The sequence below is a fragment of the Mirounga angustirostris genome, unplaced genomic scaffold, assembly GCF_029215605.1.
Source record: "Mirounga angustirostris isolate CCGP_5_RB_7025 unplaced genomic scaffold, mMirAng1.0.hap1 SCAF_3, whole genome shotgun sequence".
Lineage (NCBI taxonomy): Eukaryota > Metazoa > Chordata > Mammalia > Carnivora > Phocidae > Mirounga > Mirounga angustirostris.
Window position 1 is genome coordinate 81,244,330 of NW_026991711.1, and position 71,809 is coordinate 81,316,138.

The window sequence follows — 71,809 nt, forward strand, 5'->3', positions numbered from 1 at the left end:
AGGGCTGGTTTAGTGATCACAGATTCTTTTAGTTTCTGTTTCTCCTGAAGCTTTATCTCTCCTTCTATTCTGAATGATAGCCTTGCTGGATAAAGTATTCTGGGCTGCATATTTTTCTCATTTAGCACCCTGAACATATCATACCAGCCCTTTCTAGCCTGCCACATCTCTGTGGATAGGTCTGCTGCCAGTCTTATGTTTCTACCCTTGTAGGGTAAGGACCTCTTGTCCCAAGCTGCTTTCAGGATTTTCTCTTTGTCTCTGAAATTTGCAAGCTTCACTATTCTATGTTAAGGTGTTGACCTATTTTTATTTATTTTGAGGGGGGTTGTCTGTGCCTCCTGGACTTGGATGCCTGTTTCCTTCCCCAGATTAGGGAAGTTCTTAGCTATAATTTGCTCAAATAAACTTTCTGCCCCTGTCTCTCTCTTTCCTCTTCCTCTGGGACCCCAACTATTCTAATATTGTTTTGCTTTATGGTATCACTGATCTCTTGAATCCTCTCCTCATAATCCAGTAATTGTTTATGTCTCTTTTTCTCAGTTTCTTTATTCTCCATCATTTTGTCTTCTATTCTTCTATATCACTGCCTCTCTCTTCTGTGTTGTTTATCCTAGCAGTTAGAACCTCCATTTTTTATTGTATCTCAGTAATAGCCTTTTTGATTTTCACCTGATTAGATTTCAGTTCTTTCATTTCTCCAATAAAGGATTCTCTAGTGTCTTCTATGCTTTTTTCAAGCCCAGCTACTATGTTTATTTCACTTAGCATAGTACCTTCTAGGTCCATCTGTGTTGTCACAAATGGCAAAATATCATCCTTTTTTTATGCCACATAACATTCCATTGTGTATATATACTACCTCTTTCTTATCCATTTACCAGTCAAAGGACATTTGGGTTGCTTCCATATCTTGGCTCTTGTAAATAATGCATATATCTTTTTAAAATTAGTGTTATCATTTTCTTTGGGCAAATACCCAGCAGTGGAATTATTGGATCATAGGGTAGTTTTATTTTTACTTTTTTGAGTAACCTCCATACTGTTTCCACAGTGGCTGCACCAGTTTGCATTCCCAGCAGCAGTGCACAAGTGTTCCTTTTTCTCCACATCCTCGCCAGCACTTGTTATTTCTTGTCTTTTTTATTTTAGCCATTCTGACAGGTGTGAGGTGATATCTCATTGTGGTTTTGATTTGCATTTCCCTTTAAGATGAGTGAAGTTGAGCATCTTTCCATGTGTCTGTTGGCCATCTGTATGTCTTCTTTGGAAAAATGTCTATTCAGTTCCTCTGCCCATTTTTTTTTTAATTTAATTTAATTTAATTATGTTATATTAGTCACCATACAATACATCATTAGTTTTTGATGTAGTGACCCACGATTCATTGTTTTTGCATAACACCCAGTGCTCCATGCTGTACGTGCCCACCTTAATACCCATCACCGGGCTAATCCAAACCGCCATGCCCGTCCCCTCTAAACCCTCAGTTTGTTTCTCAGAGTCCATAGTCTCTCATGGTTTGTCTCTCCCTCTGATTCCCCCCCTTCATTTTTTCCTTCCTTCTCCTAATGTCCTCCATGCTATTCCTTATGTTCCACAAATAAGTGAAACCATATGATAATTGACTTTCTCTCCTTGACTTATTTCACTTAGCATAATCTCCTCCAGTCCCATCCATGTTGATGTAAAAGTTGGGTATTCATCCTTTCTGATGGCTGAATAATATTCCATTGTATATATGGACCACATCTTCTTTATCCATTCATCTGTTGAAGGGCATCTTGGCTCCTTCCACAGTTTGGCTATTGCGGACATTGCTGCTATGAACAATGGGGTGCATATGGCCCTTCTTTTCACTACATCTGTGTCTTTGGGGCAAATACCCGGTAGTGCAATTGCTGGTCATAGGGTAGCTCTATTTTTAAATTTTTGAGGAACCTGCACACTGTTTTCCAAAGTGGCTGTACCAACTTGCATTCCCACCAACAGTGTCAGAGGGTTCCCCTTTCTCCACAACCTCTCCAACATTTGTTGTTTCTTTCCCTGCCCATTTTTGCAATTTTAACTGGTGTAAGGTGGTATCTCAATGTGGTTTTGATTTGGATTTCCCTGATGGCTAATGATGATGAACATTTTTTCATGTGTCTGTTAGCTATATGTATGTCTTCTTCAGAGAAGTGTCTTTTCATATCTTCTGCCCACTTTTTGACTTGATTATTTGTTTTTGGGGTGTTGAGTTTGAGAAGTTCTTTATAGATCGTGGATACCAGCCCTTTATCTGTAGTGTCATTTGCAAACATCTTCTCCCATTCTGTGGGTTGCCTCTTTGTTTTGTTGACTGTTTCCTTTGCTATGCAGAAGCTTTTTATCTTGATGAAGTCCCAAAAGTTCATTTTTGCTTTGTTTCACTAGCCTTTGGAGATGTATCTTGAAAGAAGTTGCTGTGGGCGATGCCAAAGAGGTTACTGCCTATGTTCTCCTCTAGGATTTTGATGGATTCCTGTCTCACATTGAGGTCTTTCAGCCACTTTGAGTTTATCTTTGTGAATGGTGTTAGAGAATGGTCGAGTTTCATTCTTCTGCATGTGGCTGTTCAATTTTCCCAGCACCATTTATTGAAGAGACTGTCTTTTTTCCATTGCAAGTTTTTTCCTGCTTTGTCAAAGATTATTTGACCATAGAGTTGAGGGTCCATATCGGGGTTCTCTATTCTGTTCCATTGGTCTATATGTCTGTTTTTGTGCCAGTACCATGCTGTCTTGGTGATCACAGCTTTGTAATATAGATTGAAATCGGGCAACGTGATGCCCCCAGCTTTGTTTTTCTTTTTCAACATTTCCTTGGCGATTTGGGGTCTTTTCTGATTCCATACAAATTTTAGGATTGTTTGTTCCAGCACTTTGAAAAATGTCATTGGAATTTTGATCGGGATGGCATTGAAGGTATAGATTGCTCTGGACAGCAGAGACATTTTAACAATGTTTATTCTTCCGATCCATGAGCATGGAATATTTTTCCATCTTTTTATGTCTTCTTCAATTTCTTTCATGAGTATTTTGTAGTTCCTAGAGTATAGATCCTTTACCTCTTTGGTTAGGTTTATTCCGAGGTATCTTACGGTTTTTGGTGCTATTGTAAATGGAATCGTTTCTCTAATTTCTCTTTCTACAGTGTATAAGAAGGCAACCGATTACTGTGCATTGATTTTTGTATCCTGCCACATTACTGAATTGCTGTATGAGTTTTAGTAATTTGGGGGTGGAGTCTTTTGGGTTTTCCACATAAAGTATCATGTCGTCTGTGAAAAGAGAGAGTTTGACTTCTTTGCCAATTTGAATACCTTTTATTTCTTTTTGCTGTCTGATTGCTGTTGCTAGGACTTCTAGTACTATGTTGAACAATAGTGGCGAGAGTGGGCATCTTTGACGTGTTCCTGATCTTAAGGGAAAGGCTCTCAGCTTTTCCCCATTGAGGATGATATTCGCTGTGGGTTTTTCATAGATGGAATTTATCAACTTGAGGAATGTTCCCTCTACTCGCTTATTAATGTGTTCTATCACATTGATCGATTTGCAAATGTTGAACGACCCTTGCATCCCGGGGATAAATCCCACTTGGTCGTGGTGGATGATCCTTTTAATGTATTGTTGGATCCTATTAGCTAGGATTTTGTTGAGGATTTTGGAATCCATATTCATCAGGGATATCGGTCTGAAATTCTCCTTTTTGATGGGGTCTTTGCCTAGTTTGGGGATTAAGATGCTGGCCTCATAGAATGAGTTTGGAAGTTTTCCTTCTGTTTCTATTTTTTGAAACAGCTTCAGTAGAATAGGTATTATTTCCTCTTTGAATGTTTGGTAGAATTCCCCAGGGAATCCATCAGGCCCTGGACTCTTGTTTTTTGGGAGGTTTTTGATCACGACTTCAATCTCGTTACTGGTTATTAGCCTATTCAGGTTGTCAATTTCTTCCTGTTTCAGTCTTGGCAGCTTATAGGTTTCCAGGAAGGCCTCCATTTCATCCAGATTGCTCAGTTTATTGGCATATAGTTGTTGATAATAATTTCTAATAACTGTTACTATTTCCTTGGTGTTAGTCATGATCTCTCCCCTATAATTCATAATTTTATTAATTTGGGTCCTTTCTCTTTTCTTTTGGATAAGTCTGGCCAGTGGTTTATTGATCTTATTAATTTTTTCAAAGAACAAACTTCTAGTTTTGTTGATCTGATGTACTGTGTTTCTGGTTTCTAATTCATTGAGTTCTGCTCTAATTTTAATTATTTCTCTTCTAATGCGTGGCTTAGGTGTCATTTGTTGCTTTTTCTCTAGTTCTTTAAGGTGTAGAGTTAGTTGGTGAATTCGGGATTTTTCTATTTTTTTGAGTGAGGCTTGGATGGTTATGTATTTCCCCCTTAGGACCGCCTTTGCAGTATCCCATAGGTTTTGGACTGATGTGTTTTCGTTCTCATTGATTTCCATGAATTGTTTAAGTTCTTTTTTGATTTCCTGGTTGACCCAAACATTCTTGAGCAGAGTGGTCTTTAGCTTCCAAGTGTTTGAATTTCTGCCAAATTTTTTCTTGTGATTGAGTTCCAGTTTTAGAGCATTGTGGTCTGAGAATATGCAGGGAATAATCTCAATCTTTTGGTATCAGTTGAGACCTGATTTGTGACCCAGTATATGGTCTATTCTGGAGAAAGTTCCATGTGCACTCGAGAAGAATGAATATTCTGTTGTTTTAGGGTGGAATGTTCTGTAAATATCTATGAGGTCCATCTGGTCCAGTGTATCTTTCAAAGCTCTTGTTTCCTTGTTGATTTTCTGCTTAGATGATCTGTCCATTGCTGGGAGTGGGGTATTGAAGTCTCCTACAATTAACATATTGTTATCAATATGACTCTTTATTTTGGTTAAAAGTTGGCTTACGTAGATGGCTGCTCCCATGTTGGGGGCATAGATATTTACAATTGTTAGATCTTCTTGTTGGATAAACCCTTTAAAAATGATATAGCGTCCTTCTATGTCTCTTATTACAGACTTTAGTTTAAAATCTAATTTGTCTGATATAAGAATTGCTACCCCAGCTTTCTTTTGAGGTCCGCTGGCATGGAAGATGGATCTCCATCCCTTCACTTTCAGTCTGGATGTATCTTTAGGTTCAAAATGATTCTCTTGTAGACAGCGTATGGATGGGTCCTGTCTTTTTATCCAATCTGCAACCCTGTGCTGTTTTATGGGAGTGTTTAGGCCATTCACGTTGAGAGTGATTATTGAAAGATATGAATTAATTGTCATCATGTTGCCTGTGAAGACGTTGTTTTTATAGATTGTCCCTGTAAACTGCTGTTGTATATCACTCTTGGGGTCTTTCTCCTTTTATAGAACCCCCCTTAATATTTCTTGCAGGGCCAGCTTAGTGGTCACAGATTCTTTCAGTTTCTGCTGGTCATGGAAGCTCTGCATCTCTCCATCCATTCTAAATGAAAGTCTTGCCGGATAAAGTATTCTTGGCTGCATGTTCTTCTCATTTAGTACCCTGAATATGTCTTGCCAGGCCCTTCTGGCTTGCCAGGTCTCTGTGGATAGGTCTGACGTTATTCTGATGTTCCTCCCTCTGTAAGTAAGGAATTTCTTCCCCCTAACTGCCCTTAAGATGGTTTCCTTGGTTCTAAGATTTGCAAGTTTTACTATTACATGCCTGCGTGTTGGCCTGTTTTCCTTGATCTTAGGAGGGGTCCTCTCTGCCTCTAGACTCGAATGTTTGTTTCATTCCCCAGATTAGGGAAGTTCTCAGGTACGATTTGCTCAAATCCATCTTCTAGTCCTCTCTCTCTCTCCACTCCCTCCAGGATTCCAATTATTCTGACATTGGAATGCCTCATTGTGTCACTTACTTTTCTGATTCTATATTCATGGATTCTGAGTTGTTTTTCCCTGGCCTCCTCTTTTCCCTTTTTATCTATTATATTGTCTTCCAGGTCGCTTATTCTCTCTTCTGCCTCAGTTACCCTAGCTGTTAGATTATCTAGATTGGATTGGATCTCATTGATAGCATTTTTACGTTCTGCCAATTCACCTTTTATTTCTGCCCTTAGAGACTCTATGTTGCCATTAATTGATTTCTCCATTCTAGCCATTGTCTTCACAGTTGCTAGCCTGAATTCCATCTCTGACATCTTGGTTATATCTGCATCCATTTGTAAATCTGCAGCATAAGTCATAATCTCTGAGTCTTTTCTGTTTTGGGGGCTCCTCCTCCTAGTCATTCTGTTGATGGGTGTTTGAGGGAATGTATAGAGTCCAAATTATTGACAGGAACCCAAGCAAGATGCACCTGTTTTCTTGGGACCTTAGGGTTGCTGGCCTCTTGTTTTCCCAGCCTGTCTACTGGGAGAGGGGCCTGCCATGCTGTTACTTGGGCAACACTGTTGGGGCGGAGTTGCCCTGCACCCCTGTGGTGGTGGATGGGCTCAGCAGGAATCAGTTTTGAGGGCTTTTGTTCTCTGGCGGCTTTCCCTGGCGGCTTTCCGTGTCTCTTCCGTGAGTCAGAGCAAAAGAGACCATTTCCAGTCCTCTGCCTTGGAGCAGAGAGACCGCAATCTGTTCTTCAGTGAGCTCTCCAGGCCACACTTTCTCCATTTCTGTCCGTGCTGTTATAAGCTGCTGCGTCCTGGGTTGTGCTCCCAGTCCTGCCTCCAGGTCGGGGCACGTCTCTGCCTTTTGTGCTTCTAAAACCGCCAGCCGCTCCCAGTTTGTTCACGTGCGACCCACCCCCTGTTTCCTTCGGGGGGCTGCAGTTCCCAGGCATGACCCTGCCACTCCGGGTTTCCACCCTGGGGGCTGCCCTAAAGTCCTTTCCCCGCTGCTACCGGTCTGCGAGTCTGTGCCCGTCCTCATTGCGCAAGGCTGTCACTCACCGGTGGTGTAGGATCCCCATGGCCAGGCTCCCTCCCGCTGCCATTTATCCTCCAATATCTGCCCGCAGAATCACAGCTCCCCGCTTCGTACCTCAAAACCAACCGCCTGCGATATTCTGTTTGTAGAGATCCAGATCTTCTTACATCTCAGGCTGGTTTCATGGGTGCTCAGAGTGGTCTGGTAGATATCCAGCTCAATTCTGGGGACCAGTGGGAATAGGGTCCCCTACTCCTCCACCATCTTTCCCCTTCTCTCACTTGTAAACAATTTAATTTGCTGCTTTTGTATTCCATTTTTTCTTTCTACCCACCCTGCTACTTATAGGTTATATGGAAGATGGAACCTCCATTCAATGTCATGTTCCTTTGCCCACTCTTGCATGTCATGACTTTTGAAATGTGACCCCTAATGATCATCTAGTCAAGGAGGATATCCATATGTGGTAATTAGCTTCTCTAATTCTAACGGTGGCAGCCTGGTTTGCATAGAAACAGTGGAAAGCTTTGGGTCAGGCCAGACGTAGTGTCCACACAAACCAAGGCATATTTAGAACCTCGTTCAGAGGGAGGGAGCCAACATAAGCAATTTGCCAATCCCTCATTGGTTGGGAACTTCAGTGAATGGTCCCAGATTCTTTTGACATCTTCCTTGGGCATTGTTTAAAATACATAGGACAAGCTGTTATTGTATTAACCAAGTCATTATACCTCAAAGGCAATCCAGCATCCTTGGCAATATGCCATCCTACTCAGGCATTGTGATGACCACTCTTTCTACACACCCAACCTGCTGTATCTACTGAAGAGTTGGTAATAGGGCTTGTACCTGAGCTAGGACATCAGCTTCCTGATTGCCAAGGGGTATAAGTGTCTTATGAGCTGGAGGATGAAAAACAGTGAAGGCTACCTTAGGCTCTTGCAGGTGTACCCAAATGTCTTGCCACATATTTTGCTCCCACAAAGGGTATTTATGATCATCTACCACTTAGCTTTCCATTGTCCAAGCCGTAAGGTTAATCCTTTTAGAACAAACTGTCAGTGCAAAAGATTAATGGCCAGAGTTCATGAGTAATCACCAGCCAGACCACTCTGCATCCATCCCACTGGCTGCTGCACTGGCTGCTATGTGGGAGGTTGACCTGGAGGAGCACGATGTACACTGCCAGGAGCGGGTGCTCTGTGAGGGTATATGGCTCTCTGCCCCCTAGGGGCACTCTCCCATTTTGTTGTCTCTGTCACAGTGTTTGACACATACCTTCCAGGGTAGTATTTTTGCCTTCTCAAAGGCAGCTTGCTGCTTTGATCACAGGTCCCACACATGCCTTTCTTTACCAGGTGGCATAAGGGATGGAGGCACTGTGCCAGGTAAGGAATTAAAGTCCTCCAAACTCCCAAAACCCCTCGTAGGGCTTGCACCTTATTAATCACAGCTTATCAGGCCAAACAACTCCCAAAACAACCTTACAGCAGTGTCTGGGCATTGAGCTTTCTGTGGGTTCATTGCCCATCCTCTCCCTCATAGGTGTTCCAGCAAAGACTGTAGGGTGTCCTGCAGCAAAGGCAAATCTTTACAGGTTAACATGATATCATCAGTGTAAAGGGCCCGTTATACGGATGTAGGGAAGAACAGGGACAGGTCTCAGGCTACCATCCCATGACATATTGTGGGGCTATGAAGGTAGCCTTGGGGAAGCACTTGAAAGGTTGATTATTATCTCTCCCACAAGAAGGCAAATCGATGTTAGCTATCAGAAACCTGTACTTGTCAAAGATCTTTTTCATGAATTTCCTTGAAGTGAAGCACTTTTGTAGGAACACTTTTTGCCAAAGCATCAGAGCAAAATAACCGTCTGTGAATGACAAAAGGCTTAAAAATGGCCATGGTTAAAGATCTGATGAGACATTATTATTTATGACAGTATTATTTATGATAGTTATTATTTATGACTACAGCAGTCTGTATTTTGAAAAGGCTTCCTCCTATCCTTTTTTTCCTTCAGTGTCCCTGGGCAATGTTTTGGCTATCCTCTAGGGTGCTTACATTTCAAAGACATGATAAGATTTTCAACTTTCACAGGACAGAGAAAGAATGCAAGTTTTCTCCTAGGAGTTTTGGGGTAACTGACATTTAAAATTTTCCTCAACATAGGGGCCAGAAGACATGGGGCATTTTATCTGTCTTTTCATCAATTACCATAACATCCTCCTCTTCATTTTCATCACTTTGTCAGAGATCCTACCTCTTAGCATCCTAACCTTGTCACAGATACCCAGGTCTTCATCTGATGAATCCTAGGCCCTCCTAGGTTTGGAGAACACATGTCAAGGCCTCTCACTCCTTATCCTGCTCTCCCACTGTCTGCCAGCCGTGAAGCCGATACCAGAGTATCGGACATTCACACATCCTTCTCTAATCTCAGCTGTTCTAATTTTCTTTTATTTATTTTTATCTTTATTTATTTATTTAGAGAGAGGGCACGCAAGCGGGGGTGAGGGGAGGGGCAGAGGGAGAGAGAAAATGTTAAGCAGGCTCCACGCTCAGCATGGAGCCCATCCTGGGCTTGATCTCACAACCCTGAGATCATGATCTGAGCCAAAATCAAGAGTTAGATGCTTAACCAACTGAGCCATGCAGGCACCCCTCAGCTGTTCTAATTTTCTACTTCAAGCTTCAGTCTCTAGTTGGGCACAGTGACCACCAAACTGCCTACAGTAGAAACCAGCCCACTGTAGCAACTATGAGCTTCCTTTCTCTTCTGCATTTTCCAGGTGTCCCCATACTTACACAGTGGTCCACAAGCATCTGACATACAGGCCACCCCTCCCCACATAGAGACCTATGTCCAACTTGGGATTTTCCCAAGGATGCCTCACTCTCAAAGCTCATTTCCTCCACCTTCTGGCTGGTTAACTAATTGTTGGGTCACAACCAGCTCAGAGCTTCCTGTGTATAATATGAAATTCTCCCCCCATATGTAGACCAAAGAAAGAGGAGGCCACTCCAGGTTGGTAGGTGGCTGTTTTAATAAGTAAAGGGAACTTACATATAAGGCTTATCTTGGGCAACATCAAGATGAGTGGATCCCTACCTCATTTTAAAAGGTTATTAAGAGGCCCTAACTAAAGAACCTGTATGTCCATCAACAGATGAATGGATAAAGATGATGTGAGACACACACACACACACACACACACACAGGAATATCACTCAGCCATCAAAAAGAATGAAATCTTGCCATTTGCAATGACATGGATGGAACTCTATAGAGGGTATTATGCTAAGCGAAATAAGTCAGTCAGAAAAGGACAAATACCATATGATTTCACTCATATGTAGAATTTAAGAAACAAAACAGATGAACATAGGGGAAGAGAAGGAAAAATAAGATAAAAACAGAGAGGGAGGCAAAATATAGGAGACTCAACTCTAAGAAACAAACTGAAGGTTGCTGGAGGGGTGGGGGGTAGGAGGATGGGGTAACTGAGTGATGGGCATTAAGGAGGGCACTTGATGTAATGAGCACTTGGGTGTTATATGCAACTGATGAATCATGAAATTCTACCCCTGAAACTAATAGTACAGTATATATATATTTTATTTTTTTTATTAACATAATGTATTATTTGTTTCAGAGGTACAGGTCTGTGATTCAACAGTCTTATACAATTCACAGCGCTCACCATAGCACATACCCTCCCCAGTGTCCATCACCCAGCCACCCCATCCCTCCCACCCCCCACCACTCCAGCAACCCCCAGTTTGTTTCCTGAGATTAAGAGTCTCTTATGGTTTGTCTCCCCCTCCAGTTTTGTCTTGTTTCATTTTTCCCTCCCTTCCCCTGTGATCCTCTGTCTTGTTTCTCAAGTTCCTCTTAACAGTGAGATCATATGATAATTGTCTTTCTCTGATTGACTTATTTCGCTTAGCATAATACCCTCGGGTCCATCCACATCATTGCAAAAGTACAGTATATTTTAACTAAATTGAATTTAAATAAATTAAAAAAAAAAAAAGAGGCCCTAACTGGTTTCAGTCATGTATGCAGTGCAGGTATTCTCAGCGCCACATTACATCTCAATCCTATGTTCTTGGAACGGCCTCTGGGATCAGGAAAGGCAAGTGAAACCCACATTCCAGGACAGCCAAGGGGATGAGGAGTCTCTGAGGGCCCAGGTTCAGCTCACAGGTGAAGCAGCAGCCATTTCTTTTGAATGATTTTCCCTACCACCCTCTGAAGGAGGTTAATGGGGTCTTAGTACCTTCTGAATGCTAATAACATGGCAACTCTCCTAAGGATGAGAAGATTCCAAACATTGTTGAATGTATTTGTCCGTATGATCATGTTGCAGAACTAAGAGTCCATGGCACACATTTGGGGAACTACGAATAAGATAAATAGAATCTTCAAGAAATCACCTTTCTGTGTTTCCCCTTCTCATACATTAATAATCAGAGCTGAATAATTGATTCACTAAGACCAAAGAAGCCAAGAACACAAGAGTATTTAGGCAACTGTTTGGATCTTTCCAGTTCCCAAACCTCCAAATCTAGGTGATCCTGTGAGCTGCAGACTTGATGTCTAATGCTGTTTAAATCCACCAGAAAGTTACTGGGTGCCCTTTTTCCTTTTATTTTGTAGAAATAGTTTACATGCTGCATTTTAAAACAGAGCTTATAACCAGCATGAGATTTAGCAGAAATAGCTTGATTTCTCTGAGTTCCTAGGAAAACTAAGAATTCAAATCACTTCATCACAGCCTCTCAAATATTTCACAACCAGAGCCTCTACTCCATGCTTCTCTTACTTGAAGGTGATTGTTCATTGTCTGCCTCCCGACTGCTACCCAGACACCCCAAGATTAGTTAAGTGGCTTTAGAACAAATCACAAGGAAATCTGTTCTAAATAGTGCCTTTGAAAATGGTGCAGTTGATGGTAATATCTAGTTATGAGAACATTAATAGATTTTTTATAAAAACCCCATCCTAAAAGGTGGTCAATCCTACAGGTCTCCTTTAGGTTGTAGATGAATGACAGAAAACTGCCTTTGGCATCTGATTTCTTTTCTATATGCTAAAAGTTCTCTGTGTGGTTTACTGGGCTGAGCTTAAAGAACTCTCGTTAGCTTGTATTAGTTCAGGATTCTCCAGAGACACAGAACCCATAGGATGTTTAAATATAAAGAGATATATTTTAAAGAATTAGCTCACAAAGTTGTCAGGGCTGGCAAGTCCAAAATCTAGAAAGCAGGCCAGCAGGCTGGTGACCCAGGGAAGACTTAAGATTACAGCTTGAGTCCAAAGCGGTCTGGAGGCAGAATTCGCTCTTCCTTGGAGAACCTTAGTCTGTTTTCTCTTAAGTCCTTCAACTGATTGGATGAGGCTCATCTGCATTATGGAAGATAATCTACTTTACTCAAAGTCTATTGATTTAACTGTTAATCACATTGGAAAAAAAAAAAAAGCTTTCACAGCAACATCTAGACTGGTGTTTGACCAAAAACTGGGTAGCATGGCCTAGCCAAGTTGACATATAAAGTCAACCATCACAGACCTTTAGTCAGAATTTTCTAAGAGCTGAAAGGTTGCATCAGAAGTAAGATGGAGTGATTGAACTGAGACCAGCTTTTTTTGCTTCTGTGTAGCATGTCTTTCATTGTTTGCTGAAGTGGAGCTGAGGGATGCCCCTGGCAGAGGATCTGGCTCACAATCCGTGTCAGGACCAACTCCTTGGGAAAGCAGAGGCTCCAGGACACAGCCCGGGGTCTGGCTACTCTATTCTAAGCCCCACCCCGCTCATCCTTCCTGGCCACACAGGGAGGGAAAGAAGTAGAAGAGAGGTGCCTCCAAGTTGCCGCCGAGGTGCTGATAAGCTTCCACAGGCGTTCTGAGAAGAGGGAGTCAGTGTTAGAGATTCAAATGGCCTGTAATCACCTAGACTAGTAGGATTTCCAGTCACTTGCTCACCACAGAAACAATGCTATTCTTACTGCAGATAAGCCATCTCTTACACACTCTTGACATCAAGACTGAGTAACTCATCACAGGAGTGGAGAACAACTGACAAAGCCTAGCATTTGCTGAACTGAACTAGAAAATCTCCCAAAGAGATCACAGGTGCTTGAGTCCTAGACTGGGTCTCTGGGAGTTAGAAACTGGCAGTATGATGTAAAGTGTGTTCTGTCGGCCCTCATTCCATTCTGCTAATGCAGAACCCCGACATCTACAGAGGCCTGGGATGCTGGGAGAGGTCAAGTCTCCCTCCTATCCTCCCTCTACTCTAGCCCTGTCACACTCCACTGCTAACTCCCTGTCCACCAGGCACCAAGGATCATCACCACTTCCTGCAAGTTCCTGCTGAACCTGAGTTTTTATGAAGCATGGCCACTGTGAACACACAGAACTTATAGGTGCCAAACCCCAGAGTTTCACAGGTGTGGGGAACAGACTTCTGAGCTTTTACTCTAGTCCTCTCTCTTCCTTGGGCCAGAAGTGCATCATAAGCTGGGTCAAGAGGCAAATTAAAATGACAACACGTTGTACTGTCCTTCCAATGACTAAGGTTTTTGTACTGGACCAACCTTTGCACACCTTGCTCTTTCTTCCCTGCAAGGAGATGCCTCCACCCAACCTCCTTTTTTTGGCCTGCCCCACCAGTTAACCAGACCTGCCCAGGCAGGTCCTACTTTTGGACACAATTTAGGCTCAAGGTGGAAGCCCTGTCATGCTCCCAATGTGTTCATCAGTTACATTTAAAAATATAGAAGATATTAGAAATGTGGTTACCTTGAGGTCATCACAATTCAATACATTGATTGTAGAATGAGTCTATATCCCTGTTCATGAAAAGCTCTACTTGGATATCAATACTCACACATTACTGGAAGCCAGCACATGGCTGGGACACTCAACTTACTGTTGGTGAATGTGCACTTCAGGTGTCTGCCTTATAGTATAACTGGCCTGTGCTTACTCACCCACACTCCCACATCCCCTTCTTCCTGGGAACAAGAGTGACCCTTTGTAGAGGGGTGGCTATGAGACCTTTGCCCTTTAATCTACAGATCTAAGCCACAATAGGAAGGCACCCATTTTAATTAAATGCAATAAAACTACCGCATAAGTACTTATAAAGGCAAGGTAAATGTTCTCGGACCATACAGTGTTAGAGTCAGAAGGGATCTTATTGAACATCTAGTCCAGGGCCCTTGACCTTGATTGCACGTTAGACCCACCTGGGGACACAGCTCACACTAGACCACCGAAGTCACTCTCTGGAGGTCCAGGCATGGACATATGCAGGAGGGCCAGTGATCTGGTCCAATGGTTCTCAAGCCCATTTGTTCATAAGAATCACTTAGGGAACTTTATAAAAATAAACTTCTAGGACTTACCCCAGACTTACTTGGGTGTGGGGTTTTTAAAGCTCCCAGGATATTTGGTGATCAGTCAGGTTTGGGAACCATTGATCTACCCAGCTCTAACACTGTCCTGAAGCCACAGACATGTTAAATGTCTTGCCCCAGCAAATGCAGTCAGCAGACAAGAAAGCCAGGACTAGAATTCAGTTGTACAGGTTCTCAATTCAGCACTATTTATGAAGAAATTATGAAGTCTTTCTCTCTTTCAAGCTGGAAAGAAATATCTACTTTCATATTTAGTCTCACAAAAATTTTAAACCATGTTTTGTTTTGGTTTTTTTTCTATTTCATCAACAGCTCCTTACATCTAGAAAATCCAGCTTCAACATGAGCTTTTTTCAGTAGTTATAAGGAAGGTGCTTTCCTAATTCCAAGAGTCAATCACAAAATCAAGGGTGATGAAGGAAGATTGTGGACTCTCCTTTAAAAATATTCTTTTGGGGCACCTGGGTAGTTCAGTTAGTTAAGTGCCTACTCTTGAGCTCAGCTCAGGTTTTGATCTCAGGGTTGTGAGTTCAAGCCCCACATTGGGCTCTACACTGGGCGTGGAGTCTACTTAAAAAAAAATTTTTTTTAATATGCTTTCATTTTCCAAGATAATTGAGATATAGAGGCACCTACTACGTGCCAATCACCATGGCCATATTTTTGAGAGACGTAAAGTATAAGACATGCCGCAAAGAGCCTATTTCTTTGATGGGGAGACAAGCAAATGAAAGGAAGCAGTGGGGCTATAGGGCCAAGACTATGATAATGTGTTAGTCCTTTGGAGCAGGTAGAGTGTGAAATGGGATCTTACTCAGAGAATACCTCACAGAAGAAGCAAGTCTTGAGAAGTTGAACATGATGTTTCCAAATCCCATCCAGCCCTAGGCATAGGGAAACATTCACCGTTTTTTCATATAATCTTTTTTTTTTTAAGATTTTATTTATATATTTGACAAAGACAGCACAAGTGGGGGGTGGGGGGGGGAGCCGCAGAGGGAGAGGGAGAAGCAGGCTTCCTGCTGAGCAGGGAGCCCGATGTGGGGCTCCATCCCACGACCCTGGGATCATGACCTGAGCCAAAGGCAGACGCTTAACCAACTGACCCACCCAGGCGCCCTTGTTTTTTCATATAATCGTGTGGTTTGTTGTTTCTTTGCGCTAATTACCACTGGAGTTTTTTGTTGTTATTGTTACTTCTTTTCTTTTACTGGTGGTTTTTTTCCTGGTTTGTTTGTTTGGGGTTTGTCTTTTACCCAAGTTGTCCTTTGCTCGGTCAGATATGAAATATTTGGCACATAGTTGCAAAGCCTGCGGGGGTTCTATAAATTCCTGGTGCCTGAGTGATGCCAGGTGGCCCCAACAGTAAGGATCTCATCCAGGTAGCCTGAGCCTAGTGTGTTGTTTTGGAATGTGCTCCCCCTGCTGGTCACCTCTAAAAGTGAACATTAGTTTTAAGAAAGGCACTGAATTCCTGTAGCGCTCCTCTCAGAAGAATGTGACCTCTGCAGAGTGGTAAAATTTTCTGGCTGAAAAGATATCTGATTTAAAAAGAAAAAGAAAAAAAAACTTACTCCCACATGCATTCAAATTGACTGGCTTAAAGCAAATCTGGTTCAGATGGGCTCTTGGGAGGGACGGGCAAAAAGAGAAAATGCGAATCTGTTTTACTTTCATGTTTGCCCTCTCAATAAGAAGACCAGTAGAGCTTAGGCCAATGTCCCAAAATGTGCCTGCTGACAAGCAACAAAGGATTGACCCCCAAGGCCTCTACAGGGAATAGGGTTGCCAGAGTTAGGAAATAACAATATCCAGTTAAATTTGCATTTGAGCTAAACAACGAGTATGTCCTTTTTTTTTTTTTTTTTAGCAAGCATGTCCTATGCAATATTTAAGACATACAAAAAAATTATTCGTTGCTTACCTGAAATGCAACACTAATGGGAGCCCTGTGTTTTATCTGGCAACTCTAAGCAGGAAGAAAAAGTGAGATGAGGAGAAACGTCAGTCCGGAGTCAAAGAAATCTCTTAGATGAATACTGCCCAAATGTAGTGGTGGCTGAAGCTGGGGACAGTTGAACCGTTAGACCAGACCTGCCAAGACCCTTTTTAATTCAATTTTCTCTCCCTAGAGCTGGAGACAGGCCCTGCACTATTGCATCTGTCAATTAACTAATGCAGTTTGTCCTGTTTTTCTGACTCCGCCTGTTTTCCAGGCTATCATCATGCTGGTCTCATGTTAATTAACACATATGGCACTTCAGCAGCCCAGCCAGTGGCTTTATTTCCTAAGGGGATACGTTGGCAGCCACAGTAAGATGGCCTATAAAGGTACTAAGTGTTTTCTCTTGTCCTTCTCACTTCTGGCCTCCCCCAGCACCCAGATGCACTTTACAGAGCAGATCTGACCCTTTGCTGTCTCCTCTGAGTGATGGCAGGCAAAACTTCAGAACCTCCACGACCAGCTCACCTCTTAGGGGAACTTCCCAGGAGAATTTGCAAGCAAGCATCTGCCAGTTTTCTCCTCATTGTCCCTTGAAAGCAGTTTCTCATTCCTTTACTCATTTTTTATTTCCCTTCATTTACATGCAAAATGCCTAAAGTCTCAAGCCATGCTTTGGACTCTTTACTGGTTTGTGGCATGGTCCATTCTTGTGCACCTTTCTGGGTCAGCAAGAGCTAAGTTGGCCTTGCTGTGAATGAGACCAGGAATTCAGGCTGTGTTCCTTTTCTTTTTTCCCCTTTATTTCTTCATGAATTTTTGTTATTTTGAAGTGCTGATCCCAGAACAGATGTGAGCATAGAGCTAGACATGCTGACTTAAGATGTGGGGTTATCACAGACAATTATATAAAGTACATCAGAGAGAAAGAGAGAGACGATCAAGTAAGAAAGTGATTGTTATTTGTGCCTGACTTATATAGAACACTGACTCCATAAGGACAAGGGCATTCTCATGTAACCCAACACCAAACCTGTCATCTCACAAGGGACATATCAGACCCGAAAGCTGAGGGAGATGAACATAGCTGTATTGACTTCACTGAAAAAAGGTCAAACTTAGATCATCATAAAGAATGAAGCACCTCATCATTATTACTAAATTGAAGCTGATCTTTGTGGATGAAACAGACTGTGTCTCCTGTGATGTCCTTTAATTCTATAGCTTCTCTTCCCCAGCTCTTAGAACAGCTCAGTTCACCCTGGAAACACAGGATAAATATAAATTTATTGGGGCATGGAGAGGGGAAAGTCCTCTAAGCTTCTCTAACGTAGATTGTGTGACGACCATTTGCTCCCTCCCTGGTTTCATTCCAAAGACTCTTGATAGAACAAATAAATTTTGCCTAAAATAACAGTTGCTTAGAGACTAGACATGCTTAGGGTGTCAGGGTGCTAAAGTACACTGGACAAAAGCAGCAAGACCCTGTTTAGAACCTGCTCACTGACAGGAACCTACAATAAAGAGAATAGGGTTCAAGACTCATGTTGGGACAGTTGTCAACCCAGTAACTTCAGAGTCAGAAGGGCTCTCAGTTTTTGCCCTAGAACTGCTCATCTTTCCCAAAATGTTGTTTCCATTAGACTACTCTCATCCTCAAGGGCTCCCTAAGGCACAGTGATAAAGTCCAGCCCCTGCACAGTCCCACCTTGAGAGCTGGACCACCTGCTACTCCGAGAGAACCTGTCCGCTCCGGCTACCAGGCTCCTTTCTCTCCCTGGAATGCTGTCATTTTCATTCCCATAAACTCATAAACTTCTTCTTTCTTCCTCTCCTACAGCATGCATGGCCCTACTCCTCCCTAGTTGTCTCAGGTTACACAGCCTTCAAAATCCACTTGCACTTGCCCCCCTTCGAGAATCACCCATTATTCCGCTGTCTAGAGCTCACTTCTTCCTTGGCTCCTCTGGAATTCTGGTGTCTGTCCACTGACTCAGGGGTGGACCAGATGTAGCCTTTTTTTTTTTTTTTTTAAAGATCTTATTTATTTTTCGGGGTGGAGCACAAGCAGGAGGAGTGGCAGGCAGAGGGAGAAGCAGGCTCCCCACTGAGCAGGGAGCCTAACACGGATCTCTATCCCAGGACCTGGGATCATGACCTGAGCGGAAGGCAGATGCTTAACCCACTGAGCCAGCCAGGTATTGTCCCTCAGGTATAGCCTTTGATGTGTCTTTATATTAATATTCTAACCCAGGGTGATGTATCTTACCTCCTTAATCAAGTTGAAAGCTCTTTCAGAGGAAGGACCTAGTATGGTCCTACACATGTATCCCAGGCCTCCAGTAAATATTTCAGAATAAATAAATATTGGAGTATCTGCTTTTGTCTCCCTACCTCTGAAGAATGTGGAAGCTGGTGACCAAGAGAGTATCACCTGACTCATGAGAGGCAAATGCCTACAAAGTTGACTGAGCTGATTTGTATGAATAATATCCTTCATGTCATATGTGTTATATGTCATATATGTTACACATATATATGGTATAACTTCCATGATAAAGGTGAAAATGATTCAAATGGGAAGAATCTGTTTCGCCCTCAGATTCAAAAACAAATTTAAAACCTTCAGGATGCAGTCAATTTTTTTCAATCACCTAATAAAAGGAAAATGATAATTTTTTGAAAAAGGATCTTAGTACCCAAAATAAGTCACAGAGAATTAAACGTTGTAGTAACCTAAAATTTGGGGGAGCTACATTCACAAGGGGAGAAAGCATGCCCTGTGGCATGACCCCACCTAAGCCCCATGCGGGCCTTTTATCTACTTCTGGAATCACCCCTGTCCACTCTGGTCATGGTCTTTAACAGCCTCAGGCGGGGCCATTATCGTGGTATTGGTGCTTATTTCTGAAAGCAGGTTTCCTTCCTGCACGTTGTTCATCTGCCAATCTCAGGGTTTCTTATACGTGAAGAAACGAGGAAACAGCGTAGCGGTGTGCTTGGCTGCAGTTTTGTTTTGTTTTGTTTTTGCATCTTCACTCCAGGCGCCCTTGTCGGTGGAGAAATGCAGCCTAGTCAGAGCCTGGCACGATGAGTGAGCACAGGTGTGTGGGGCCTGCCCGTGTGCGTGGGACAGGAATCCAGGAGAGGAAGAAGATAGTGGGTAACAGTGGCACTGGCTGATCCAGATGTGAGGCAGGAAGCGAAACTTCCTCTTCCCATTAGCGCCTGGATCCCCTTCTCTGGGGTACTGAATCTTCACACTCACACTCTTGAGCCGGCTGCTGGATGTCCCTTCACCCAGGACTCTGCAGCAGGACAGGGGCCTTCAGGGCAGCAAGAGTGGTCCATAAACAGAAGGCCCTAACTCTGCCACTCTCTCTGCCTCTCTCCCACCTTTCATGGAAAAATCGGAATAATTAATTCTAAGAAAGAAAAATCTCGCCATCTCCCTCGTCTTGCCCTTAAACTTTTAAAGCACTCAGGGCCTATACCATTTAAGCGCTAAATTCTTTTCTGGCTCGGGGCATTCACTATCGTCTCTTCGTTCATTTTGCCTCTCCAATTCATCGCTTCTCGGCCTTTTGGCTAAGACCAAGTGTTGCCTCTCCAATTCGTTCGTTAATTTTGCCTCTCCAACTCAGCGTAGCTTTCTTGAGGGCAGAGAATGACACAATTTGAGCACCATTTCTCCCCAACAGCCCCTATGTCTGGTACAGTTTCACAGACATTGTGTGCATTAATTGATTAAAATAAGCTAGGGGTAGTTACAGATATCATGACAGCCTATCCCAAATATGTAATATTCACCAATGGGAACAGTCCCAGAAGAGATTCGTGGCATGGATAGGCTTTTTTTGAAAGACAGGAAAACCCAGCTTTAAGCAGAAGCTGCTACTAGAGTATTTGGGCTGAGAAGGTGTCCCAAGTTGTACCCTGGCCTTTCCGGCCAGTTCAAGAGAGGTCATAGAATTGGGTGGAATTCAGGGTACACTGCCCAGAAAAGGATGGGGGATAGTTCCTGGGGCCACAAAGAGGTGAGTCTGTGTTTCTGAGGGGAAATTCAGTCCATAGTTCTATCAGGTGAGGACCAGTGCAGGTACCTGCCTCACAGATACCTGGAGGACCTTCTCCTCAAGAAATATTGGGATGTCTGGACTCTGGGGCAAGAGGACCAGCAACAGCAAAGCAGTAACTGGAGTTAGGGTGTGTGTGTGTGGAGTGGCCCCATTTGTCCTCTTTGGTAGAAGTCGCTGTCCAGGATACCTGATGGCATCAGAAGCTGCCATGTGGGCCACAGCAGTAGTTGCCAAGGCTGACCCCTGGCAGGAACCAGAAACTCTGCAGGACCAGAGAGGTGCTAGAGTATCTGACAGCGTTCTCTTTTGTCCAATTTGGCAGTAACTAACACTTTCCCAAACTTGACACCAACAAGAATAAACAGCAATCTTCTCTAGCAGGAGTTGTTACAATTTGCTGACTTTAAAATCTGCTATCACCTCTCCATTAGCCCATTCCTCTCCCTACATCACTCTCTCCTATTCCCCTAATTAAGTAAGTGTGACTCTGACTTTGCTTTTGAAGCTTGAACTAGACTTGAGTTCAGGGGCATTTCTCTAGCCATCCTGCTTCTCTAGTCTCTCTGACCAAAAAGGTAGAGCAGGAGCTCGAAGAGTGGAAGGTGAGCAAGCAGCCACTTGTAACTGCAAAATCCCTTCTCTTGGATTCCCAGCAAACAGTGGGAGCATGAGTTGCATGCAAATTTTTTCTCCTTAGCCCTGTCTTCAAATTTTCCTTTGAAGAGCATTCTCCAGGGGAGAAGGAGAGGGAAGAACACAACACAGACTTAGCCAGGGGTCCGCTGTTGCTTAAGTCTGGACTAGAATTTAATGTCCCCTCCAACTCCAAAGAACCTGTGATCTGTATCTGCAAACCAAATGTCACCCGGAATTTTCCTGTCCCTTACCGTTTAGTTAAGGAGTAATCACTGGTTTTGCCCAGCCCCACAGTGGGGAGGGGGGGGCGGGGGGGGCGGTCTGACTTCAAATTCTGCCATTTTGGAAAGAAAAGAAGAAAGGAAGGGCGGACGACGGAAGGCAAGAGGAAAGGAAGGAAGGGATTTATAGCATTGGCGGGAGAAGGAGATGTCCATCCCAATTAGGGGATGAGGGTGTTTATCCGACCCCAGCCTACAGCTTCGGTTCTGCCCACGAGGCAGCCTCATTCCTGAGTCCTCTGACTGCACAGCTTCCTCCCATCTCTCCTCTCCACTCCCCCCTCCACAATTATTTTAGAACTCCAATTTTTTTTTTAAGATTTTATTTATTTATTTGAGAGAGAGAGAATGAGAGAGAGCACATGAGAGCGGGGAGGGTCAGAGGGAGAAGCAGACTCCCTGCCGAGCAGGGAGCCCGATGTGGGACTCGATCCCGGGACTCCAGGATCATGACCTGAGCCGAAGGCAGTCGCTTAACCAACTGAGCCACCCAGGCGCCCTAGAACTCCAATTTTTATCCGGATCCCGCAAGGTAATTCAGCTACTCCTCAGATCTCTCTGGTAATTCCCAAATTCACTCCGACACCACATTGGCCTGTGGAAATCCAACCTCCGATAATAAGGTTGCCTTTTATGGCCAGGACACCCTAGAGAGCAGTTGCCGGTAGGAGCCGCAATTCTCCCGCTCTGCTTAGTACTTTTACGAATTCCTTTATTAGCAAAGCAAATTTTAAAAGCAAAGCGGGTGAGGATCCCACCAAAGCTGGGATGAGGGCGTGCGATCGTCGGGGGCTCGCCCCGAGGCAGGCTGCGGCGGTTCGCGGGCGCTGCCCTTGGGGACCCCCAAGTCCCCGGCCGGGGCCCGCGCCGCGCCCCGCTCCCTGGCTGGAGGCCCCGCCGCGGGCTTCCGCGCCCGGGTCCGCGCCTGCGGGCTTCCCGCCTCCCGGGGCGTCGTGAGGCCCGGCAACCTGCTCGCGGGTAGGTACGTGGGCGGGGCAGGCGGCATTTAAGGCGGGCACCGCCTCGGCGGGCCAGCGGCTGGAGCTCGGCCGCGGGAGGTGCGCCTAGGGCTCGCGCCGCCGCCGCCGCCCGATCGGACCCCCGCCCCGCGCGCGCTGCCACCCAGAGGCCGGACCCCGAGCCCGCCTGCCGGCGGCACCACCACCCGCGCCATGACCGAGGTGCGTGCGGGCCCCCCGCGCCGACCCGGACCCGCGCAGAGCGGGTGGAAGACGAGGCGAAGGAGGAACGACTGGCCGTCTGGATTCTGCGCTCCTGACCAATGCACGGCTCCTCTCCCTTCCCGGAGCTGGCTGGGGTGAAGACCCGAATCCAGACGCTGTGGGAAGGGGCCCCAGGGGTCCTAGGCCGGCTCCGATGTGGCGCGTGGCGCCGGCCTGGGGGTTACACGGCCGCCCTGCCCGGGATTGGGATTCAGTGGGCACGTTCCACCCAAGAAGCGGGACACACGCCGTGTGTCCTGGAGGGAGCAAGATACTAGGGAGACCCTGGGGCTTGGAGGGGTCTTGTCTCGAGTTGGAGGAGGTAACTTCCCCCACCTTCCCCAACCCCAGGGTGGGGTCACCCTGAGGAGATGCCGGCAGGGCTGTGCTACCCAGCCTTCCCTCTACACTGGAGGGGAAGAAAGGAGAGAAAGGCCTGGGAGTTGCTGTTTGAAGGTGGGGAAGAGAGAGCCTCTCCACATCGTGCGACTTGCTCTCTCTAGAGGAGAGAATGAAGGGGGGGGGGGGCTCCCTTCCCTGTAGGTCCCTGACCCACAGAGAGAAGCGCTCGACACCTCTTCAGAAAACCCATCTTGGACCAATATTGTACCTCTGCTTTCCTTTCAGAAAACACTAGAAATTTACTCTGTGGAGCTCAGTGGAATGAAAGACATCGAACAAACAGACAAGGGGAACGGCAAGGAGAAGTACAGAGGCCTGAAGAACTGCTTCCAACCCAAAAAGAATCACCGTAAGGAGGAGCTTACGAAAGAACTGGATCTGGTCAGTTGATTTGGTCCTTAAGCCAAATGGGTCCACTGCCCTTCCCCCTGGAGAACTTGCCCCTATAACCTACCTCTTAACAAAAGAAAGATCAGTCTTAAGGATTTGAAAATCCCATGAGATTTGTTTCCTAGTTTAAAATGAATGGTGTGATAATATCTGCCCAGGGGTCAGAGGCCTTCTGCAGGATTCCTGCATTCTAGTTGTAGGCACTCCCAGGTAGAACTCTGAGGGAAGCGCCTCAGATTCCAGTCCCCACAGGCACAGCCCAGACCTCTCTCCTTCCTAGCTGTTTCACTGAGATATCCCTAACCAACTGCCAGTTTTTAGCTGATAAGGGAAAACTACTGGAGCTGGAACCATGCAGGAGGAAAACAAAACCACTAAACCTTGCTAGGTTTCTGGCTATGTATGCCCCATGAGAAAGAATAATTTCACTGTTAAGAATATTGGGCTTGGATTCAGAGGACCTTAGGCTCAATTAAGTTCCACTTCAGTGATTGGTAACTGGGAGCAAACTACCTAGCTTCAGTGAAGCTCCATTTTCTTTATGTAAAGTGGGAAATAAACAATTTGCATGGGTGAGGGAGGGGGAAAAGTGAGACAAGAGTAAGACTATTTTGTAATTTATGCAATTTATAATTAAATTATAATTTATAATTAGTAATTTTGTAATTTATGGAAGCACAATATTATTCCTGTTAAGGAAGAACTTTAGAGTTATTAAAGCTGGCCACCATGGGCAAGATCTGCCTCAGAACTGAAACGTGACAGGTTATGTTTCAGGAATGTCAAGGGGGGAACTTCTACACCAAGCTTGAAGTTTTATAGATCGTCCCTGCAGTTCACTGCAGACTTGAAAACTGTCACTGTTGGAGCAGACAGCAGTGGTGTGAGTTCACGTGGGCTACAGAGCCCATTGTTAAATATTCAGGAATTTGGCAAGTTGATTGACACTGAGTTAGCAGCTTGGAACTTGGTTATGGTGAAAAATCGGTAAATGCTACAAATCAGAGTTTTGTATTTATTTTTCCTGGAGAGCTTGTTAGACATTTAGCAGCACAACACTAGGCATTTGCCTATGTATGTTCTGACAGACAGTTAAGAACACAGCCCTGAAATAGGACTGACCTGAATTCAGATCCCAGTTTCATTGACATTCAGTTCCTACTTCAAAAAATAAGAATTAAAGACAGTGCCTACCTGTTGGAGTTGTTAAAAAGGTTAAATGAAATAAAACTGGAGAAAGACTTAGCACAGAGCCAGGTAATAGTCGTTCTTATTTCCTACGAATCTCTGGCATTTAGGATTGAAGACATATCTAGTCTTCCTTGAAATTGCTACTTATAACATGAATATATATCCATTCTATCATAAGCCTGTTTATTATGAAGAGAATCTCCCTTCTTTGAGCATTCTGTGAAGATATATAATATAGAAAGATAGTTTTCATAGTGTTAGCTAGTGTTCCCCTGCTTCCCGGCTGAGAGAGAACCATCTGTCCTTCTTCTTTCCCAACATTCTCACAAGAATCCTATAATTTGATTTGTGAACGCCTACTGGGATGCCCTCTGGCACATTAGAACCTTGACAAGAATGAAAGGATCCCTGGCTGCTGAATGAACAGGCTGATAATGTCGGAAGCCTGAGCCACAGGATGCCGCCCCGAGCTATTCTAGTGCTGGCCAGCAGAGGGCGCCACAGGCACCCACCATGCCTCCTGCCCCAGGCTCTCCTCACCAAAGCCAGGGCTGAAGAAGGAAAGAGTCTGCCTCCTTCTGCCTCACGTACAGGCCCCTTAAAGTCTGAGGTCCAGCCATGCAAACAATGGCTCTAATCACCTGTTACTTGTATCTGCCCAGAATTTAGCACACTGCACAAAACTGTGTCTTAATCCTTTGAATCCCCAGCAATATCTTTCAATCAATATTGGTACAATGACTAAATGAATAAAGCAGAATCCGGCTGAGGAGAAGACAAAATAATTTTTTAATTGGAAAATCTAATCTCTTAACACAACAGGTAACCTTTTTTGCATATACTTAAGAAAAGAGTTGGTTCTAGTACCCAAAGATTCACAGTATAAATCTTTGTTTCAGATGATCAGAGCTTGAAGAATCCTGAGTGCTAGGTTTTCTAGGTGGGGTAAAGAAGGCTTACTTACCCCTGGGTTTTCAGAGACAGGAAGAGGCTTCTAATCCTGTAGCCCAATGGCTCTCAAGGGACAAGATAGGAAGAATTTGGCCCCCATGGGACATTTAGCGAGGTCTGGAGACATTTCTGCTTATCACTACTCCAAGGAGGGTGCTAGTAGGTGGCCTATAGTGGGTGGAAGCCGCCTCCCCCCCAACAAGGAGTTATTGGCCCAAATGTCAATAATGCCAAGGTTGAGAAACTCTGCTTTAGTCTAATGATTCTATAACAAAATTAGCAAGTGTGGGCCATACTGGTATTTATTTGGCAGTTTTAAACCTGCAGGGCTTCTCTAACTAGTGAACTCCTTGAGTCTCAAGTACTTGATTAAGGAAAGGCTTGCTTCTCTCTACCAGACACTACCTGCCCAATGGAGGGCTCCCTGGGTAAGGAGCTGTCAGATGGGTCTGGTCTGGTTTGGTATTGCTCATCACCATCAACTAATCCCAGAACTCAGGTCTGAACTAAGTATCCAGATCACTAGCACCCGGACAGCAGGCAGGTATGCTAGAACTTGCATGTGCTGGAGATCAGATTGAGATGAAATGCATTGCTTTTTGTTCGTAAAAACTAAAGACAGCTAATATGTAGTAAATGACAAATTCAGTCTGAACTCAAGGGATGGCCAGAAAATCCCCTGGCCGGTGAATCAGAAGAGTTTCTCCTGTAGCAAGACTCTCTCTTCCCTCAATGCAATAACCACCTGGCACAGAGGCTTTTCTCGTTCTCTCCCTCACTCTCTGGCCCCCTCCTATCATCAGTGCTTCTCTCAGTTTTCCTGGGCTGGGCCAAGCTTAGGGTTTGAGTATTTTGGAATTATTAATGCACTCTCTTCTTCCTTTCATGGACTTTAGGATGACCACAAACTCAGCATTAAGGAACTGGAAAAGAAATATGGTACAAACATCATTACAGTAAGTCATCAAGGGATTGGGGACTGGGAAGAGAAGCCCTGGGACTATGCAAAGGACTGTACAAAGCTGTGTGCTTAGGGTGTATGGAAAATTCAATGGCATCTTTAGGATGAAGCAGCAACCTTGAGAATGCCAGTCACCCACACGCCCAGCACGTGAGAGAGGGCTGGTTGACCTCAAGAGCTGGCGTGTCTGAACTAAAGCCCAGAGTCAAGCCCCTCTGCTGAGCTGGACGCCTGGCTATCAACATTTCTTTTGATTGTAACTGCAGGAAAGCCGTGGTATCCCCAGAAATGCTCAGACACTTCCTTATGGTCATGGTCAGAGGTTGCTTTAGATCCCAATGTCCAGGAAGTATAATGGTCTTATCAAAGAATGGGGAAAACCAATGTTAAAAAGCAACCATCCACTACATCTAAAACCAATGATGTAATGTATGGGGATTAACATAAGAATAAAACAAAATTAAAAAAAGCGCAACCATCCAGAGTGACAGTCTTATAACCCTGCTCGTCCATCTCTTCCTGTGAAAAGGCGCGATGACTCCAGGACATCCTGGTGTGCTCTCAGGTGTCTGGCAAATTCCCCCACCACAGAAGGACTGCTTTCTTGTGTGAATTCAAACTCAAATTAAATCTCAAAAGTTTTGGTGTCTTGACATCAGGAGATTTGGATACATCTGTCCAAGTCAACAAAAAGACTTACTGTGAGCAACGCACAAGACTGGCAGTGAGAGGGCCAAAGAGAGGCAGGTGATCCCTGGTCTTAAGGAGGAAGCATTTCAGCAGCGGAGGCAGGGATGTACGAGAGTAGCATAACATCCAGTCTGTTTGACTTAGACGGCCAAGAGAGGTCTAAATGGTGTCCTGAGTGAGTGACAGAGTCTGACCAGAGGAGCCAGAATGGGCTCCCTGGATCATGCAGTGTTCGAATCAGGACATAAGAGGAGGATTTGGGTTTAAGCTAGCAGAGTACCCAGGAGACCGGAGAGGACAGTCTGGGGTTTCTGGGAGCTAATGTGTGTGGAAAGGGGAAGGAGTGGATAGAAAATGAGACCAAGGAGAGGTAATTTGGGTGAAACCATCAAGTACTTCCATATTAAACTAAGGAATAAGGACTATATTAGTTACACACAATTTCTAAACAGGGAAGTGATTTAAATAAGATTGGCTTTCAAAAGGTATTTCTGGTAGAAGATATATACAGATACAGGTAGTAGGTAGGTGGATAGATTTTTTTTTAAGTGGGAGATGGAAGGGTCTAGAAGAATGAGACAATAACCCAGGAATATAAAATGAGGAACTGAAACAAGGCAGCAGCAGTAAGATGGGAAGGGAAGGGGACAAGATTCCAGAGATGTTTCAGAGAAATAACTGGTAGGACTTTGTTTCACTGGGGTATTTGAACAAATTCCTGATCCCAGTTACCAAGGTAGAGAAGCAAGAGGAGGAGATTTGGTCAGGTGGTCAACAGGGCCATGGCGGGACATGGGGCTGAGAGATTAGAGAAAACAGCAGGAAGGAGATGGTGATGAATTTTATTTTGACTACAAGTTAGTGACTTCAAATCCAGTTATTCAGCAAATATTTGAGCCTGTATTACAGAACAAGCAGGACACCTTATAAAGGACACGAAAATCAACAAGGATAGACTCTTTTTTAAAAAAAAATATTTTATTTATTCATTTGTCAGAGAGAGGGAGAGAGAGCACGAGCAAAGGGAGTGGCAGGCAGAGGGAGAAGTAGGCTCCCCGCGGAGCAAGGAGCCGGATGCGGGACTCGACCCCAGGACCCTGGGATCATGACCTGAGCCAAAAGCAGCCACTTAACCAACTGAGACACCCAGGCGTCCCAGAGTCTTTTTTTTTTTTAATTAAAGATTTATTTTACTTACTTTAGAGAGCACACATGAGTGGGGGGTGGGGCAGAGAGAAAGGATCTCAAGCTGACTCCTCACTGAACGTGGAGCCCAACACGGGGGTTGATCTCACGATCTCAAACAACCATAAAGTAAGGCCTGAGATCATGACCTGAGCTGAAATCAAGAGTAGGAAGCTTAACCAACTGAGCCACCCAGGCGCCCCAAGGATATAGTCTTTAAGCTGTCCTTTAAGTAGCTTACAACATGATTAGGAAGAAAAAATAATGACAAGACTTTCTCCATATAGGATAGTTTGTGGGGGAAAAAACCTTATGAGTCACAATACAGGATTTCAAGGGCGGTGGAGGGGCCTCTGTACCCCGTGGAGGGCACGCTTACCAGGGAGGGCTTCTGGCAAGAAGTGACCACACGTGGGCTTCAGAGTTGGGTAGAATTTATAACTCTTCAGATGAACAAGAACTTAGAACTTGGAGTGGATATAGAGAAAAGCAGAAAGACACCAGACTTAAGGATGAAAAATTAGCCGGTGCAATATGTAGAAGTTCCAGAACAGAATATTTTCTGGATAGTTACCACATTGCCCTTAACCTTGGCGATTAGCTTTTGTATTTCGAATCCTCCTTAGCCAAGTTACTCCTACCTCTAGATGAATCTCCAAGAAACTAAAATGCCTTAGTAGAGTCTAATACAGTGGCTCTGGAGCCAGGTTGCCTGGTCCCATTTACTAGCTGGATGATTTAACCTCCATCTGCCTCAAATTTCGTATCTGTAAGATGAGGATAATAATTGCACCTTCTTCAGAAGGTTATTTTGAAGAGGAAATAAGCAAATGTACAGAGTACATTGCCTGGCTGATACGAAGCATTAATATTAAATGCTCTTTTTAAAAAAGTGCGAGTTGGGAGAGGTGAGGCATCATCCACTTTTCCCAGGCCCTTCTTGGGCATGGTAACTCCTACCCACAACCTGCAGAAAAATGACATCCAATCTGAGGGAAGAGAAATGTCTAATCCCTGTTTGTTTTTGTCTGGCTTTCTCAGGGTCTCTCCAGTGCCCAAGCTGCTGAGCTCCTGGCTCGGAATGGGCCCAATGCCCTCACTCTTCCCAAGGAAACACCGGAGATCATCAAGTTCTTCAAGCAGATGGTGGGGGGGTTCTCCATCCTTCTGTGGATAGGAGCCATCCTGTGCTGGATTGCATATGGGATCCAGTACTCCATGAATACATCCTCATCCCTAAACAATGTAAGGGGGACTCCTTCCAGGGTTTGCTAAACTAGTAATGGGAAAACAACCATAAAGTAAGGCCATTAGTGGGCAGAGCAGTGGGCTGCAATCAGGAGTCTACACTGATCAATCACTGTGCAGGTTTGGGAAAATCGCCAGCTGTAAAATACAAACCATAGCTGACTTTCTGATGTCTCAGAGGCAGTATGAGCATGAATTTTAAAGGGAGAGAGAGACGCACTGTAAGTTCCTAAGGGGACAAAAAACATCTAGATCCATGTGAAACATTTTGGGTTTCTCTCTCCTCAAAGCTAATTGTGTCCCTTTGACATGGGGAGCATCTCTGCCTGCTGCTAACAGTACCAAAACCAAAAAACTGACCTGGCCAGCATGGGACTAAGAGAAAGAAGCCAGATGCAAAAGGCCACATACTCTTTGATTCCATTGATAAGAAATGTCCAGAACAGTCACACCCTAGAGACAGAAAGCAGATCAGAGGTGGTTAGGGCTGGGGGCAGGAGTGGGAAATGACAGCCACTGGGCAGTAGCGGTCTTATTGGGATGATGGAAATGTCCTAAAACTAGCTTGTGATGATTGTTGCGAAATTGTGTAAATTCATCAAAAATCACTGAATTATACACTTTAAATGGGTAAATTTTGTGACCTGTAAATGACACCAGAATACCACTGCCATGTCTCTCACCTTCCCATGGAGAGCTCCAGCCCTAGGACCTGGCTCATTCCTGATGCCTGTTCTTCTGATTGATGCTTCTTCTCCTTACCCAGGTATACTTGGGCTGCGTGCTTGCCTCGGTCATTATTTTAACAGGGATCTTCGCTTACTACCAAGAGGCAAAAAGCACCAACATCATGGCCACCTTCAATAAGATGATCCTGCAGGTGAGTGGCAGCCATCCCTCTCTGGTCTCCACATGACTTCAGATGAGGAAGCATCAGATAAGGAGGAGAATGGGGCCTCTGAGGCAGCGGGTCAGTGCTCCACCCATTGCTGTCTGAGAAGTCTTAGGCAATCTTTCTGAAGCCCCCTTTCCTCACAGAGTTTTGAGATAATCAGGGAAGTAAGATACAGGAAAATGCTTAGTCAAGAGCAAAACAGGACAGAAACATCAGTCATCGCACAACATCTTCTATTACTGCTCTTGAGCTTTGGTGAACTGTTCAAACAAAAGTAATTCAGGTGCTTCCAAAAGTGAGTTGTAGAAGTTCGGGAGTATTCCCTGGTAGCCAAGGAGGTCAACCTACAATTCTTTATCTGTGACCATTTTTGCACCCATTTTGGAGTCTCTCTGCATGTTGCCCCAAACTGCTGTCAGTGAGGGACGCCCACTGCTCCTGTCTTCCCACAGGACCCCACGTTAGGAGTCCTCTAGGGAGATCACACACCACTATCAGCACAGTGGGAACACCACGCTGCCCCTGGCCCACAGAGCTGCCAGCTGGAGAAGGTTCTGGATGGAATCGTCCATGCTAAGAAGTGGGAGATCTGCCTTCTACTCTGTTAAAGTCTTCCTGACCCGAGCAAGAGTATTAAACCCTTTGGCTCAGCCATCGGCGTTCTTCCTGGACATCCCAGCCAAGATCATTCATCCTTAATTGTCCCTCTCTCTGTCATGCTTGGGGCTGTCAATTTGCTATATCTGCCCACAGCAGCGTTTTCTGGTTCCAAGAATATCTCTAAGAGTTCCTCCTCAAGAAAAGATAGTTCTTAGTGTCTTCAGGCCCCAAGTAAAAGTCTTTTGTTGCATTTTTGCCATTCTGACAGCTGTGCCTTCCAGTGCCTCCATTCCGGAGATGTGGGGAGATGAGGATGGAGGAGAGTTGGCATCACTCCAGGATCTGAGGCATCTGTCACTGTTTTCTTTCACAGCAAGCTCTTGTCATTCGAGATTCAGAGAAGAAGACAATCCCTGCAGAGCAACTGGTGGTGGGAGACATAGTGGAGATTAGAGGAGGAGACCAGATCCCTGCAGACATCAGGTTGTTGTCTGTTCAGGGCTGTAAGGGAAGCGCCACAGGGCACCCCAAAGATCACGCCGATAACTAGCTGCCATTCTGTTGTCTTTCTAGATCTCAGTGTGACTGGGACAGGGAACAAGATGCCCAGTCTTGAACTTTTTCCAAAATTTCTTCTAGGTAGATAACTCATCTCTCACTGGAGAATCTGAACCCCAGCCCCGCTCCTCTGAGTTTACCCACGATAGTCCCCTGGAAACAAAGAACATTGGCTTCTATTCTACAACCTGTCTGGAAGGTAAGTCTGCCTGGTTCCCATGACTCCATGCACCACCCATATCACCTCTCCCCTGCAGGCTTTATGCTCTTGTCTCTTTACCATCTCTTGCTACAAAGCTTTTCAAGGACAAAACATGGAACTGAAGAGCCCAGAGAACTTTGTAATGTTGTGTGCTAATTGATCATGTAAACCAGCAAAGAGAAGACTATAAGCAGGCTATGGTCCCCTCGTAGCTGAGGATCCCCGGAATAAAATGTCTACTTCACCTGTAGGCACAGCGACTGGCATGGTCATCAACACGGGCGACCGCACCATCATTGGTCAGATCGCCTCACTGGCTTCAGGAGTCGGAAATGAGAAGACACCCATTGCCATTGAGATCCAGCACTTTGTTCATATCGTGGCCGGAGTGGCCGTCTCCATCGGCATCCTTTTCTTCATCACCGCAGTATCCCTGAAGTATCAGGTCCTGGACTCCATCATCTTCCTCATTGGCACATTGTGGCCAATGTGCCTGAGGGTCTCCTGGCCACTGTCACTGTGAGTCCGTGCTGCTAGGTGGCCTGTCCCCTGACCCTGTTAACACATGGCATTCTGCTGTGCTGGGTGTGCGCCCACCGTAAACTGCAAGTCTCCTTCATCTTCAGAACAACACTCCCTCCCTGTCAGGGGACACCATGGGACATTCTGAGGAGACTGTTTCTTAGAGAGACAAACAGAATTGTGATATTGTTAACATTTTTAACACTGTCCTAGAAAACTTTATATTTTCATTTTTAGGAGCTCTATCTGCAAATTGCATATTATCTTTCTCCTTAAAAGCTCGGTAAGATAAAAAAAAAAAAGTAAGATCTAGATAAGACAGACACAAACCACCACTTACAGATTTTCAGGAAGCCTGACACCTTCTCTACATTTTCACATTTCTTAAAAAGAAAAAAGAATCCTTGGCAGTTTCTACAACTGAGGAACTTAGGCACATTGTTTACCTCCTACATTTAATAAAAGGATTATGGCATAAAAATAGGGCTTTATGTGGTTTATCAGCCACTGGGTCAGCTTTGCCGCATCTGTAACTATACCTCTGTCCTGAAATCAGTTCGGCTCCAGCTGCTTCTACGTTATGGAGCCTGAGTTCAAAATGATGATTTTTCTCAAAGCTTCTTCCCCTCTCTCTCTCTCTCTCTCTCTCCTGTCTAGGTGACTCTGTCGCTGACAGCTAAACGGATGGCCAAGAAGAACTGCTTGGTGAAGAACCTGGAAGCAGTGGAGACCCTCGGCTCCACCTCTATCATTTGCTCAGACAAGACTGGGACTCTGACCCAGAACAGGATGACTGTGGCCCATCTGTGGTTCGACAATCAGATCTTCATAGCTGACACCAGTGAAGACAATTCAAGTAAGTCTTCTGGAACATTCAGTGTGGCCCGAAGCTATGGACTCTAGCAGAGGGGGCCGCGCAGAACATGGCAGCATTGGTGTGCAGTCTCAGAGAATTGGTTGAATAGTATGGATATTAGGTCCAGGACCCACAGCATCACTGTTCTGTTTTCCAGACCAAGTCTTTGATCAAAGCTCTGGAACCTGGGCCTCCTTATCAAAGATAATAACATTGTGTAACAGAGCTGAGTTCAGACCAGGACAAGAAAGCGTCCCCATCATGAAGGTAAAGCTTCAGTATATATTCGGTCTTAAATCATAGCCAGTTTGAAGTCACTTCCTCTGTTCTGATTTGGTACTTGATTTAAATCTCTTCCACTGAGTGAAGTTTGTACTAGTAAGAGGAAGTCTGACTCACAAGACCTGCAGAAAATTTTCTTCACCCTAACTTGCTTCGAGAAATCACCGAGATGTCTAAAAGTCCTCAGAACAGTGGTTTAGGTCTATTGAAAAATCTGTCTCATTCCTGAAAATGAATGTACCTTTAAGTTACTTTCCTTTACAAGCAAGTAGATATAATCAAAGTTCCTTTATTACATAAGTGCCATTCACTGACGTTTAAAATATAATTGGAAGGAAATAGAAGCCTTGACCCTAGAACGTATTCCTCTTGGCAGCAGAAGCGGTGCTAAGGGGCCCTGAAATGTTAGCATATACAAAAACAAACTTTTCTTTCTCCCCCTTCCTCTTCCCCTTCCTCTCTCTTCTCCCCCTGTCCTCTCCTTCTGAGTGAGTCAATCAATCTGTCTTCTCCTGGCTTTTCTATTTGCCATCTGTTTCCTTCATTGACTCTTTCTTTCTTGTACTTTTTGTTTGGTTGCTTTTCTTTGTCAGACAGCTCATCAATTCTCTTCTTGGCCCATCACTTCTCTGTCCGTATCTTTCAAATCCTTATCTCCAGTTCTGATTTTTCACCCAAACTCCATGGATCTCCAATTAGCTGTGTGTTCCCACTTGAAAGTTTTGCCATGTTAGACTCTGAACAAATTACACTTGCCACCTTCCACCTGTACCCAACCTGGCTCTAAATCACTATCTTGTCCCTTTTCTATTTTTCTAGGACATAACCATTTTAATTTATCATCCAGTCCAAAATTTTTGGAAGTCATCTTTAACTTTCTTCTTTCCTAATATCTAGTGAATCACCAAGTCCTATTATTCTTGCTTCAAATAAATATATAATTTTACTTTTCTTTTATCACCAGTACCTTACATCTAATTAATTATACCAACCTCTTGATTGGCCTCCATGATTCCAGTTTATCCCTTCCCCCAGTCTTTCTTGCATACCAGTAATCTTCCTTAAATACTTCTTTAGATGAACTGCTTCACCTAACTTGGCTCAAAAACTTTCCATGCATCTGTTTTCTGCTGCTCGAGTTTTGGACCTTGCCTGCCTTTCAGGGCCCTCTGAATCTCTCTGCATCCTCCATATCCACCTGTACACTCAGCACTTACAGTGGAACTCTTCCACTTCATGCCTTCATTCATGGCATTCTGATTTCCAGAAGGCTTTCTTTTGTTCCTTTGTCTGCCAGTTATCCACCCGTCTTTCAAGACTAGTTCATAGCTGGTTTTTTCATGGAACCCTCCAGGTCTCACAGAGCTCAAACTGTTTCGAATTTCCTTAATGCCAGTAAGCAGCACCATTCAGTTTAACACCTCCACCATGGTTCGGTCAGTGGCTCATTGTGGTGTAATCGTTTGTTAGATACTGAGCTTAGTCAGGCCGTCTGCTGGCTCATTGAAAATAATCACAAAAGAATCAGATTATGTGCTACAAATATTTGTTTTCTCTTGATTCTCAGAGAGTTGTGGCTGGAGATGCCTCAGAAACTGCTCTTTTGAAGTTCTCAGAGGTCATTTTGGGTGATGTGATGGAAATTAGAAAAAGAAACCACAAAGTAGCTGAAATTCCTTTTAACTCAACCAACAAATTTCAGGTGAGTTTTTCCTCACAACTGAATCTTTGTTATCATAAGAATGGCATTTCTACCTGTAAGTGTCCTTTGGTTAGTATGTATTTTGAATGATATTTGGCTTCAAAAATTGCCTTCAGGGATGGAGGGCCTGGGCATCTGGTAAGCCCAGAACAGGTTTTCCTTGCTGGCCTCTTTCCTTTGCCAGAAATAGGTAGAGAAAAAAGAAAAGTGAAGATCTTGTCAGGGCCTGGCTGTCCCTATGAATGATTGATCTATATTATACCCCCCCCACCCCCCCACCCCCACACACACGCCACCTCCACCCCCACCAGGTAACTTGCACAGGTGAGGGGCAAAAGCCATATCCTAAAGGATAAATGAAAAGTGGGGGATTGGGGAGAACTAACATTTACTGCTCCCTTAATCTGTATCTGGTTCTCTCACTTAATCCTCACGATAAACCTGAGGTAGGATTACTTAATCTCAATTTCTAGGTGAGGAACCAGGTCCTTAGGAAATGTTGATGTGACCAGAGTTCCCAAGCACCTAAGTGGCACAACAAATTTTCACATATATTTTCAACTCCCAAGGCCATGCTTTTTCTACCACCACACAGAACAGTTTAGCTTGGGCCTTGTGAGTAAACCTTGCCCTTACCAGCCCCATATGCAGTTGACAGGGACCTCCTTTCTACCCATTGCTCAGGAAGAAAATGGCCATCATTGCCTATCTGTCTTCCCTCATTCCAGGCTGGCCAACGGTCAACTAGCTCCATCCTCCGCAGGGTGGGACAAATGACAGTTTGTAGCCCAGTTTACTGCTGCAGGTGGGACTTCCCATAGACTCCAAAGCCCTGAGAGCAGGGCCTTGTGACTTGGTCTTGGCGTAACAGGAAAGTATATAAATAAGATAACCATGTTTGTGTAAAAGTTTCTGGTGTTTACCCACACATTTCGTTTGGATGGCATTTAGGATTGGGAAATAACTGTTGCAAACATCTCTGTGGATAACAAGCCAATGAAGAATTGCAGTTAGCCAAATAGACAACTAAAAAATGTATGAAGTAAAATATTAAAGCCAGTAAATCAGGTCTCTTGTTCAAAACAGACGTGAAAATAGAATGAGTAATGATCCTAAAATAACAACAGTAATGATAGTTATTATATGCTAATTTCTACATGTATGGAACCACTCAATTCTCTCAACTCTACAAGGTAGGGAATGAGGAAACTGAGGTACAGGGCATTATCACACAGCTAGTAAGGACCAGAGCCAGGATTCAAGCAGACCCAGGGAGTCTGTGCTCTTAAGGAGTAGATCGAATTGTCTTCTAATCAGGAACAAGACTCAGAATCCTGCTGGGGCCCCATCTACTCTAGTAAAGACTTCCCTCATCATGTGAGAAATGAGAAAAAGCAGGCTCCATGAGGCTTCATATACTAAATGTTGAAGTGGAGAATAGGCTACCCAGAGTTGGGACTAGATAGGAGGACCTCTGCGGGTTCCTACAGAAGAGGTCAAAGAGCCTCTCTGGAGGCTGTTAGTGCCATTTTATATCTACACATGAGCAACACTCAAAAAAGAGTCTTTGATGTTGTGACCTTGGAAGGTCTCTGGGGTATCATTAACCAAAGGCAACAAAGTGGAAAGTCTGTGTCTTATTGATTTTAGAATAGCAATTCCCCAAACTGAGACCAGCCCATAAAAATATTTCCAATAGTTTGTGGCAAACTGGAAAATTAGGACAGTATTTTATAAAGTTCTGTATAAGGATGAGTGTATTTAATTCAAAAGATTATCCTTTATATGGTACCTGACTAAGGCAGGGACTCTGGAGCCTACTAGCCTGAATTCAAATCCCAGTTCAGCCACCTCTTAGGGCGTGACCTTGTTCATGCCAGTTAACCCCTCTGTGCCTCAGTTTCCTTCCTTGTAAAAGGTGATAATAATAGTACCCATAGCCGTAGGGTAGTTTCGAGAATTAAATGAGTCAATGTGTGAAGCACTTAGAAGAGTACACACTATGAAAGTGTTTATTGTTTCTACTTTTTAAATGTTAAAATATCCTATCTTCGAGAAGATGATAGTGATAATAGATGGGAGGTTTTGCTTTGGTTTTGGTCAGTTAGTTGGGGTTTTTTTAATGTGTTTACTTGGCCATTAAAAACAACAGCAATAAGAACAACAACAAGAACAAAAAAACTATGTTTGCCCTCTACTTTTTTATTTTTTATTGTGCTCCTCTCTGGTATCCAGAAGGCTAAGAACTACTGATTTAGAATCAACTGATAGACCCAAAATGGTAGGGTTTTTTGTTTTGTTACGTTTTTTTGTAACTTACTCATTCTCTTTCAAACACTCCAGCTTCCTGAAATTCCTTTTGAAGGCTTACCTGGTATATAACAGCTTCCATAAGACTTAGCCATTTTATATAACTTTTTTTTAGATTTTTCCTGATTACCTTATTAGGATGAATCTGGAAATAGAATCAGTAGATGAGAGGATATTGATATGAAAATTGTGTTACTTAACTGTCCTGAAAGCCTGTACGTGAGAGTGTCTACTTCCTCCACCCCCACCATTTTCCTTCACCTCCAGGCAGTAAAACTGGGTTAATTTGGAGCTGAAGAGGCATAGGAACTCCTGCTGCCCTCATGCCTGCCTGAGCTCAGAATAGCTTGGGACCCAAAGGCTGCTACCCATGATAGGGAGGTAGAGACAAGAAGCAAGAAGAGGTGGCTCACAGTCCTCGGACCCCTACGGGCACCACAGGAGATCTGGTTCAATACACAAGACTTCACAGGGCAACAACCACATCTGGCCTCCCTAAAGCAACTAGTTTCTGTTTGAAAGATGAGATCTACTTACTTTCAATTCAAATTCAGGGTGCCGCTCTGAGCAGGACCAAGTCTAGATCTCTGCATATTACTTGACCACAAAATAAAAAGGATAGAACATGCCTGTAGTGAACACTCCATTTCATGCCAAGGATAAGTAGCCTAAGGAGAGAAAGGGATGTCTTTAATTTTCTTGTCATGTTGCTACTTAAGAGATCTGTCCAGTTCAGGCCCTTATGAGTAAAGATGGTGTCATTATTTAATGGCAGGGAATACGTAACACACTCAATTCCTTCCCTCCCAGCTCTCCATACACAAAACGGATGACCCCAATGACAAGCGCTTCCTCATGGTGATGAAAGGGGCCCCTGAGAGGATCTTAGAGAAGTGCAGCACCATCATGGTCAACGGCCAGGAGCAGCCCCTGGACAAGAACACAGCCGAGGCCTTCCACACAGCATACATGGAGTTGGGAGGCCAGGGGGAGCGTGTGCTGGGTGAGCTCTTGGTGGCAGAACCCTTACCTGTCACCTGTTGGGTGTGAGGCTCTATGCCAGGTCAGGGCACAAGAGGAGACAGGCTTATTGTTTAGCTGAGTAGCTATGCATCCACATGAATCATAGAAAGAAGAATATGATAAACATACGAGAATATTATGTGGTAGTACTGAGGAGGGTGGGGTGGCTTCCAGATAAAGAAAATCTGGGAAGATTTTATGGAAGGAGTTACATTTTAAACTGGACCTTGCACAGCAATTCTTGAAGGGAGGTGAGGAAAAATATTTGAAGTAGAGGGAACAACATAGGCCAAAGCACAGAGATAGAAATGGATGGGGTGTGTGCTCACATTATGAGTGAGCCAGTCTGTGTGGAGTGTTGCAGATAGATGAGACGGCATAATCCTAGGGAATGGGCAGGAAAGATAGATTGGAGGGCATAATATAGAGTGCCTTATGTGGGTGAGGAACTGGGATTTCATTCCACAATCAGAGAGAGTCACAGAAGGCTTTGGGGTGAGTGAACCAATCAGAATTAGAGTTTAATTCTTGGCAGGAGCAGGGAGAGGAGAGGCATGGGTGTCAGGAGGAGGTGGCTGCCCTTGTTCAGGTAAAAGAGGGTGGGAATTTGATCCAAGGCACTAGGAAGGTGACGGAGGGGGCAGATGCAAGAGACTTCATGGAGGCAGAACTGGTAAGACTTAGCAACTAGTTAGAGGAGAAAAATAAGTTTAAAATAATGTTGAAGTTTCTCACTTGCCTATTAGGGAGAAAACACTGCCAGTAATAGAGACAGGGGTTGTCAGAGGTGGAAGGAACCATAGAAATACAGCCACTGGTAGGAACCTAATTGTGGTAACTTAAGTGGTATCACAGGGTATGTTCTGTCCTGAGAATCTGGGTTGACAGAATGGCACCTGTGAACTACAGAATATGAATTCAAGGTAACAGAAGTTCACAGTTGATGATAAAGCTCATTAAACATCATAAAAGTTCTTGCCAATAGAGATGGAGTCTGTGGAATGTGTGTTTCTAAAGGATATTTGAGCTTGTAAAGCAAATGAAATAATTAAATGAGGTGATAATGCTTTAAGCATGTCTTAAATAGCCCACAGCACCAGGTAGTGTTTTCAATGCAGGATTGATACCCATCTGACAAGAATCGCTCTAGGAACCTTGTGTTTGACCTCTCAGACTCTGTGCTTTACTGAAATGTGTGAGGCAGTGGGGCATGCTGAGAATAAATTTGATATAAAAGCTGATGAGAAAGTCACATGATCTTAGGAGTCCCACCAGACACAGGAATCCCTTCTACCTTAACTCAGATGCCTTCTGAGTAACAAAAGGTTCTCCATTCCTAATGGCCTTTCTCTCACACTTACCTTGATTAAAGAAAGACCAAGCTTCATACCATTCTCCTGGTGGTCCAGATTCTTTCCCCAGTTTATGCAGCAGCATGTGCTGTTTTCTCGCCTCAAATGGCCATCCCATCCCTAACCCTCCCTTCTCCCTGGAAAACTTCTAACTCCTCTCTCAAGAGTCAACTCACATGTGACCTCCTTGGGCGAGTCTTTCCTAATTCCCCAGGTGGCTGTTCTCTATAACACTCACTATGGTGGGATTTTTGTTGTTGTTGTTTTTTGTTTTTTAAAGATTTTATTTATTTATTTGACAGAGACACAGTGAGAGAGGGAACACAAGCAGGGGGAGTGGGAGACGGAGACGCAGGCTCCCTGCTGAGCAGGGAGCCTGATGTGGGGCTTGATTCCAGGATCCTGGAATCATGACCTGAGCCGAAGGCAGACGCTTAACAACTGAGTCACCCAGGCGCCCTCACTATGCTTTTTTATGCTTTACCTCTTTATGTCTCTGTCCCCACACTAAACTGAGACATCTTCAGAAGCAAAGGCCACCCCCTCTTGGTTTCTGTATCCCTAGAACATACCAGAAAATCCAGTGGGCACACAGTAAATTACTTTTGGATGAAATATGTCCTTCCTAATTACAGCGTGCATTTCGGAATTGAAAGAATAAAACGATTCTGGTATACTCTCAAATATTAGTAAAATAGTAAAGGAGTGTGTGAAAATGTTCCTCCTTTTCTTTTATTTCTTATCCTAATTTCATTGACTCCCAAATTCATGTGCATTCCTGGTTTCTGTCATCTCTACCTGCCAGCAGACGAGTTTCCAGAAACTTACACATTTGATATAGACACCATGAACTTTCCCACATCTAACTTCTGTTTTGTGGGGCTCTTATCTATGATTGATCCCCCTCGCTCCACTGTACCTGACGCAGTCACCAAATGTCAGAGTGCGGGGATCAAGGTGGGAGTTATTTTCTTGACTTAAGAAGTCCTCCATTTATGTTGTCTAAGAATGTTTGCCATCAGAGATAGTATTTAAGTCTCAAATATCATAATCCCCCACTCCCTTTTTATCTCAACTTTCACTATACTAAGATTCTAGTAACTGTCCCAGTCAAGGCAAAATACTGTGTCAATGTGGAACAAACCACAATAGTGACTGCAGTGAGAAGGCCATGAATTGACTTCATCTTGCCCTAGATTATGATAGACAATAAAAGGTTTTATTACTTAATCTTAAGGTTCAGCCTCCAAAATCCATTTGCCTTCATATTATCAAAGCCAAATATTAATTCCATTACCATGTTAATATCAAGACTGTTGGAGCAACATGAGGCTGTCTCAAGTACACATCCCCTAGCCCTTTCACAAGTAAGGTAACATCCAAGGGAAAGGGCCTCCTCTAATGTCAGAGTAGGACATGTAAGAAGCTTAGAAGCAAGGATAGATCCAATGAGATCAGTGTGTTCTTCAGAGACAGTTTTGTCTTTGATCTAAAGATCAAGAACTGCCCATAAGGGCAAATCACTATAATCCCTAGTTACATTCTACCAGGTCATGGTAGAGTAGGTGATACTGTCTGGCCAGCCGAGTTTCTCATTGTCCACATGCCTTTCTCATTGTTTGTGTTCTAGGTTATTATGGTTACAGGTGATCTTCCAATCACAGCCAAAGCTATTGCCAAGAGTGTGGGTATCATTTCGGCCAACAGTGAGACGGTGGAAGACATTGCAAAACGCCTCCACATTGCTGTGGAGCAAGTTAACAAGCGGTAAGCACAGAACCAATGTAGCTGAAACTCAAGTTCTTATCCAAGTCCTTATCCTTGTTAGTTCTAAAGAGCTGTGCTATCTGGAGCAAATCCCCTTTTTGCCAGACACTCTCTCAGAGTAATGCTAGGCTGTATTGGTACCATGAAAATTACCCGTGATGTCTTCCTTATATGAAATTGAAAAACCCAGTGGAGTAGATCTGAAAACTTCAGTGCCACATCTAGAGTGAGAAAAACTGAAACAAAATTTATATGAAATTACTTGCCATTGATCCAGTTGTATAATCAGGAATATTAAGAACCCTCTGTGTTTGGTGCACTCCCTTAGTGCTTATTTTGAGTATTTATTCAGATGCTTCATAATGTGTAGCTATGTGAACATACGGTAGCAAATAGAATGAAAGCTTCCTAATGAAAGACTTAGTTTTTCCTTCTGTCTCCTAATTCTTGTAATCATGTCTGTCCTTTAGTCCATTCACCCATTCATTCGCTCATGTATTAATTCTTTCAACAATTGTTTTTTTTTCTTGTTGTTTTAAAGATTTTATTTATTCATTTATTTATTTGAGAGAGAGAAAGAGAGAGTGAGCACAAGCAGAGGGACAGGAAGAAGCAGACTCCCCACTGAGCAGGGAGCCCGATGCGGGGCTCGATCCCAGGACCCTGGGATCATGACCTGAGCTGAAGGCAGACGCTTAACCAACTGAGTCACACCAGTGTCCCTCAACAATTAATTGTTGAGTGCCAACAATATACCAGGCACTGTCCTGGACACTGGAACTGTAGTAGCAAACAGACTAGACACTATCCCTGCCCTTGGGGAGCTTTCCATCTAGGCAGAGGGACAGAAAAATAAAAGCTACTTGTGATGTGGTAAGTACAGTGGTGTGATAAGTACAGTGAAGGACACACAGAGGACAGGGTTCAAACAGTGGGAGGAGTCCAGAGTCACCTGGACTGTTGACAATTTAAACGATCAAAGACTCCAAAGTCTCAGTGTAAAAGTAAATGCCACTGGCTTTATTATAATATCGTATTATAATAAAGGGGAAGGGAGAGACCAGTGAACCTCTTCTAGTTTACCCAAGCATTTATACCTTTTAGAATACAGAGCTGTCGGACGCCTGGGTGGCTCAGTCGTTAAGCATCTGCCTTCGGCTCAGGTCATGATCCCAGGGTCCTGGGATCGAGCCCCACATCGGGCTCCCTGCTCAGCGGGGAGTCTGGTTCTCCCTCTCCCTCTGCTGCTCCCCCTGCTTGTGCGCTCTCTCTCTGACAAATAAATAAATAAATAAATAAATAAATAAATAAATAAATAAAAATCTTAAAAAAAAAAAAAAAAAAGAATACAGAGCTGTCAGTTAATAAATTATTACCTGGGCAACAGTTACCAGTTAAGACTACCACACAGAATCGTAGCCTCTGGGCACAATAACAGTATCTGAAGTCTAAGAGTATTCCAACATTCCTTTGTGTAAACAGCATTCATCGACAAAAGCTTTTTGGAACTTTTCTTAATTTGTTTTATTTATTTATTTATTTAAATCCAATTGGCCAACATATAGTACATCATCAGTTTTTGATATAATGTTCAGTGATTCATTAGTTGTGTATAACAGCCAGTGCTCATCACATCACACGCCCTCCTTAATGCCAAAAATAATAGGATTATACATATCCATGCAACTCACCTCACTGAACAGGAGATGGGATAGATAAATTTGTTAATGTTTTTAGCTATCCACTTTATCAGCTGTACTTTTATGATCATACACTAACTGTACTTTTGCAGTTGTGGGGAGAAAGGACAAACCCTTTTCTTTTTATCTTACTTTTATATATATATATTTTTTACCAGAACATAAGAACACCTATAGTTTGAGTCAAGTGCTAGGATTCCGGTATTTAGCACCAACAGGAAAACACAAACCTAAAAAAGCTCAAAACAAACATGTATAGAAAAAGGCATGCAGTGTTTTGTGAGTAGGGGTATAACATAAGATTTGAAAGCTAAAATGTGGAGTGTTAGCTAAGGGAAGGTGAGGTGAGAGATGCCCCTTTCCTGGCAAAGGGGAAAGACGGGTGAAGGCCCAAGGGCACTGGAGGGGGTTGGAGGCTCAGGGCTGGGAGTCCCACGGGCTGCAGGGGGAGAGCCAAAGGGGAGGTGAAGCTGCAGCTGGCCTTGCAGACCAAGTGAGGGGCTCTGGGGTCTGCTTTAAGTGCAGTGGAAAGCCTCTGAAATGTTTTAGCAGGGAACAACACAATCAGATCTGCATCATTAATAGTTTCTAGAACCTTACTTTCATCAGCAGCAGACAATAGTTTTCCTCAAAGAGGACCTCAATAAATTGTTCTCCCTACGCGGCTCATTGCACAGTAGACACTATAAATCTGAAATAAGCAACAACACAGAATTGTTACCCATGTGTGTTGGCATAAGCTGAATTCAAGGACCCAAAACATTTGAACAGGAAGTTTTTTACCCTCTTTTTATTCCTTAAGTAAAACATTGCCCCACAGGTGTTCCCACCCATTCCCACAAGCAAAAGGCTTATTCCTATTGTATGATATCAGAAAAGGGGCCTTAACTGTTTCGCCTCAGTTTACTGTCTTGAAATGGAGAACAAAGTGTCCCCAGAACTCATAGCCCCTGTCATCCCACTAGAGTATTAGTGTCAAGGACATTGGGCTCCCGGTAAAGTCAAAGAGGCGTCAGCCCACTTCCTGCCCAGAGCAGTGTTTCAGCCTAAGATCCAACCTTTGGCCTCACTCAGTTCCTTCTGGCCCTTCTAGGGACGCGAAAGCTGCGGTGGTGACTGGCATGGAGCTGAAGGACATGAGCCCGGAACAGCTGGATGAGCTTTTAACCAACTACCCAGAGATCGTCTTTGCCTGGACATCCCCCCAGCAGAAGCTGATCATCGTGGAGGGCTGTCAAATGCAGGTGGGTGGACAGCAGCACCCAGAGAAACTGTCACTGTCCTGGGGAAATGCAGGGCTGAGATCTGGATCCCAGATCAGGCCTATGACACTTTCTAAACCTCTTCAGAGACAATTCTTTGCCCGTCTTCATCACTTTACATTTCTACCCTCTCAGGGGGCTGACCCCCCACCCTCCTTTGAGATCATCCTGCATGCAGGGCTTTCTGACAATGAAACATTTGGTCCTGTGGTAGGTGTGCATATAGAAAGTTTTGAAAATGTAAGATATAGAAGAAAAAATGTAAAGACACAAGATATAAAAGATCCACTTTAGCCTGCCACACACAATGGTTTTAATTACGGAACGCATCTTGTTTGGAGTTTGCTGTTCTTGCTTCTGGGATTTCCCGGCTTTATCTTTTCCCCAAAACAGACCGTTCATTTCAGCTCCAGTTGGCCCACATCCTCCAGGGGAAAGGGAGACTATGTTGATTTTGTCCTACCTGTGACCCCTTAGATCTGCTGACTCCCATTTTCTCATGTGTCCCCATAGAATGCAGTTGTCGCCGTGACAGGGGATGGCGTTAACGACTCTCCAGCTCTAAAGAAGGCAGATATTGGGATTGCCATGGGGATAACAGGTTCTGATGCAGCCAAAAATGCAGCTGACATGATCTTGCTGGATGACACCTTTGCATCTATAGTCACAGGGGTGGAGGAAGGTGAGTGAGGTCTCAAGTGGCCTTATCAAGACAGCGGTCACCTGGGGGATCAAAAGCAAGTCCTATGAGAGCAACATCTTTGCCTAGGTCGCCTGATCTTCGACAACCTAAAGAAGACTATTGCTTACACCCTGACCAAGAACATTGCTGAGCTGTGCCCCTTTCTGATCTACACCACTGTTGGGCTTCCCCTGCCCATTGGCACCATTACTATCTTGTTCATCGACTTGGGCACAGACATAGTAAGTAGCACTAAAGGGAACAGGATCTGATAACTGCCCCAAGTGATGGCAACTTCAGGGACATTACCTGCAAGGGCAAGGAGATGGACTAAATCAGTGCTCCTTAAACTTCGATGTGATGGGGCCGGAAGGTCTACATTTCTAACATGCTCTTAAGTGATGCCAATTCTGCTGGTCCACCAGCCGCACTTCAAAGCAAAGGACTAAAGAGATCTGTCAAATGTTTGGAAGTTAAAACCACTTCACTTCCTAGAAGAGCTTTTCAAGACATGAGCTCTTTACCCTCCCCCCAAAATAGGCCATTGGTCAGTTTCAGCTCACATGCCTCCCTTCCCTCTTGAGAAGATAGAGCTATCACTAAATAGCCCGTGTAACACCGGGGCCCAGTGGCCAATGTGATAACCCACAACTGCTCCTTGTCAAGTAAAAGAATCTGTGATCTAGAAGCCCCTCACCTGCACTCAGTTAGAAGTAGCAGGTATTAACACACGATCAGGCCTCATATTGACCTACAATAATGTCACTAAACCCTCCCCTCTTCTGGTATGTGTCCATTTAAGAAATTATCATGACAGTTACCCATATGGCTCCAGCTTACACAGGCAAAGGGGGAAAGAGGCGGGCGCCTGGGTGGCTCAGTCGTTAAGCGTCTGCCTTCGGCTCAGGTCATGATCCCAGGGTCCTGGGATCGAGTCCCACATCGGGCTCCCTGCTCGGCGGGAAGCCTGCTTCTCCCTCTCCCACTCCCCCTGCTTGTGTTCCTGCTCTCGCTATCTCTCTCTGTCAAATAAATAAATAAAAATCTTTAAAAAAAAAAAAGTAATCCTTAAAAAAAAAAGGGGGGGGGAAGGCAATGGAGCGAGCTGAATTCACAATGAGAATGCAGCAAATGGCGCCTCCTACCCTCTTGTTTGGTAAAATACCCAGGCAGTCAACACATTGCAGAGAGACTAAAGATATCTTTGCCTTAGAGGGGAACCGGGGTCCTCATGCTTTACAGTCAGATCATTTTCCAGGCTCTTTCAATTCACTTCTTTTTCTCCACTGCAGTGCTTCTTGCATCACCTGGGAACTTGTTAGAAACGCAGATGCTCTGGCCCCAGCTCAGACCTTGGGAGAGACTGGAGGTGGGAGGTGGGGCCCAGCGATCTGACCTTTAACAGGTCTTCCAGGTGGGAGGACCTGTGAGAGAACCGCTGTGATCCAGTGGCATGCCTAAGGAGGAGAGGATGGTAGGGAAAATCTGCCCCAGAGGAGAAAAGTTTTTAGAGCTAGTTTAGAACTGCCAGCACATGGTGATAAAAAAGCAGACTGATTTTTAAAGCCAGCCGTTTTTAAATTCTCTAGAAACCATGAACCCCCATTGCCTACACCCTGGACAGACCGGTTCCATAACCGTACCACCCCCGCAGTCTGCCAGCCCCCCGCCCACCCTGAGGCCCCCGGCTATGCCACTGCCATTATCACTCTCTTGGTACAGCAGTTTTGGGGGGCTAGGCCTCACGGACTGTCTCCCCCTCTAGATCCCCTCCATCGCCTTGGCTTATGAGAAAGCTGAAAGTGACATCATGAACAGGAAGCCTCGCCACAAGAAGAAGGACAGACTGGTGAACGAGCAACTTGCCATGTACTCTTACCTGCACATTGGTATGACGGAGGCATCGCTGACCTGTCAGACAGGGACCACCCGAGAATTCATTCCAGTCAGAAACTGGTTTTCCTTGTGGGGCAGGCTTGCAATGGGAGGAGGAACCGAAAGGAAAGTGAGCACAGGCGCAATTCCGAAGTCATTTATAGAACCTCTGCCCTTATTTCTTTTGTGCTTTTAGGCCTCATGCAAGCCGTGGGAGCTTTCGTGGTGTATTTCACTGTGTATGCGCAGGAGGGCTTCAAACCCAGCGCGCTCATTAACGTCCGGGTGGAATGGGAAAATAGCGATGTGGATGGCTTGGAAGACAGCTATGGACAACAGTGGGTAAGGGCAGGAGGCTCTGCCTTCAAAGTCCTGCAACGTCCTGCTTCTCCCCTCCTCTCACTGTCTTGCCCAGACTGATGCAGAACTTCCATTTCCCTGGACAGCCTTAATGAGACAGAGAAGGTGAAAGTTTTCTCAGTTAATAGGGCCTGTGGGCCCCTCTGTTACATTGGTTTGGCCTTTGCCAGGACTCGGCCTCCTCTCTCGAATTAGATACCTTGAGCTCGCTTTCTTACATTGGCTTTGCAATTGATATGGAAGAGTAGCCAGTCCCACAATACCCATGGTGGGGCCAAATCAATTAAGTTAGCATCTTTCCCTACTCAACCGAGTAAAGAAAAAAAAGGTTCTTTCCAAACACAAGGAGGTGATCCTCCGTCAATCTTGGTGAGGTGGGGAGAGAGTAAAACTTTACAGAACTACGTTGATATCGTCCTGAACTTTTCCCTCTGGGGTTTCATGGTCTCCTTTTTGTCTGTTGACAGACATGGTACCAGAGGAAATACTTAGAATGGATGGGCTATACGGCTTTCTTTGTTGGCATCATGGTCCAGCAAACAGCAGATCTAATCATCAGGAAAACCAGGAGGAACTCCATCTTCCAGCAGGGTCTCTTCAGGTACTGCCCACATCCAACCTCATAGTTCAACCCTGGGCCTTTGATGCAGGAATGCTGAGGGTTAGGCCTATAATACATGAGGCCTTGACTCCACTGGGTGTGTGGGCCTGTCGCCATGTGAATTCAGAATCTGTTTGCTTTTATGTGTCTTGCAGAAGTAAAAGTCATCTGGGTGGGGATTGCCTCACAGATTATCATTGCATTAATCCTCTCCTATGGGCTTGGAAGTGTCACAGCCCTGAGTTTCACAATGCTCCGGTGAGTTCCTCTTCAACAGTGGACAGGAAAGAGCCAGCCGTGTTCTGAGCTGTCACAGGCTAAGTAAACATTTAGAATTCCAGTGGGTTATTTCCCCTCCAGGCTTTCAAATGAGACAAAACCAAATCAATTCTATCTTAGTCTATCTTAGATTTTGACCTGCTAGTTTTCCCAGAAGAGGAAATGGGTTTTCTAAACTTCACCATCCCATCTCCACCTTCAGCCAATAGGCCACATCAAAGGCAGATATTGCTTCTACCAGTCGCAGTCCAGTTTAAATAAGAAGCTTTCCAGTTTTATGTTGTATGACCCAATGGATGTGTTGTTCTTTCCAGTAGGGCAGAGAAAATGACCAAGAAGCTCTCTGTCCATTGGCAGGGGGCTTGGCCCTTTCTTTGGATGCATTCCGACTTACCTTCCTCCCTTCTGCTTCCAGGCCTCAGTATTGGTTTGTGGCTGTGCCATTTGCCATTCTGATTTGGGTGTATGATGAGGTGCGGAAACTTTTCATTAGACTCTACCCTGGAAGTAAGTAGTAATGTGATTTTTGAGACTCTGTTTATCTACTTCAACACACTACTGATTTCTCAGTAACTTTTTTCTACCTCCACAGGCTGGTGGGATAAGAACATGTATTATTAAGCCCACCTGACTTCCCAAGCCTCCCAGTTGCACACTGGGGATGTTCTTCATCTTCTGGCTGCATCTGGGAGACTGCTGCAGTAGGGACTTACCAAAATGCAGAAAGAGAAGGCAGAAAAGAGTATGAAAGATACCCACTGAGGTTTTGTACTTTCAAGCAGATATTCAACTGTTTATATACGATTTGCTTCTCTATATCCATCTCCTTGTTCAAAAATATGTGAATTTCAAGGGAAGAATGACATGTTTATATGTATATAAAGTTCACTCACGTTAAGTAGTCTTGGGTAATCCGGCCACCTGCTCAGATCTTCCTGCTAGATAAGATTGCTCAAACCTCCATTCCATACCCTATTAAAAGTCCAGTGACCTTCCTAGATTCTGTGAATTCCCAGAGAGCTTATAATTTCATAGTCACCTTGCTTAAAAAGGGTTAATTCAGCTGAAGGTTTGCAAGAGGTAGAAGTGATGGCAGGTTTACATCACAGCAACATGGACAACCTCAGTTTTGACTCTCAGACATCCTTCTTTACGGTCCCCAGTCACCTAGCCGCATCCCTGCTCATCCCATCCCTCACCACCTCACCAGTCCTTTGGCGCCCTCCCTCCTCCCAGCTGGACTCCTCCCTCCCTCCCACGTTGCTCTCCACCCCACCACCAACTCCAAAACTGAGCTCCACGTCCATTTTGCACATCCCAGCTCCAGATGCTCTCCCATCCCAAAGAGGTTTTCATTTACCAGGATTCAGCCTCAATAGAGAAGCACTGGGGTTTAAAACAATAATACTTATTTCATGTAAAACGGTTGCAAAGCACTCTCCGGCACTAATTTTATGCCAGTTATGTTTCAGGCTTTAACTTCGCTTTATTCACATGTGACACATACATCCATGTTGACAGCCCCTAGGAGGCCTCATTTTTAAGTAAAAGATGTTTTATAAAACCCAGTCTAATTGTTGTATTTTAATTAATTTGAGTTTTTCAACATTTTAAAAAATTTTTTTTTAAGATTTTATTTATTTATTTGACAGAGAGAGAGAGAGACACAGCGAGAGAGGGAACACAAGCAGGGGGAGCAGGAGAGGGAGAAGCAGGCCTCCCGCGGAGCAGGGAGCCCGATGTAGGGCTCGATCCCAGGACCCCGGGATCATGACCTGAGCCGAAGGCAGACGCTTAACAACTGAGCCACCAAGGCGCCCCTAATTTGAGTTTTTCTAGAATGCATAGCATAGGGCACAAAAAAATGAGATGTGATTTCAATTTTTTGTTTGTTTGTTTTTTTGCTTCTTTCAGTCATTTTGCTTTTCTATGGAAGGTCTAAAGATATAAGATATAAGATTTACCTTCTGAACTCCCCTCACCAACACCCCTGCTCTGTATCCTGAATCTGATGTGCCTTCATTTTTAAGTCAGTATTTCTGGGGGAGGATACACCTTTCATCAGCAGCTCTGGGGAAAGCAGTTTCACAGCAGTTGACCTGACAGAACCTAAAAATTGCATTTGGTTAAACTTTCCCATTCCCTGGCCTACCCTATCACCTCTCCTCCATTGTGCCTTTAGACAAGGACATTCTGCTGCTGATGGCTCTAGGCTGGTGTCTCTGGAACAGGAAGAGGGAGCCACAGAACCTCAGTTCTGTGGCATTTTCTCAGGGGTCACATTGAGAAGCATGAAAGAGGTCAGGGGCCACCATTGTAACTTTATGTGAATAGATTATGATGTACAATGTGTACTGTATGTGTATATTTAAGTGAACCGTATTGGGTCCTCAAGGTCTTGCATCTTTGTTTTCAACCACAGTTATCACTGGGCTAATCTCACATCAGTAGTAGCAATGAACTGGAAACCCTTTCCAGGCAGCAACATCATGGCCTTCTCATTCCAGTCTTGACAAGGCAGCTAATGCTTTCTAAACTTCAACTAAGAATAATTTGTCCTCACTCTGTTTCCTGCCAGGCTGTCTGAGCACTCCTGGCTGTAATGGTTGGTAGCTCTTGGTCCTGCCAGAGCCAGCCAGGAAAGGCTATAAATCTAACACAAACCTCTAAGGGACTTAACTTGAGGTTGAAAGGAGTAACATTTGAAATAGAAGTCTCCTCACAGAAGGAGTCCTGTCTGGAATAACTCTCATATTGTACATACCTACTCTTATAAAAGTTGACACTCAAATATTGTAAAATGAACATATAACTAATTTAAGAAATCCCAGAAATGAGACTCACATATCAAGTAGCTTTATGAAATTGTAGACAGAATAAGGCAATAAAGTGCCATATCAGAGAAATGTTTTTTTGGAGGGACTACTTCATTGACCTGCTAAGGAAGGTCTAGATACGTTTTAGAAACAATAATAAAGTTGACTTTAATTGGTGTGGCACAGTAACCCAGGGATATGAGGATGAGGCTGGATTTACTGAGTCTTTATTTTTGTATTTCTGGGTTTTTTTAAAGATTTATTTACTTGAGAGAGAGAGAGAGAGCATGAGCAGCGGGAGAGGGAGAAGTAGGCTCCCCCATGAGCAGGGAGCCCAGTGCGGGGCTCGATCCCAGGATCCCGGGATCATGACCAGGGCCGAAGCCAGATGCTTAACCAACTGAGCCACCCAGGTGCCCCAAGTCTTTATTTTTTTAAATAATCTATGTTTGGAGCATTTTTAAGCCTCTTGATACACATTACCAAGTTTATTTTCAGATAAGCTGTATCAATTTACATTCCTGCTAGCAATAATAAAGTGAGTACTTATTTTGCCTGTCATAAAAGATATGAAGGATCGGTCAACTATAAGAGATTTTTATTCATTCAGCGAAGATGTATGGAGTATCTGTCACGCAGTCTGATCATACAGCAGAGAACGAGACAGAAATATGGAGCTGATACTCCAATGGAGGGGCAGGAAAAAATATAAATGGCAAAAAGGCTTTAAAAGACATAATGAGGCTTAGATAGTAAGCTGTAGGTTGGGGAGGTATGGTGAGCCTACTTTAAATAGGTGGTCAGGAAAATCCTTTCTGAGGAGGTGAGTGAGAAGAAGCAGTCATTGTCACCAGCAGAGAGAAGAAAATTCCAGAAGAGGGGGCACAGTGAGGTGTGAAGGGACAGGGACAGCAACAGGAAGACTGGTTCATCAGGCAGTTGGAGAAGTAGGCAAGAATCATATTGGGTCTCATAGTCCCTGTGAAAGAGGTTGAATTTCATTACAAATACAGAGTCGCACTATTGGAGATTATTAATAAAGGCAGTGACTTGCTCCAGTTTACATGTTATGATCACTTTGACTTCTGCATAGAGGACAGGAAGAGGGGGGCCAGGGAAGAATGGATGCAAGAAGATGAGTTAGGCAAGGAAAGCTATGATTTAGACTAGGCAGGTAGTGACCGGTACGAGAACACCTGAATGTGAAGCACCTGGCCCCTGTGAGTGTGTGTGTACCTTTAAGTAGATAAACAGACTTCCATGGAAGAATTTTGTAAGGGACGTTACCTGTAGATGCTCCAAATCAGGCCACTAGAAAGGCCACCAATTTCCCTGGCTGACTCCATGATTATCAAGATGGGGGAAAGGAGAGATTGAGGCAAGGATCGCCCTCCCAGGAGACTGAAGCAGAACAAGATACACATTTAAATGCACATACGCTAGTTGCTCCTGACTCTACCTTTATAAAGAGTATAAGGTCTCCACATTCACTCATTCTGCCATCACCACTCTACTTGTGGAGTTTAATGTCACTTAACAGGACAGTAACAACCGCTGAAATTTATTAAATACCTATTACGTCTGGGCACTGTGATATCTTCCTAAAGGCATTATCTTATTAATGGTCACGACGACCAGACCAGTGAATAGTGCCAACTTCACATTACAAATAAGGCAACGGAGACTCAGGTTAAGTGACTTGCCCAGCACTGTGGATTTCTTCTGTTCTGCTAAGTAGCTCAATTTTAGAATCTGTGAAGTGATGGAGGGAGAATTTGTGCTTCCATGGAAAACACCCTTCAGGTGTTATCCAAAGTTATCAAGAACTGACAGCAATTCAAAATATTCCTTGTCTATAGATACGTAAATGAATCCCATCCCATGAGGGACAGTCCTGCTTCCTCTGGAAAAGCCAGGTTTACTCCTTTTGCATAATCTTCTGACATTCTTTGACTACAAATAAACATGTGTTTTTTTGTCCTTTGAAACAGTTCTAAAAACCAGTCCTAAGTCCCCTCATCTAAATAATGGGCCAATAAAATCTTTAACCCTTGTTCATTCTATAGTTGTGGAAGAGCCATGATTTTACCTTTTCTTTGAAAAATACTCTTTCACAATGAAAAGAGAGGAAGAAAGCCGTCATTCACTCCTCTCAGGGGCTTGTAGCCTTGGTGCAGTTCACATCTACCAACTGCAGGTGGGCTAATCTCACTCAGCCAGCTACCCAAACAAGCTCCAGGGCCTGTCTTCCATTTTCCACTTCGCTTCATTGATGCTGTTTTTTCTGCTTCAGACCAGATCTCTGGGCAGGCTCCTTCCTCCAGTCTGACATACCAGAACCAACTCAGGATTTTATCTTCTTGGTCTAGAGGCTCTAAGATAAAGTTCAATGGAAATTTAAGACAAAAGCCTGATTCATTTTAAAGGGATAGAAGCTCCCCTCTACAGAGTTGTTATAGAGAGAAGTTGAGATACTGTGGAGAAAAGCACTCTGTAAGCCTGAAAGTATGAGAAGTTATTAGAGGGTCTTGTTTTTCCTTTTTTGCATTTCATAGTTATAACATGGAATTTCTCCCTCTTGCTTTCATTTTTCAACAAAATCAAGCACCTGCTAGGTAGAGAGCGGCAGGCTAAACAAGGTGAGGAAACTAGGATTGATCAGTGTGGTGCTAGCCTCAGAGGAGCGAATAATACACCAGGAAGGGCATGTTCGTATATAAGCTGTGGCTCGAGGGCAGGGTTTGGCGCGGGCAGCAGAAGCACAGTGTTGTAAGTATTCAGGAGACCGCCCTCAGCAGGCCCACTGAGTCAGGAGGTGGGATTTCAATGGCAGAGATGAGGGAAAGCACCACAGCAAGGGAAAGGAAGGGGCAGGGGCAAGTGATGTGTCCCAGTGGGTCACAATGTGTCCCGGAAGCCAGCTCCCTTGAAGGTAGGTACATCCCGGCACCAGAATGCCCACACCTTGCCCAGGACATGCCTACTGCCCAACTGGTAAGCCCAGGAGCCCTCAAGTCCCCATGCCTCCCGGGCCCTCATCTTTCTCCCCAACATCCCCATCTTTCATTCGTTTGTTCATTCATTCATTCATTCTTTCATCCATCATTCATTCATCATTCAAACTCCTTAGAGAGCCTACTGCATGCCAGGCACTATATTCACCCTAAGAATGCCAATGACAAAGACCACCTGCAGAGATTCCATCCTTCTCTCATCCCTACCCCAAGCCCATCCCACCCCACTCTGTTGCTTTTCTTTTCTTCAGCTGTTGACTCATGCGTGATCAATGTCCTGCCCCTTCCTTACACTCAGCCTGGGGGTCCAGGGTGAGCACCTGGACCAGGATGATGGCAAACAGGTGTCATCCCCTGTGCCAGTCTTGGTCAACAATCTGGGAACAGCTTCCTGAACACCACATGGAGAAGGGCTCCGCAGTGGTGGTGGGGCGCTGGAAGTGGAACCCAAAGATCAGAATGCGGTGCCCCAGCGACCACAAGTTTGCTCTCCTCGAGTCTGAGTCCAGTCGTCCTGAACACACCGTGCATGAGCCCAGCCTCACACCAACTCGTGTGTGCACGTGTGAATACACACACACATGCACAGGTGTACTCACAGTACACACACACAAACTCACTCGTGTGCACTCACGTCCAGATGCACAAACATGCACACACACAAATGCTCGCACATACATGCCTGTGCGGTCCCCAGGCAGCCAGGCAAACAAATAGGAATCCACAAAAGTTCAGAGTCCCTTACATGGCTTACATCAATTTGGGCAAATCTTCTGCCAATTTGAGGAGCTGTAACTATTTATACTTTGCAAGTGTTTGATTCACAGGTGATGCCTACATTTGTTCTTCCTGTGACTATGGTGTGAAAGGTATAGATGCCCCTTTAAAATGAGTGACCTCTTACCCCCGAATATTTACATTTCGAGTCCAAAGAACTTTGCCTGTGGTCCCCGTGATTACATGTTGTATTAGTCACACACACACACACACACACACACACACAAGACAGCTGGTCTCTGGAGAAGCACTGTTCTGCCTTCCCAGCCCCACCCCCCGGGCCCCCAGCCCACTCTCGCCGAAGCGCTGACTCTTAGGTTAACCTGCCCTAACTGAATTCACACCTTTCAGCTTCGCACTCCCCCTCCTGGTCAGAAAGTTTTTTTCAGTAGACCCAGCTGCTCCCTTTAAATTTTCTCGCTGTCGGGGGACTTCTCTTATTTCCCGCCCCAGATGTGCACACTGGGGTGCGCCTGGCACATACAGCACAGCCCGTGTGCACAAGAAAATGTTGAGGTGGCAAAGCCAGAGGATGGCCCCCAGGACAAGGGCCACTGATGCAATGGGGCTGTGGGGTGACCTGAGTTGGAGAGGAGGGGACCACACAGGCACACCCCACCCAACCAGGCCGGGCATCAGGACACTGTGGAAGGGGTGGCTGGGAGGAGAAGGCAGCTCCGAAGAGAGATGTGCTTAGTGTGGACGGCCTGGTTCCAGCTCAGTCCCAGAGAACCCAGCGTCTGACGCACAGAGCGCAAACCCCCCGAGCCTATGGGTTAGATTAAAGGCCCTGGCCCCCAAATAGCTTCACTGCTACCTGGAAATCCTTCCCTAGGGAGTTACCCTTTTGTAAGGGGACAAGAATCCTCGGGAGGGAGACTAAAGTCTTGGCCATTTCAGCACTTTGAAGGCTCTGAGAAAGCAGAAAGGAAAAACTCAGTGCCATGAGGGCAGCAGGATGCTGATGGGTGGGGGGCCTGGTCACTAATTAGTCCAAGCATGGAGGAGGTGGGTCCACAGGCACGGATAAGACCTGAGCCCTCAGCTGCCCATCTTCACTGGCTAACCCCCCTCTCCAGGAACGTGGTCCCCTCCTCTGTGTCCTCCAGGGACCTTCACTCCCCAAGGTGTGTCAGGCCTCCGGGAAGACGGTGACTGCTCCGTCTGTCACCCGGGCAGCTACTGCAGGTCAGGAATAGCCCAGAGTCATGCACCTCCCGCACTGCCATCAAAGTGCTCCCTCCGGGCCAAGAGGCCCAACAGGCTATGGGCCTGCCCGGAGGCCCCCACGCTGCTCGTGGGGCAGCTAAGGTGTGAGCGGTCGGGGCCAGCTGTAAGAAGAGCCCCACCTAGCCACACAGGCCTGAACAGGGAAACCTGACAATTAGGGGGAGAGCGGGGACAATGGGCGTAGACTGAGATTTTTTTAAAAAATAATAATAAGTACATTCAAATTGAGGGAGGGCCGATATGAAATACAAATCGCTCTGCTCAGGCCCTGCCTAAAAACACGGGAAAGGTCCTTACAGGCAAAATTTTTTGTGCCTCCAATGAATACCAGAGTTCTGCACATACACTCAGTACTTCTGAATCTTCTACAATGTGAACAGCTTTTGTAATTGTTGGAGCTAGAAAGACAATAAATACGGTGCCTATTAACAGAATAATCAGAGAGCAGGGCTCAGGACACCCAAATTGTACCTGAATGTCCTACACCTACTTGGTATGAGTAAGACCTGTATTCTCACTGTAGCAGTAGAAGCCACTGGAAGACCGCTGTACTTGGGATTCAGGACTCAGACGCTCTAGGGCTGCATGGGACGGTGGGGGTTCCCCAGCCTCCCCTAAGACCTGGGGACAGGCCCAGCCCTCAAAGTAGCCCTCAGCCCAACTGCCCCAGAGTAGCCAGACCAAAGGAAAGCACACTGGGGGTCTCTGGTCCAGAGAAAGCTCCCAACATTTGCTGAAAACACACACCTCCGACTTCCTGGGACTGGGAAGATGAATCGTCAAAAGAAGTGCTCTGTTTCATGCAGAGGTGAGCCTGCTTCAAAGCAGATTATTTTCTACTTGAAAGGTGATAGTGGAGAGTTCCTCAGATGCTCTTTCTGGAGGATTGTCTCCCCATACTCAGGAAGTTCTTCCTTAGGTCTAGCCTGCTTTCTGCTGCAGAGCTGGAGATCAGACTGGCAGCTCTAGCGCTCAGGTCCAGGGACCCGGCAGGTTGCCAGCACTCCCTGGGGGCAACGCAGGGAGCAGGTAGACCAGCTGCCTGTCCTCTTCCTCCTGAGCTTCACAGTGAGTGCAGCAGGGCCACCAAGTTCCTCCAGGAGGGGCTTGTCCTGCTCTTCGCAGCCTGGAGACCGGCCCTTTAGCCACCGAGCTCCACAAAGTCGGTGGAGGAGATACCCAGGAATCCATCCTTTCCTGAAGGATGCGCAGGGGTGGAGCTTCCAACCCTGCACTATGCCCAGCACCCCTGGGTCTGAGCCTCACGCCCTGTTTTATTGCTGGGTGAAGTATCACATCTTGTTTCTCTCGTATACGTGGCTCTATCCATGTGTTCCCCTGGGAGAGAGGTCAAAAGCCTTTCACGCTGTGGGTCACAATGAAACTGTCTGAAACAAGGGCCTGGATCCCCTCTGGCGCTGGGGCACTGGGCTCGGATCAGCCCCTCCGCCCTGATCTCACTCTTCTCCCCTCTCTGTGTGTTAGAGGTGGACAGGTGTGGGGGAAGTGTCCTGCTGGCTATTTCTGTCCTCTTGGGACCTCCGAACTGACGACACGAGGTCCCAGGGAGTCTCAGCCCTCATGCCCCCGGGGACAGCTGTGCGCCAAGCAGTGCCCACCAGGTAACCACCCCTGTTTCTTGCCCTTGGAGTGTGAAAGAGGCAGAGAGCAAGGTTGCTCAGCTGCTCCCACAGCACCCACCTGGGGGAAAGGATGTCTTGTTTTGGTCAGAAACAGACCCTAAGAATAGTTGACGCTCACACCTGACTGGCTCAGTCAGTAGAGCCTGTGACTCTTGATTGCAGGGTTGTGAGTTCAAACCGCATGTTGGTCATAGAACTTACTTAAACAAAATCATAAAAAAGAGTTGAGCCCCAGCGCTGTGCATCTAATATGTATGTGCATATGCACGTGTATATAGTTACATACATCAGACGTATGTAATATGAATATACACCTAATGCAATTCAGAAGGTTACTGATTTGACAAACATAAAAGCAAGTGGAGCCGGGACTGGCATCCAGACCTCTCAACTCCTGGGCTAGTAGAATCCCCCAGGCCACCCCTGGATACGTGCTGTTCCCGACCTGCCATGGCAGAGCAGCCTACCTGGCTTCCACGAGATCCAATGTGAACCCTATGCTTCAGGTTTTTACTGCCCAGAGGGCAGTGGAGAACCCACCTCATACTGTGGCGGCTGCCCCCGGAGCCAAGCAGCAAGAAGAATGTGGGCCCTGCCCTGCTGGCCGCTGGTGTAAAGCCGGTAAGCTACCTGCCCTGCAGCCAGGAGGGCACTGGTCCCGAGAAGGGCAGAGGGAGGCCCTCTAGGCGGGAAGAGAGGATGGGAAGTGAGCACAACCTTTGCTCTCCAGGGGACCCGAGCACCCGCCCCTGCCCTGCTGGCCACTACTGCCCTGGAGGGAATGAGACTAGCCCAGGAAGCCCCCAGGCCTGCCCTGAGCACACCTATCTGGCGGCAGAAGGAGGCCAGAGGCTGGCAGAGTGTCTCCCTTGCCCTCCCGGGTACCACTGCCGGTCCCCAGGTGAGAGGTTAACCCTAGGCTGGATGCTGAGACCTCTGTGGAGGAGAGCTGAGGTTTTCCAGGGTCCCATGGCCATGCCTGCTGTTTTTGCCCCCAGGTCTCTCTTCCTTCAGAAGCCACCCGTGTCCTCCAGGCTACTGGTGTCCAGGTGATCAGGGTGCCTTTCTCTGCCCACCTGGCACCTTTCGGACAAAGCCAGGGGCATCATCACAAGCAGACTGTGAGCTCCGTCCGCCTGGCCACTACTGCCCCCAGGCTGAGCTGAGGGCTCATGCAGATGTGTTTGCGATCCCCTGCAGAGCTGGATCGGAATGCCCTGCAGGTGAGACTGCCTGCCCTATCTGTCCCTCCCCAGCCCCAGTTACCTGGTGGGCACTGCTTGCCGCACAGCTGTCCCCGGGGGCGTGAGGGCTGAGACTCCCTGCCCCCATCCGTCCCTTGTGCCCTCACCCCTGAGGCTTAAGCCAGGTGCTCAGGCAGGCCGTGTCAGCACAGGGCACTTCATGCAGGCATGGTATGGCCACCTGCTTGCCCAGTGCCCCAGGGCCCACTCGGTCTCGGTTGGTCCACACCACCTGGATTCCCCCCAAGACCAAGGTGCCTTGGTCTGCTCTGTCTCTCTCAGGGGCTGTGGCTGAGGTCACATGCAGGGCTGGCTCCTACTGCGGGCCCCAGACGGGGGGTCCCCCCACTCTGCCCCGGGGGCTATGCCTGCCCTGCCGGTTCCTCCTCCTACACTGGCCCAGGGCAGCTGTGAGTACCCTCCCCTGTCTGTGTATCGGGGGCTCCCCCTGTGTCTCAGCCTCTGGGCCCTCCGGGGAGGAGTCAAGCCGCTGAGTCCCAAACGACGCAGGCCAAAACAGCAGGGCCCAGAGGCGAGTAGTGGAAGCCCTTTGCTTGGGCTTCCCATCTAGGGTGTTCGAGGGCTCCAGTCCCTGACTCTGTCCCAGGAAAGGGAGGGTGAGAAAGCAAACCCCACCGAGATGCCCTTCCTTAGTTTCCAAGGCCATTCCGTGTGGGGTGGCCAGATTTAGCAACTAAAAACCCAGTGAAGTATGAATTTCAGGTAAACAACAAATAAAGTTTTAGTATAAGTACGGCCCATGCACTATGTGGTAGTACTTCTTGTTTATTCAGTGTTAATTGCTCCTTGTTTATCTAAAATTCAAATTTGACTGGACGCAGTGTACTTCGCCTGGCAACCTCAATCCTGTGTCCAGGACTGACACTCCCCTAACCCCCGAGTGTGTCCCCACACCGGAGCCGATCAGATGTGTCCCACATGTTCCGTTGCCCAGGGTGAGGTGGGCAGAGAGCACAGGCCTGGACACTGCCCACTGGCCCGGCCACCTAGACATGGCTCAGCCTCCTCCAGGAAGACACCTTGACCTACGTAGGCCTCATCAGACATAAGTCCAGGCCATAGCCCCCTGTCGGGGACGCTATCAGAGCTGCCCCTCCCCCAGCCAGCTTAAGGCCCAAGCGTGGGGCATGTGGAGGGGGGCGGGGGACCCTGCTAGTGAGCTGAGAGCATTATCAAAGCGCACCCAGACCCTATCACCATGAACCTAGAGTCTGGGGCTCTGTGTCTCTGTGCAGCTGTGTGTTTCCCTATTACTGCCCCCCGGGCAGCGCCCATCCACGTGCATGCCCTGGGGACTCCGAGGCCATGAATGGGACTGGCCTTAGGGTCTCCAAGGAGACTCGCTGCCGCCTCTGTGAAGCAGGCACCTACCGCAGCCAGGCCCTGGATGCCCAGGCCTGCCAGCCCTGCCCCTCTGGATTCAGCTGCCACCACGGTGAGTTTGGGAAGCCTGGGTGTGAGCAGGAGATGGGGGCTGAGGCCTTGAAATTGGGCAGAGCCCAGTGAGGAGGTTGGAGGTAGCAGGTGGGGAGGACCCACAGAGCCCCTAGGAGCGTGCCGGGGAAAAGGCCTGTAATTTTTCCCAGCTAGGCCAGCCACCTGATTGAGAAAGACCCAACGGGGGGGGGGGGGGGGGACACAGGTGAAAGAAGATTCAGAGAAAGTAGGGGCCACACCTGTCTTGATGTTAGGTTTAAAAGACCTAAAAATTATCGGCTGTGCATCACATCATACAATGAGCACGTTGGAGCCTGTCCTGGAAAACAGGACAGCCTACTACCCGATGTGTTAGCAACGCTGGGTATGCCAGGAAGTGGGTTGTGCAGTGCCCAGAAGGCCAAGGGGACTGTCGCTGGGGGGGTGGGGGGGAGGGTAAATACCCTAAAGCACAGAGACTCCACTGTCCTACTTACAATCTAGATTCTTCCCTGAACAGTATTTGCTTTGCTATCTCCCCTCCCACTCCCTACCCCACCTGAATCCTACCGGCAAGCTCATTCTTCCCTCGGACTCTGCCATTTCTCAGTCTGCGCCTCCGCTAGAGTTATGGCTCCGAATTTCCCCTCTGTTTCCCTCCAGGAACAGAGAGTTACCCCAGCCAGCCCTGCCCTGTGGGGCACTACTGTCCAGCCGGGACCCCCAGCCCCAGGCCCTGCCCATCGGGAACATTTAGAAAGAGCAGCCAGGCGGGGGCAGCCAGAGAGTGCTCGCCATGCCCCGCAGGCACCTTCGGTGCGCAGCCTGGCCAGGCTGGCTGCCTCCCCTGGGGGAGCTCTGCTTTCTCTCCCCCTGGTGAGTCTCCACTTGTGCCCCCCCCCCCCCCCCCCCCCGCCCCGCTGGCTAATCGTCCTTGTCTCCAGCTCTGGGCTCCAAATACACCATTTCTCCTGTCCCCTAAGTTTTGAGGATCAACAGTGTAAGGTTTCAGAAAACCACATGACCACCAATTGTAGGTGTTTCATGAAAGCTGCAGTATGTGAGAAAATGAGCGACCCCGGGACTCCCACCATATGGGCGTGGTGTGTGTGCACGGATCAAATGCGTTTGCGCCTTGACTTCAACAAGCAGATGAGTGAATGTGAGGACACAAGCTCAGAGAGGCCCAGCGACTTGCCCCGGATGACTCGCCTAATGCAGGAGGCTGCACCTGGCACGGAGACCGGTGGAGGGCTCTGATGGCCCCGCTTGCTCCCGAAGACTGCGGCAGCCGCACCCCGTTTTCTCAGGCCCGCCCGCGTCTTAGAATCTGTGCCGCGGGACTCAGGCACGGACGCATAAAGCCAGGACTCGGCTGTGGCCCCCGGCTCCTTGCTGATCCCCTTGCCCTCTCCTCATTTCAGAGGTGGGCTCCTCGGGGTTTTTGCTCTGCGAACTACTCGTGCGTGGTCCACAGTGCAAGCAGGAAACCAAGTGGATAATCCAACAGCAGGAAATTTAAGTTGTTCGAATCATACATATTTAGCCTCAGTGGGGGCTCCCTCCAGCCCTGCTCCCTAATGAGGGCTGACCCCAGATCTCCACTGAAAAGAGCACCCACCGTATGCCAGCTGCCGTTGCAAGTGCCACCCTCATATCAATCCTCGTGATCCTTATACCAACTCTCTGAAATAGGCACAGTTACTATCATCCCTGTTTTATAAACACACCAACTGACTGCAGAGAGTTCAATAACTTGTCCACGGTCTGAGAGTTAGTGGCAGAACCAGGATTTTAACCCAGTGTGGCTGACTCCCACATTCCTGTTCTTAACCACCATGCCACCTTCAAATGGTGTGATGTGAGGTTTACAGGGATTCTACCATCATTTCTTATCTCTGGTTAAGGCATTCTCTCTCTTAGGTGACCAAGCCCTGGATCCAGTGACCAGCCCTCGCCCCAGAACTTACAGATCAGGAGCTGAGTGAAGCAGGTCCCAATGGTTGTGTTGTCTAAATTGCATTTCACTGGCTTGTACATAACCACCTAGTACAGCCAGTTGCTTTAGTTACTGAGAAATATATTTTAACTGCTTTATCTTGGAATGATCATGAGGGAATTAGAGTTACACCTTTTATGGGCATGTGATTATAATTTTTGTGGTGAGATGACCTTTAGGTCACACTACTTTAATTTTTTTCAGGCTGCAGTTATTGCAAGCATTCTCTGTCCATAGAACCCTGGGGCTATGGGACAGAATCTCCTCTGGGACTTCCTTTACAATCAGGCAATTGCTTCCGGATGATTTATTCTAAAGTCTTTGGGATCTACTGACAACTCCGTACAAGTAACAACCTAAGGTCCTACAGTGACTAAATCGTGTCCCTTCTTACATGTGCAGATACAGGAAATTATAAATGAATGAATGAAGGTGGACCTTCACCTCACGTGAGACAGAAAATGAACCCCAAATGGATCACAGACCTGAATTTAAGAGCTGAAGCTATAGACCTCTGAGAAGAAAGCATTAGAAGAACTCCCCCTCACCTTAGATTTGGTATCTGTTTCTCATGGATGACCCCAGAATCAACAAGTGGAAGAACAGAGACATGGGTAAGTTGGTCCCAACAGGACTGTCTGTCCTCTTGGCTCCCCATGTGCTCCAGGCTCCAGGCAGGACCTGTACCAGTCATTTCTTTCTACAACCCATGTAGCAATAGCCGTTACGTTCTCCGTTTTAGGGATGGGGTCTGTAGCTTCAGAGCCCCGCCTGGCATCACCCAGCTACCAAGAGGCTGAGCAGGGGCTAGAACTGCTGACTCTCTGCCATTGGACTCTGTGCTCCATCGAAACAGCTCCTCCCTGGAACTCAGGTGTGCAAACTCCACATCCAAACCCCGAGGCCTGGGGACCTCACTGAACTCAGGGGGCAGTGGTGCCCGCTCTGACTGGGGCTGGGCCTGGGCCTGTTGTCTGACGACGGCAGGCCTTGGCCCTGAGGCTCTCCCAGTACCAGCCAGCCTTCATCTGGGCAGGAGGAGGGTTCTCCCTGGCACCAGGCACAAAGGTTCATGTAACCTCAGACCTGGAAGTCCCTTCTGAAGCATCTGGATGCAGCCTTCTTGTCAGGTGGGGCCCCCAGGGGTGGCAGGAACCTGGAGTCAAATCCCGCCTCAGCCTCACTGTGGAGCTCGGAAGTCGGAAGTTCCTTAAAGCCTGGATTCCCTTATTAGTCAAAAGGGGACAGCATTTCTACCTTCCTCGTGGAATTGTAATTGGGATTGACTGACATGATTCACGTTCTCAAAAGACACTCAGTAATCCTTAGCTGTACCTGTTTAAGTTAGCCCACTGTGAGCCCACTGGGGCCATGGGCTCTGGGCCTCTGCCTCAGTCTGTCCCCTCTGCCCGGCAAGCCCGGCTCCCCCTGATTCAATTGTCCTTCCAGAAAGCCTTCGTCACCTCCCATATGGGTGACACGTCCCTCAGCTGGGATCCCACAACACTGGTGTGCCCCCATCAGACACAGGCGAGCCCTGGGACTGGACATCATTGTGTCCTGGGCATGGACAATCCCCAGTGTGGACACTGGCAGCCTGGAGCTCCCTGAACTGTCACCTGGTTTGGGAACAAATGTTGGGGTGCCTTGAGATGGGGCTCTATCCCTCCATAGCAGACAAAAGGAGCTGCCCTCAGCTCCATCATGCCTGTCCCCCGTCTGCCCCCACCGTGTAATCATTGGTACATGGCAACTCGGGCCTCCTTGGCTGCCAGGATCCCAGAGGCTTTTGGTGGTTGGTGTTGAAAGTATTTTCTGGAGGTGAATTTGGTTTTGATGGAAACCTCGGGAGGATGAAGCCTGGCCACCCCATACAAGCCCACACAGAGCCTGAGCCCCTGACCAATAGGGCAGCGCCCCAGCCTGTGGCAGCCCTGCCCCTCGTGCTCAGAGCTCTCCTCTCTCCCCTGCTCCCCAGCCAATGGTGTTTCTCTCTCTTCCTGCAGGGAGAGCCCCCAGTGTTCTCTCTCTGAGGATCTGTCTTCTGTGCCTGGGGAGCTCCCTCTTGGGGCAGAGAGGACAGGGGTGACTGGCCATGGCCTCCCACACAGGTTCAGGTAAAGTGGACTCCCCCTCACCTGCCGCTGGGGGAGGACAGGGGTCTCCCCCTTCTCCTCACATGGTGTCTTGAGCGGGAAGTGCAGCCCCCTCTCTCGCACCAGCTGAACTTGAGGGACACCACGGTTGGGGCAGACAGGGGCAGGGGGTCACTGCTGGAGGAGCCTGAGGGCTGTGGAGGGGCTATGCCCAGTGCCAACGCCTCTCGCTGAGGCTCAGTCCATCCTGTAGCTCCCATGGGCACCCAGTGTGCTTTCTAAAGGTCTCTCGTACTCACAGAGGTGCCAGTGGTTCTCGCTGTCGCCACTAAACCTACATCCGGATGAACGCACGTCTGTAACTCACTGACCCGTGCTGCCATCCGAGGTTCCTCCCTGAGACGATGGGCTCCAGCCAGGATGGCCAGGGCGCAAGCAGACAGGAGGGGCCCGACATGCAGCCCTCTGCTGCCTGGAGCACGGCCTGGTTGCTTGAGTTAGAAGCTGAGTTATGGCGCACGAGGGGCTGGAGTGCTGGGGCGCATCCCGGGACAGGCCTGCAGGAGGTGTGTCCCAGGACTCGGGGCAGGGATGCTTGTGGGGGAGGACCCATGAGGGGGCTGTGGACAGGCTCTTCCCTGCTCTGTGGGTCACTGCCGGGGACCCTGACGGCCTCACTGCCGGCTTGTCCTCCTCATGATTTCAGGGCTCATCTCGAGTCTCCGGGGTCCCTCCTTTCCCAAACAAGGCTCCACCTTAATAAAGAGAGCATAGATAGAGGAGTCTGTGGCCAGTACTCCAGAAATGTGGCTCAAGGGGGTTCCATCTGTTCCTCTAGGAATCGGGCCTAAAGAAACAGAGATTTATGGCACGGATGTACTTTTCAGTGTAATTCTGAGAGGCAAATCCGTATAAATGGCTCAACTGCACTCAGAGGGAAAGGACTAGAAGATGGACTCATGTGTTAAGGGTGATTATTTCTTGGGAGAAGGAATGTGTCTTCTTTTCTTCATATTCAAATGATTATTTAACTAAATAAACATAGTCTGGCTAATACCTAAAGAACTGTTTACTTTAGTACCAAATATATTAGTAGTAAATGGGAAGATTTCATGTGAGATTTTCACAGTTTTATAATATGCACATTACAATAAGATAAACGTGGTCTATTCAGGAAAATGAAAGAATTTAAAGGTGTCTCAAGGACCCAGACATTTCTCTTGTGGTTTCTGCCTTTCGAGGCATCCTTATAAATGGGAACCTATCCCACATAATGAAAAGACTTCATTTTGCGGCTTCCCAGGATCTTTGCATTGTCAGGAACATTCCTTTGTAATAAAAATGTTATTTTTATAAAAAAGTGAAAAACATTATGAATCACTCTTCTGTTCTGTAACCAGACACAAAAGGCCATATTGTAGGATTCCAGGCACAGGAAAATCCCAGAACAGGTAAACATCAGAGACAGGGAGAAGAGCAGTGGTCTCTGTGATGGGAATGTTCTAGAAATGAATGGTTGAGCAACACTCTGAGTGTACCTCATGGCACCTGGATATACAATTGAAAAGGATCAGAGGGGCGCCTGGGTGGCTCCAGTCCTTAAGCTTCTGCCTTCTGCTCAGGTCATGATCCCAGGATCCTGGGATCCAGCCCCACATCAGGCTGCCTGCTCAGCGGGAAGCCTGCTTCTCCTCTCCCACTCCCCCTGCTTGTGTTCCTGCTGTCGCACGCTCTCTCTCTCTGTCAAATCAGTAAATAAAATCTCTATTAATGGATTTAGAATCCATTCTAAAATGGATTTAGAAAGCATTGCTTTCATGTGTAGTTGTAATAAACCAGGATGGCGGGTTCTCTTTTTGGTGAATTATCCTGGCTGAGCAGCCCCCTGTGCCTCCTATAACCCCCACCAAGTCCCTGCTTTCTTACTGCCCACCCAACTCCCCAGATCCTAACCTTCCATCTGGGAGCTGGATTTTTGCCTCAAATGTTTTTTGGACAGATGCAAGTCATTGAGAAGAGGGATTTTAAGGGCGCTGGCCCAGGTTCAGTGGCCTTCACCAAAGCTGCAGCTCAGTGCTGCCCTCCCTCCCCCTTAAGATGTTCCCAAGGAATAAAGAGCATCCTCTGAGAACATGGGTGGAGAGAGTCTTCCCTGTGAGCTCGCCTTGCACCCCACCTCCGCACAAGGTGCTGTCTCCAGCCCCCATGAGGGATGAGGTTCACACTCAGCTCACCGCTCGATGCCCCACAGGGCACCCTTCTGGAACCTGCTGGCTGGTCTCTGGAAGCCCCCAGGTTCCCCTGCTCACATCCCTGAAAATCTATGACGTTTCCATCTTTGGGTCAGTGGGGCTCTGATTTAGGAGGTTGGGTTGGGCTGAGGTGGGCTTGGAGACACAGATGTGACAAGAGCCCAATGACCACAGTCCAGAGGCAGTGAGCCAACTGTGGGATATGCTGCTGCAGGCACAAGGACAGGAGGCCAACAGGTCCAGGAATAGCGGTCAGACCTCGAAACACTCTGGCTGAGGATCATTTCCAGGCCCCGCTTGCTCCATACCCTTCCCCTCTGCCCTCAAACTGCCCCATGACCAGTCACCTCCCATAATCAGAGGGCCCATCTACCTCTGGGCGTCGGGCCAGTGCAGGGCCCACACCTGTCCTGAGAGAACCTGTACCTGCTGGGGTGGGGGAGGAGACTCCTTCCAGACAGAAGTACCCAGGGGAACAGGGTCCAGAGGGAGCAGTGAGGCCAGATGCACCACAGAAATGGCCAAAGGGGCAGTACAGGCACTCTGAGGCCATGGAGAGAAACATCCTAGGGAGACAGAGAGAACCCTAGGCATCAGTGGGACCAGGAGGCTTTAAGGGTGGTGCAGTCACATCCTGCCAAGGGCCATGCATTTCTGGGGCTGCCTTTTCATCTCCTCTTTTAGGTTCCCTGGGATTCTTCCTGCTTGCAAGGCATCCACGGCATCATTCTGACAGATGCCTGAAGGAGAGTGTGACAGGTCTCTCTCTTTCTCCCCCTGCCACTCCCCAACATAAGCACCTGGGTATAGTTGTCCTTTTCCATCCCTTTTTTTTTTTTTTTTTTTTAAGATTTTATTTATTTGAGAGAGAGAGAGCAAGCCAGATAGAAAGAGCACAAGCCGGGGGAGGGGCAGAGGGAGAGAGAGAAGGAGACTCCCTGCTGAGAAGGGAGCTCAAGGGGCTCCATTCAGGGATCCCAGGATCATTACCAGAGCCGAAGGCAGATGCTTAACCGACTGAGCCACCCAGGCGCCCCTGTCCTTTTCCATCTTAATCCCAATTCAAACTCAGGCTGTGCAGGGCCACAGACCCATTGGTCTGGCAGCAATAAGCAAAACATCCAACAGCCCTTCAGCCACTGGTTCCACAGCTGTCCCCTTGCTCTGGGTACCTTCTCTTGGGGGCTGGGAGGTTCCGAAAGGTGGGAGGTGGGACTCTACTCTCAAATGAGACTCAAGCAGATGCACAGGATTCTTAATGGCTTTTCTTTCTTGGGCATGAATGTTCTCAAGCTCCCAGCAGCCCATGTCACCTGCTCTCGTTTGGGCCAGCAACCTCTCTCTCCCTCCTCTGCTGGTCCCAGGCCAGGGGGACGTCCTGCTCTGTAAGGCCTTCTGTACCTCTGCGGTGGACGGGTGCTGCTAGGGAGATGGTCGGTGTAGAAGGAAGACCAGGAGGAAGACAGGTCTGGGCTCACCCCCATGGGCCTGGACGCAGTGGTACTCACCGATCTGAGAAGGTGCCCACAGAGCAGGGCAGGGCAGGGGCACCCCTGTGCCCACTGGACAGAAATGGCCTGGAGGGCAGGGACCCCCTGCCATGGCATGGATGCATCTCTCCAGGTGGGTGACTTCAGCTCCTGCCCAAAGCAGCCGCTCTCCAACCCAAAGCCAATTGCTCAGCAATCCCCACCTTGCCCACCCTCTGAAGAGGACATTTCCTGAAATAAAGCAGCAGAGATTAAAAGATGGAGTGACATCACCCTCGATTGCCCAGGCAGCTCACGTCCAGGGTTCTGCCCAGTCCTGGCTCCCTGCCGGGACCATGGGTGGAGTCCCAGGTGGGGGATTGGAGTCCTGAGATGTGACCCCTACCAAATTAATCAGAAGTTATCTAGGCAGACCCCAAAGTTGGGGAGAAAGTACAGGGGTGCCAGCATTTGGCCTATCCTGGAAAAAGGTGGGCACAGGACAGATGGGAAAACTGGGGGCTTCATACCCAGCTTGAGAAGGAGAGCCTGGGCCATTGAACGCAGGCCTCTGTGACATTTGTTTGGGAAACCTGTTCCCATCTTGGCCAAGTTTGTTATTTCTATTTGCAGCATTATGTCCCCTTACGGTTAGCTCATGGAGCCCATCAAATGCTGATGATAAACTCTAAGAAGAAGAGGCCCCTGTATAGTTAGGAGAAGAGAAAAGAAATTCGTTTTTGATGCCATTTGTGTAACTGCCCACAAGCTGGCGGATTTGCCTGTGGAAGCATGTGTGCGCGCGTATGTACGCGTGTGCGCTTATGTATGTACGCGTGCGCGTGTGTACATGTGTGCACGCGTAGGAAACGTGGAGTGCCGCACAGAGGCGTGTCCTACTTCCGAAACAGGGAGCCTCCGGTGGGGCGGAAGGCAGAGGAACAGAGTTTTAAACATCTGTGTTCTTACAGCTGTGTGAGCGTGGTCTCCACAACCCTGAAGACACTGATGTAGCAAGGGGAGGATGAACAGTGGAGGCACTTTGATGGGCCTTCTTGGGACAAGGGAGGCCTGGGGCTGGGGGATGGTCCTGTCAGCCTCTGGACCCCGTGATCTCATCCCCGGTGCACCCCTGGGCCCACAGGTGAGGTCGAGGTGCCACCCAGCAGGGACTGCTGGGCTGGTGCTCGCCCACAGCACAGTCCTGGAGTGACGCCCTGGCCGTAGAGACCCCGCATGGGTAACACCGAGGTCACGATGGCAGGGCCTTGGGAGACACCAGCCCTCAGCAGGCCTTGGTTGGGTCACTCCACCGGCCAGGCCCAATCTCGTCATTGGAAGAAGGACATGGAGGGCAGTCCTGTTCCCTGAGGCTCCTCCAGCCCAAAGGTTCCACGACTTGTGATCTTATGGTTGTCCTTACTTAGCTCCCCATGTAACTTAGCCCCCAGAAGGTCTCCTTATGCTGCCCTAGGGAGTCAAGCACGACCACTATCGGACCTCCAATACTCCCACCCTTTGAAGAGGGGTGCCAAATGGAGTCCCTGCTCAGCCTGCCCTGTAGGAAGCCCAGTCCCATCCTGTCATTTCTATGCCAATGACATGAGTGTTACCGAGTGTACGTCCTCGCCTGCCCAGGTCCATGCCAAGCCCCTTGTCTCCTCCACAGAATCTGCTCTTCTGTGTTACGGCCACTTCTTAGCCTCAGTCAAGGTAAGCATTTATTTACTGTCCTTCCCATGCTCTGTCTTATTTACTTTTTACCTCAATATTACAAATTCCTATACTCCGTATTCCTATTGGGCACATGAAGAAACTGAGTTAAGTGATTTCCCACAGCAAGGAGGGTGCCACTGGGTTTCTGCCCAGCCCAAAGGCCCTGTCCTTGACCACTGTTCACAGGGCCTGCTGTATTGTAGGCCACCAGGAAGAGGTTTCCAGTGACCTGTTGCTCCTCGGGCCCCCAAACACAGCTTTTACCTGTCTCCCCAGGAGAGACCCCAACTGCCCCCTTCTGTCTCCTCACCTGCCAAACATGGCCAGCAGCCCTGGGCTGGCTTTGACCCTGCCATGGACTGGGCATGTCCTGGGGGCAGGGCAAGGGGAAGTGGCCAATGCCCTGGGAGCAGTAATGACCGGGGGAGCAGGTCCTCTCCTGGTGGCTCTCTTGGCCGAGAAAGTAAAGCAGTTGTGTCATCTTGTGGCCCTGCCCACCCTGTGCTGTGGTCTGCTGTCTGAGCCAGCCCAAGTACCTGATCCATTGCTGTGCTGCCCATCTGGCTGGGCTGTGGTCCCCAGTGAGCCTTCTGGGCAGATGCGGCCCACAGGGCCAAGGTCTCCCCATGGGCCACTGAGAGGTCTCGGGGTCCACGCCCCTCCTGGGCAATAATATCCTGGAAGCAGAAAAAGCATGCAGCCTGGTCTGTTTTTTGGTGCTGGAGCCCAGCTTCTTGCCCTCCCATCCATGACGGTCCTGCCGCACTAATAACGGCTTTGAAGGGAACAGGCTCTGTGGATGTCCCTGATGAGCTATTCATTTAGGTCCCTTTGAATGCACATCTTCAAATCCATGTCCACCATTTAGTCAAAGGGAGGCTGACGGAGGTGGCAAGATGGCAGAGCCGAGTGCTTGCATCTCATCTATCTGGGCCTAAACTTTACTCCCCAGTGAGCCCATGGATATTCTGTTGTACATGGAACCCCCCAACCCGGAGGCCCTTGGGGCGAGGTCAAAGTTTTGTCTCAATCACAGATGAGCTGATGGGCCTTCCTAAAGACTGTCTCCGGGCCTTCCCTGGCTAAGCAGACGGGAGTCTCTTCCTCAGCCTCTGGACTACTGCTGCCCTCCCCTGGACAATACCCTTTTTTCCTTCTCCTTCCCTCTCATGTAAGCCTTAGGGGCTGGAACAATCCAAAAGACTTGTGCATTCCCACGCATTTAGAAGCTCCCCACCCCCCCCGCCCCAGTAGCTTCCAGCCTGCCTCCCTCCTATTTTGGCCAAGCCCAGCCTCACTGACCTGGGCACACTTCCCCTAGGCTCTCTCTAACATGTCTCTGCCTCAGGAGCTGAGGGTCCCAGGGCCAGAGCCCAGGTGGCAGGCCTGACCACCCTCCGCTTGGTGCTCTTCCTGCCAGGCCATCAGGGGAGATGTGGGCACCCTCACCTGGTGCACATGGGCCCCTGGGGGCAGCCTGGCCCGCTGCAGCACAGAAAAGCCCAGGCGGGCAGGGCAGACACCAGCTCATGTCCCGTGCCCCTCTCTCTGCATTCCAGGTGCCAACTGGGCAGGGTCTCTGCCTGGCGTCCTTGGTGCCAGCAGGGCAGAGATGGCCAGCAGGGCAGAGGTTGCCAAAGGGGAGTCCCTCCTGGAGGAACAGGGTCCTGTTGAGGCTTAAAAGTTGAGAACGAGGGGGTTCTCTCCACTGGGCTCCCTCCTAGTCATTTTGAACCCCTCTCTGAGGAAGCCGGCCACTCTGGCTCATCTATGCACAGCTAC

At 46.9% G+C, this 71,809-nt stretch overlaps 1 pseudogene across 1 annotated transcript; it reads left to right on the forward strand.

The window, feature by feature from the left end:
- The first annotated feature begins 22,314 nt into the window (after positions 1-22,314).
- On the forward strand, positions 22,315-49,892 carry LOC135363759 (potassium-transporting ATPase alpha chain 2-like; annotated as a pseudogene). Its single transcript, XR_010409816.1, has 23 exons — positions 22,315-22,446; positions 23,116-23,271; positions 26,319-26,378; positions 29,300-29,503; positions 30,273-30,386; positions 31,375-31,515; positions 31,641-31,758; positions 32,013-32,280; positions 32,941-33,139; positions 33,297-33,406; positions 34,989-35,123; positions 38,244-38,434; positions 40,588-40,765; positions 41,439-41,575; positions 44,369-44,519; positions 45,051-45,219; positions 45,307-45,461; positions 46,985-47,108; positions 47,291-47,436; positions 47,922-48,060; positions 48,214-48,313; positions 48,750-48,841; positions 48,927-49,892. The product of XR_010409816.1 is annotated as a potassium-transporting ATPase alpha chain 2-like (transcript).
- Positions 49,893-71,809: the final 21,917 nt, after the last annotated feature.